This window comes from Oncorhynchus clarkii, chromosome 1, assembly GCF_045791955.1.
Source record: "Oncorhynchus clarkii lewisi isolate Uvic-CL-2024 chromosome 1, UVic_Ocla_1.0, whole genome shotgun sequence".
Lineage (NCBI taxonomy): Eukaryota > Metazoa > Chordata > Actinopteri > Salmoniformes > Salmonidae > Oncorhynchus > Oncorhynchus clarkii.
Window position 1 is genome coordinate 20,423,890 of NC_092147.1, and position 67,242 is coordinate 20,491,131.

The 67,242-nt window shown below is 42.9% G+C and overlaps 2 protein-coding genes across 2 annotated transcripts; one reads left to right on the plus strand and one right to left on the minus strand.

Annotated features, from left to right (window-relative positions):
• Positions 1-17,416: 17,416 nt before the first annotated feature.
• On the minus strand, positions 17,417-34,960 carry LOC139382787 (ATP synthase subunit delta, mitochondrial-like). Its single transcript, XM_071126984.1, has 5 exons — positions 34,723-34,960; positions 33,616-33,769; positions 23,260-23,348; positions 18,886-19,029; positions 17,417-17,556 (listed from the first exon to the last, which is right to left on the minus strand). The coding sequence occupies exons 1-4, from the start codon at positions 34,837-34,839 to the stop codon at positions 18,907-18,909; spliced, it is 483 nt and encodes a 160-aa protein (XP_070983085.1). The 5' UTR covers positions 34,840-34,960; the 3' UTR covers positions 17,417-17,556; positions 18,886-18,906.
• Positions 34,961-35,750: 790 nt separating this feature from the next.
• Positions 35,751-55,995, plus strand: LOC139415612 (voltage-dependent calcium channel beta subunit-associated regulatory protein-like). The gene is made up of 11 exons (XM_071163729.1): positions 35,751-35,805; positions 36,798-36,974; positions 37,667-37,739; positions 39,514-39,662; positions 42,560-42,621; positions 45,176-45,347; positions 50,115-50,286; positions 50,679-50,849; positions 51,674-51,908; positions 52,620-52,821; positions 53,812-55,995. Exons 3-11 carry the CDS (start codon positions 37,692-37,694, stop codon positions 55,328-55,330), a joined length of 2,730 nt encoding a protein of 909 aa, XP_071019830.1. The 5' UTR covers positions 35,751-35,805; positions 36,798-36,974; positions 37,667-37,691; the 3' UTR covers positions 55,331-55,995.
• The last annotated feature ends 11,247 nt before the right edge of the window (positions 55,996-67,242 follow it).

The following is a 67,242-nucleotide window of genomic DNA, read 5'->3' on the forward strand; positions in this document are numbered from 1 at the left end:
ATGTAGATAGTAATGTTACATTATAAGTAGTTATATTCATTTGTGTCGTGTGTCATCATGGTAGCACACTTTACAAAGATGCCAATATGGTTTGAAACAGAATGATTTGATAAGCCCCATGCCCCTTATTTCCTTGTTGAGGCAAGTGAGGCTGAAGTGCTTCAATGATGAACCCATACCCACAGGCAGAGACGCTGCAGTGATGCCTCTAAACGAGTCACAGTCCCAAACATCACAGCATGATGAGTCAGCCTCTCCCAGGACCAGACAGAGGGGAGTGGGGGGTGAGAGAGAAAGAGAGAAGGGATGAGAGACAAGCACCACACTGCTGGAGGAGTCTGAGAGATGCACAACATGACCAAAAGTATGTGGACACCAGCTCATTGAACATCTTATTCCAAAATCATGGGCATTAATATGTAGTTGTTCTGCCCTTTGCTGCTATAACCTCCTCCACTCTTCTGGGAAGGCTTTCCACTAGAAGTTGGAACATTACTGCAGGGACTTGCTTCCATTCAGCCACAATAGCATTAGTGAGGTCGGGCACTGATGTTGGGCGATTAGGCCGGGCTCGCAGTCAGTCTGTGTTCAAATACATCCCAAAGGTGTTTGATGGGGTTGAGGTCAGGGCACTGTGCAGGCCAGTCAAGTTCTCCCCCATCGATATCGCAAGACACTTCTATATGGACCTCGCTTTAAGCAAGGGGGCATTGTCATGCTGAAACAGGAAAGGGCCTTCCCCAAACTGTTGCCACAAAGTTGGAAGCACAGGATAATCTAGAATGTCATTGTATGCTGTAGCGTTAAGATTTACCTTCACTGGAATTAAGGGGCCTAGCCCGAACCATGAAAAACAGCCCCATACCATTAGTCCTCCTCCATCAAACTTTACAGTTGGCACTATGCATTTGGGCAGGTAGCGTTCACCTATCATCCGCCAAAACCAGATTAGTCCGTAGAGCTACCAGATGGTGAAGCTCGATTCATCACTGCAGAGAAAGCGTTGCCACTGCTCTAGAGTCCAATGGCGAGCTTTACACCACTCCAGCCGACACTTGGCATTGGGCATGGTGATCTTAGGCTTGTGTGCGGCTGCTTGGCCATGAAAACCCATTTCAAGTAGCTCCCGACGAACAGTTATTCTGCTGACGTTGCTTCCAGAGGCAGTTTGGAACTCTGTAGTCAATATTGCAACTGAGGACAGACAATGTTTACGCGCTACACACTTCAGCACAAGGCTGTCCCATTCGGTGAGCTTGTGTGGCCTACCACTTCGCAGATGAGCCGTTGTTGCTCCTAGATGTTTCCACTTCACAATAACAGCACTTACAGTTGACCGGGGAAGCTCTAGCAGTGCAGAAAGTTGACAAACTGACTTGTTGGAAAGGTGGCATCCTATGACGGTGCCACGTTGAAAGTCACTGAGCTCTTCAGCAAGGCCATTCTACTGCCAATGTTTGTCTATGGAGATTGTATGGCTGTGTCCTCGATTTTATACACCTGTCAGAAACAGGTGTGGCTGAAATAGCCAAATCCACTAATTTGAAGGGGTGTCCACAAACTTTTATATATGTAGTGTAAGAGAAGACATTTATGGCACTGAGCACCACACACACACAATATGGTTAAACACTGCTCCTATTGAAGCTCTGAGGCTATAGGCTACCTCATGATTGCACACACCCACCCGCACACACACGACAGCTTCCTGGCACTGATACATATGCTGGTTGTCCAGTGTTTACAGGACAAAAAAAAGGGTTTCATAATCAGACAAACAGCCTGTTCTCCTCAGGGGGCAAAAAAATGTTCTTGGCTGAAAAGCGGGCATTTCTTTTAGAGGGAGTGACACATTCTACCATCGCCCATCGCCCTTTTGCTTTGCCTTTGCGACATAGGCGGATGAGGTGGATTGAGACACCGCCCATGTAAAAAACATATCTAGCTTAAATTGATGGATATTGATGGGGATTTTTTTTATTATGTTACTTAGATTTACAGGTCAATAGACTCTATGGGCTTATAGGGCAAATATTATCATAGGGATCAGAAGATCATAAGAAAACAGCCATACATATGGATTACTGTATGTGGTTGGGTAACCATGTGTAGACATACTAACAGAGTTACCATATACAGTATACAAAGCAACTTTTCACATACTTCTGGACAGGAAAGAGTTTATTGACAAGGGAGCATGGGAGTGGTGTGGGTGGGTTGTAAACATTTCACATTTGATATCAGATGTGTGTGACAGTGAGTGTGAGTATGTTTGTGGGAGTGTGACACTGTGAACGTGTTTCTGTCTGTGTGTGTGTGTGCGTGTGTGTGTGGGACCTGTGTGGGCATATGTGTGTGGGTGAACGGCATTCCAGTCCATCAAAGTCACCAGTGGGCCACCCTTGGCTTCGGAGAAAGAGACAAGCCGGATTTAAGCGGTTCACGGCTTGTTAATCTCAAGCGATGATATCTTCCTGAATCACACGGCAAGGCAGTGGGACACACCTGCCACAGCCTAACGACACTGTATATAAAGAGAGTAAGTGGATACACAGACACAGATGAGTGAACCTTAAAGATTTACAGTGTGGGAAGTTAACCAACCTGAGAGTTTAGAGATGAGTCAGAACTTGAGTTATTCAAGTAAGTCATAGGTGCACCTGTATACTGGAGGGCAGAATATTGTTATTCAGATCATATAGCCCATGGCGGATCATCAAACCTCTTAGAATACATGGAATTTACTTATAGGAAAGCTCCCACTCACCACTACAACCAGTTATCTGACCCCCAGGCCTGTTTGAAGAGAGAGCCTGGGAAGTACAGTAGTAGGGCTGGAGGGCTGGGCTGGGGTACAGTCAGGGCTATGATCCCACACCTGCACCAGGAGGAACTCCTTTCAACTGAAGTGGTTCACAGCTCAGTCACAGACAGTTGATGACACATCAGTGGTTTTCCAGACGACAGCGCAGAACATGCGATTGAAAAATTGTCAAACGTGCCAACTAGGTTATTCAATGTTCACATTATAAATGGTTAGACTAGTAAGTGAAACATGGTTTCCAGAATAAGTAATCAACACCATTTGTCATGTTTTAAAAATGTATGTGTACTGTACACTACAAATCCATACAACAACAAACATCCTTTCATATATACTCTCTCACTAGTGAGTTTAACTTTGAACCAGAAACCTGGTAGCCTCTTGATGGATACAGTCCAAGCATTTCACCAACAGGCTGACATTTACTCCATACAACATATGGCAGTTACGGTGTATCTTGGCACACTGTTCTTCTATCTTTCAACTGCCATTGAACAACATTTGAGGTGTCATCACACGATCACAGTCTTGGTCAACACATTCCTAAGTGTCAGTTATAATAGGATAAACGTACCTTGTCTACTGTGTAATCAAAGAAACCACTTGTCAATGATAGGTCATTGAACTGTTGAGTAACATGACTACACCTCTTACACCTGGACCAGTGTCTATAGGCAGGGCTGTGTCAATCAGGAAGAGAAGTGTGGAGCTATGAGCTTGGCCCTCCAGGCAGCACTGTCAATGATGGTTATCTAAACATCAATTACCTCACCATCCATGACTAAGAATTCTGACTTGAATTCTAACTATTTGGTTCAGTATGTAGTGTACTGCTGCTACATCATTGACAAACACCAGGAAATGACTCAAAGCTGGTGGTGTTGTTTTCAGATCATGTCCTGAGCCATAATTATTTATCTCAGCAGGAGCGGTAGATATACTTTCAATGATTGGCTATGAAAAGCCAACTGACATTTACTCCTGAGGTGCTGACTTGTTGCACCCTCGACAACTACTGTGATTATTATTATTTGACCATGCTGGTCATTTATGAACATTTGAACATCTTGGCCATGTTCTGTTATAATTTCCACCCGGCACAGCCAGAAGAGGACTGGCCACCCCTCATAGCCTTCCTAGGTCTTGGCCTTTCTAGGGAGTTTTTCCTAGCCACTGTGCTTCTACACCTGCATTGCTTGCTGTTTGTGGTTTTAGGCTGGGTTTCTGTACAGCACTTTGATATATCAGCTGATGTCAGAAGGGCTATATAAATAAATGTGATTCTTATTTCACAGCACATCCCTTTTCGGGAGGCGGACAGTCGCTCCTCAGCCAGACATCACCCCTCCATCCCAGCAGCCACTCTTACAGAGCACAGCCAGATCCAAATGGCAACTTAACACCCCCACAAAGTGGACCTGATAATTGCTGCCTTTTATGGCAGTGGTGTTGTCACATTGAAAGGCACCACAAAAACACTCCCTGCCCACCCGAGCACGATAAGAACCTTTATAGCGGTGAAATTGGTCACGCCGGGAGGGTGTTAACTCAATTTGTTTATTTGCTTGTTTGGCAGCCAGATGCAGTGTATCATAGGGACATAGTGTGGACTGGAAAAATGTTAGACGTCAGTTCATGGAATGAGAAGAAGTGCCCGGCAGAGTAGAACATGGGACGCCTTGGTACTGAGGAATGAACTTCTGGTACATCACTCATTTATTCTGTTAAGTCTTAGTGACTTCTTTGAGACTGGCCTTATGAATATGAATACCATTAGTTATACAACACCTTTCCAGCCAGCGGTCATTGACATAATAGACACTGCCATGTTGCTGTTCCTGTGTTTTCTAGTACATATAATGCGTCAAATCAAAGCATACAGGTACACAAATTTGCAGGTGCAGCAAAATGCTTTTCTAGCTTGAACAATGCAGTAATGCCAAGCAATACAAAACAATACACACATAATCCAAAAAGTTAAAAGAAAGAAATTAAGAAATATCAGAACAAGCAATGTCAGATTCCTGAATATAGACCGTATGGAAGGTATATGAATAGAAAAGGTGTGTACAGCAGTAGTTATACAGGATGACCCTTGACTAAAATACATTATATACGTGTAAAGGGGGTAAAACATTATGTAAACATTATTAAAGTGACCAGTGTTCAATGACTATGTACAAAAGGCAGCAGTCTCTAAGGTGCAGGGTAGAGTACTGGGTGGTAGCCGGCTAGTAACAGTGACTAAGGTTCAGGGCTGAATTAGGCAGTAGCAAGGCAGATGCAGGTACTGTGCACAGATATACTGTGTACAGTACACAATGATCAGTACAAGATACACCCATTTCCTATCTTGGTCCAAACAAGTTGAGAAACCACCCACTCACCCTCCTCCCACACACATGCATGAACACATCCACACCTACATGCCTGGACTCTGCAGAATCCCCTGGCCACTAATCCTTGCTTATCCTGGGCTTATCGTTGGACGAGCTTGGCTAATTTAATCAGCACTGGACGGGCACTCCTCCTCCCCCTTTTTTCTCTTGCTCTCTTCATGCAGTCTTTATTTACTACATTTCTCCTCGCAATCTCTCTTTCTCTGCATCTCCTACTCTCATGGTTCTCTCTCAGAGCAGGGGCTCTGCTCTGCAGTGACTGGCTGCAGACCTGCAGCAAACTGACATTTCCCCTGTATCCTCTCCTCTCTCCTGGCTGCAGTAATCTAATCATTGATACAGAAGGTCATTATCAGTCACAGGGCCCCGCCTGCCCAGCCAGTCAAGGCTAGCAGAGCAGCCTGATTTCATCTATGACGTCAGGGGAGTAGAGCGCGCTGGCTGCAGCCTTCTCCCTATCACACGCTTCAAATAGCACTCAATCGTCACTGGAGAGAGACGTCATTCACTCCTGTCTCCTTCTGGTTCGGTCCCGGGCGCCCCCTCTTCTCCCTGACTTTCCTCTCTCCCTCTGCCAGCTCCTTTCTCTCTCCCCCTTCTCTGATAAACAGTGGAAAGCTTCAAGTTCCTCGGCGTACACATCACTGACGATCTGAAATGCTCCACCCACACAGACAGTGTGGTGAAGAAGGTGCAACAGCTCCTCTTCAACCTCAGGAGGCTGAAGAAATTTGGCTTGGCCCCTAAGACCCTCACAAACTTTTACAGATGCTCAATTGAGAGCATCCTGTCAGGCTGTATCACTGCCTGGTACGGCAACTGCACCGCCCACAACCGCAGGGCTCTCCAGAGGGTGGTGCAGTCTGCCCAACGCATCACCGGGGGCACACTGCCTGCCCTCCAGGACACCTACAGCACCCGATGTCACAATAAGGCCAAAATCATCATCAAGGATAACATCCACCCGAGCCATTGCCTATCATCCAGAAGGCGAGATCAGTAGAGGTGCATCAAAGCTGGGACTGAGAGACAAAAACAGCTTCTATCTCAAGGCCATCAGACTGTTAAATAGCCATCACTAGCCGGCTACCACCCAGTTACTCAACCCTGCACATTAGAGGCTGCTGCCCCATATACATAGACTTGGAATCACTTTAATAATGGAACACTAGTCACTTTAATAATGTTTACATACTGCTTTACTCATTTCATATGTATATACAGTGGGGCAAAAAAGTATTTAGTCAGCCACAATGGGGCCATGTATCGTGAGATTTTGAGTGAAAACCTCCTTCCATCAGCAAGGGCATTGAAGATGAAACGTAGCTGGGTTTTTCAGCATGACAATGATCCCAAACACACTGCTCGGGCAACGAAGGAGGGGCTTCGTAAGAAGCATTTCAAGGTCCTGGAGTGGCCTAGCCAGTCTCCAGATCTCAACCCCATAGAAAATCTTTGGAGGGAGTTGAAAGTCTGTGTTGTCCAGCAACAGCCCCAAAACATCACTGCTCTAGAGGAGATCTGCATGGAGGAATGGGCCAAAATATCAGCAACAGTGTGTGAAAACCTTATGAAGACTTACATAAAACGTTTGACCTCTGTCATTGCCAACAAAGGGTATATAACAAAGTATTGAGATAAACTTTTGTTATTGACCAAATACTTTTTTTCCACCATAATTTGCAAATAAATTCATTAAAAATCCTACAATGTGACTTTCTGGATTTGTTTCTCATTTTGTCTGTCATAGTTGAAGTGTACCTATGATGAAAATTACAGGCCTCTCTCATCTTTTTAAGTGGGAGAACTTGCACAATTGGTGGCTGACTAAATACTTGTTTGCCCCACTGTACCTTATTCTACTGTATTTTAGTCAATGCCACAATTCCGACATTGCTCGTCCTAATATTTATATATTTCTTAATTTCATTATTTTACTTTTAGATGTGGGTGTTGTTGTGAATTGTTAGATATTACTGCACTGTTGGAGCTAGGAACACAAGCAATTTGCTACACTCGCAATAACATCTGCTAAATGTGTGTATGTGACAAATACAATTTGACTTGATTTGATAACAGCCTAGTGTGGGCTGTAAATCTACAGCTGAGGGTTCATTGCACTCTAGACTGCAGACTGGGAAGTCAGGTGTTTCGAGAATAGTCTAACATTAGCAGAATATGCCAGTAACTTCCACAAAGGGACTGTACTACTGTACAAATAGATGCAAATCAAATGTAGCCATCTTTCCTCACTCTTAACTTCCCCAGTTACATATACATTGAACAAACTGATGACTTAATAACCTGTTTGGGATAGGGGGCAGTATTTTCAGGTCCGGATGAAAAACGTCCCCAAAGTAACCTGCCTGCTCCTCAGGCCCAGAAGCTAGGATATGCATATAATTGGTAGATTTGGATAGAAAACACTCACTCTAGTTTCTAAAACTGTTAAAATAATGTCTGTGAGTATAACATAACTTATTTGCCAGGCGAAACCCAGAGGACAAACCATCCAGGATTTTTTTGTTGTTGAGTTCACTGTGTTTTCAATTGCCACAGAAACCTAGATTTCTGTGGCACTTGGTTGCAGTTCCTAGGGCTTCCACTAGATGTCAACAGTCTTAAGAAATTGGTTGATGTTTTTCTTTAGAGAAATGAAGAAGTACAGCTATTCAGAATGAGGGTCCAGCCTAGTGTACTCTTTTGTTTGGGGCGCGTGACCTAAAGCTTGCTCCTCTTTCATTTTAGCCGCAATTGAACACAGTGTATTCCGTCTTAAATTTGATCGATTATTTACGTTTTAAAATACCTAAAGATGGATTAGGAAAGTTGTTTGAAAAATTTGGACCAAGATTACAGGTAACTTATTAGATATATGGTAGTCATGTTGGACGAGTTGGAACCAGTGTTTTTCTGAATCAAACGCGCCAAATAAATTGACGTTTTGGGGATATAACGACGGAATTAATCGAACAAAAGGACCATTTGTGATGTTTATTGGACATATTGGAGTGCCAACAGAAGAAGATCTTCAAAGGTAAGTTATGAATTATATCGTTATTTCTGAGTTTTGTGTCGTGCCTAGAGGATTGAATTATGATTGTCATGTGTGTGTTTGATGGTGTGCTGTCCTCAGATAATAGCATGGTTTGCTTTCGCCGTAAAGCCTTTTTGAAATCTGACATGGTGGCTGGATTAACAAGAAGTTAAGCCAGTGGTTCTTAACCTGGGTTCGATCGAACCCTAGGGGTTCGGTGAGTCAGTCTCAGGGGTTCGGCGGAGGTCAAGAAACACATCCGACTCATGTGATTTGTGATGACACGCCCCGCTTGGCCATCATTGGCTGCAGGTGATCACGCTACATCGCTTGGCCTATCTGTGCTGCAGGGAATTTGGTGCGCTCAGTAGTCGACTTGTGACTGTTGTGATGGTACGTCTTGTGATTTCTTTCTTAATATTTTAATCCCTTCATACTTACTATGTCGAGCAAAAAAAGAAAGTGGTCGGACGAATACGTACAATATGGATTCACATGTATAACGGAACGTGATGGGAGTCAGCGTCCTAACTGCATGATTTGCAATGCTAAATTGAGCAATTCTAGTCTAGCACCGGCAAAACTAAGAGAACACTTCCTTAAGCTGCATGGAGATGGAAAATACAAGAACACAACGCTCGCTGAATTCAAGGTAAAGAGAGCCAGATTCGATGAAAAGGCTACTCTGCCTGTTCTCGGCTTTGTACCCATCAACAAACCGATCCTCACAGCATCGCACAAAGTTGCTTACCTGATCGCAAAGCAGGGCAAACCACACCATTGGTGAAACACTCGTAAAACCAGCTGTGTTGAAGATGGTGAATATTATGCTGGGAAAAGAGGCTGAAGTTAAGTTATCCCAAATTCCTCTTTCAAATGACACCATCAGGGACAGAATAGAGGACATGAGCAAAGACATCTTGGCTCAAGTAGTTGCAGATCTGATTTCAAGCCCGGCAAAATTCAGCCTTCAACTCGATGAGACCACAGACATTTCCAATCTAAGCCAGCTTGCTGTATTCGTGCGCTATGTGAAAGACGACGTGATAAAGGAAGATTTTTTATTTTGTAAGCCTCTTACAACAACAACTAAGGCAGCCGATGTGAAGAAACTTGTGGATGACTTCTTCAAAGACAACAATCTTTCGTGGGATAATGTTTCTGCAGTTTGTTCGGACGGAGCTCCAGTCATGCTGGGAAGAAAGTCTGGTTTTGGTGCGCTAGTGAAAGCCGATGCACCACACATCATTGTTACGCATTGTATTCTGCACAGACATGCGTTGGCAACAAAAACCTTGCCTCCAAAACTGGCAGAAGTATTAAAAATTGTAGTGGAATGCGTGAACTATGTGCGAACTAGTGCTCTGAGGCACCGCATCTTCAGTGCGCTGTGTAAAGAAATGGGCTCTGAATTCGAGGTACTTCTGTACCATTCTAACGTTTGGTGGTTATCCCGGGGACAGGTGCTGAATCGTGATTTTGCCTTGAGTGTGGAATTAGCCCTGTTTTTGCAAGAGCACCAACATTGTCATGCAGATTGCTTCAAAATTTCTGAGTTCATTCTCATTTTAGCATACATGGCTGATATCTTCGCAGCTCTCAATCATCTCAATCAAAATATGCAGGGCGGTGGAGTCAACATCATCGAAGCGGAGGAAAACCTGAAGGCTTTAAAAAAAAAAGCTACCGTTATGGAAACGACGAACAGAGAACGATAACTTCGCAAACTTTCCCCTGCTGGACGACTGTGTAAGTAAGATCGAAGATGTATCTGGAATCGGAGACATTTCTGTACCTTCGGAACTGAAGCAAGCAATTGCCACGCACTTAGATGAGCTTGCAAAGTCTCTCGACGGATACTTCCCTATAAGAGAGTCATATCCAGCATGGGTGAGACAGCCGTTCACATTTAGTGTTGAGGCAACAGATGTCAATGATGAATACCTCGATGAAATCATTGAAATTCAGCAGAGCCAGGTTCAATAGCAACTCTTCAGAACAACAACGCTTTCAACGTTTTGGTGTCAACAAATGGTAACGTACCCTGTTATTGCTAAGAAAGCTCTGGAGATTTTCATACCGTTTGTTACAACATATCTTTGCGAGCAATCCTTTTCGAGGATGCTGGACATAAAAGCGAAGAAAAGGAACAGACTTTGTTGCGAAAATGACATGAGATTGGCACTTGCCAAGGTGAAGACGCGCATTTCTGAACTGGTCTCTGAAAGGCAACAGCAGAAGTTACATTGATTTGCAGCAAATATTCATTATTATGTTTTTGTTTTTGTGTGAAAATCATGTTTTGATGATTTTGTTCTTTGAACACAGTGACGTTGATGCACGGTTCATTTTGTGCACCAGTAAACTGTTTTGAATTTGAAAAAATCACATTTTATTTTTCCAATTAAGAAGGGTTCGGTGAATGCGCATATGAAACTGGTGGGGTTCAGTACCTCCAACAAGGTTAAGAACCACTGAGTTAAGCTGTATTTTGGTGTATTGCACTTGTGATTGTATGAAAGTTAAATATTTCTAATAATTTATTTTGAATTTCACGCTCTGCAATTTCACCGGATGTTGTCGAAACGTTCCACTAGCGGAACCCCTAGCCATAAAAGTTTTTTTTTGTGCTCTCAATAGATAATTTCTGACTTCAAACTCACCGTCTATATCTACACTATTATATCATATGACTAATGTAGGGGAGACTTGAGAGATCAAAAGGACATACTTGAGTTCATAAGCAGCCTAAAAGGAATTTGTGGCTTGACTTCTTAACTACCCACTGCCAGAGAAAAGCATCCCGTAGCTATAAAACTTGTGAGGGGAGAATTCTCCGCACCAGAGACACTTCTAAATGTTTTATTTCAAGGATTGCATTATTCTCTGAATAATTTATATTAACAGATCTTTTGTTGCACAAAATCCTCACACTGTCTAGAATAATCTGGGGGAAAAAGACCCTAGTCAAGGTTAATACTGCAGACTAAGTCCAGCAAGATAGCTATCTGGCTATGTTTAGTCAGATTGGTGTACTATTTCTGTTGACGTTACTTGATACAGCGAGTCAGCCAACAAAAACTTCAGAGTTAATTAGTCAGATGTGTCTATTTTTACCATCCAGTTGACATCTGACATTAACTGCTTGTTAAGGATGTGTTTATCATGCAGACCTAATATTAGCCAAATTAATTATTTAAGAAAATACTTGGCAAGGGAGTCAGACACCTAATAATGGATAATGTAATACTCCTGGCCTAACAGTATGTTCTCATAGATGCAACACTACATTATTTACTTTGACTGTCAATGAATGATAAGTACCAAGTACCACTTCAAACACACACATTTCCATCTTTCAGAACATTTCGGAAAAATCCCCTGAGAATCTATTTGTAGGGAGTTCTGGAATGACCTCCGTCCTTTCCTAACACACGTGGGGCATTGACAAATGACGGCATATTGTGGATGCCTGACCGCCCTGGCCGGGGCTGAACGCACTCATAACCACTGAAATACAATATGTCCTCTGACAAACATAGCTGCAATGGAAAGGGGCAAATTGAACCATATCTGTCCCTGTAGCCCTGTTTGGTCTGACATATTAGGTCGCTAGGGCACAGGCCATAATATGCAGAGACACGCAGTGAATGTGGTTTTCAAGACCATGAGGGTGGAAAATCCTAAATGGGCTGACGTTGGGGGGTGAGCCGAGCCAGGGTATAGGAGGTTGACGCAGGACGGATATCATTGGGAACCCTCTATGGAACATTCCCCCTTTTGAAAGGGATACATTCTAAAGGACAAGCTGGTGGTGGTCTCTAAGCCTATACCAATCTACACGTGTCTATCTTTGTGGAGTCCTGCAGTCCAAACAGGTTCACTGCTATCAATTGAGATATTGCCAAACCCCTGCATGGGCGTCCCTGTCATCGTTGTTTTTGTCATTTCCCACAAAGTGTCACTGGCCAATCAGCACGTGATAACCGTATTCCTCTGTGCCCTTAGTGCCGGGCCACAGCCACACGACAGGCCTTCGGAGCTGACATTGGTGCCAGCGCCACTGTGCCCTGGACTGGAAGTTGTCGGACGGAGGTTGCATGCAGGCGTGAGGAGGACAGCGCTGGAATCTGGGCCCTGCCAGAGCTGGTCTAAGCGTGTTAAAGGAGTTATGCCTGCTTGCCTGCCTTGGTTGTCCTCGGTGGAAACTAGCTCGATGACATATTTTCCAAGTGCTTCAGCAGAGAGGCATGTGATTAGGGAACCACTGAGCACTCAGTCACACAGGGAGAGGAGGGTCACCTAGCTAGCCAAAGGGAGGGGAGGAGGTGACGTGAGTGACAGACCACGCATTGTGGGTAAATTCTGTTTTAAAGTCCACTGAACTTCACTGCTTGTCAAAAGTTTCCAAATAACTCATGAGCCAGAAAAGAGAAACAAGATACCCAAAAAGGTGTTCCCCTTGGTATCCGTTCCCTCTGGCACTACCCCCCAATAAAAGTTCCTTCCAATCATATAACCACATTATACTTGTCTGGACCTACCAGTACGCTGACATGCCTGAGCCATCACTTGACTGTCTTGAGTCCTAGATGTCTGTCTGTGCGTGCCTGTGTATCTGTGTGACGCACGCTTGGGTGTGTGTAACAAATGCATTCCTTTGTGGTGCTCTGTTTTACGAACAGAGAGAGAGCAACCAGCTTAGTACTATAACCTTGATACAGAGGAAAATGGACAGCTCATATAGGAGTGACTGATGGAGAGTTGGAGGAGGAAGAGCCAAGGAGGAGAGGGATGTAACTGGACAGGAAAGCTCCACACAGCCAAAATATATTACTAAGACAAAGGCTAGTGAACTCTGCAGTGATACGCCATCCCATCTGGTTTGCGCTTAGTGGGACTAACATTTGTTTTTCAACAGGACAATGACCCAACACACCTCCAGGCTGTGTAAGGGCTATTGAACCAAGAAGCAGAGTGATGGAGTTCTGCATCAGATGACCTAGCCTCCACAATCACCCAACCTCAACCCAATTGAGATGGTTAGGGATGAGTTGGACTGAAGGAAAAGCAGCCAACAAGTGCACAGCATATGTGGGAACTCCTTCAAGACTGTTGGAAAAGCATTCCAGGTGAATCTGGTTGAGAGAATGACAAGAGTGTGCAAAGCTGTCATCAAGGCAAAAGGTGGCTACTTTGAAGAATCTAAAATATATTTTGTTTTGTTTAACACTTTTTGGGTTACTACATGATTCCATGTGTTATTTCATAGTGATAATAGTGAAGACATCAAATCTATTATTCTACAATGTAGAAAACAGTACAGTGGCTTGCGAAAGAATTCACCCCTCTTGACATTTTTCCTATTTTGTTGCCTTACAACTTGGAATAAAAATAGATTTTTTGGGGGGTGGTTGCACGCATCACTATTCTGTTTTTATTTTTTAGAATTTCTTGGAACAAGTTATTTTTTTCATTTCACTTCACCAATTTGGAATATTTTGTGTATGTCCATTACATGAAATCCAAATAATCTATTTAAATTACAGGCTGTAATGCAACTAAATAGGAAAAATGCCAAGGGAGATGAATACTTTTGCAAGGCACAGTGAAAAAGAAAAACCCTGGAATGAGTAGGTGTGTCCAAAACTTTGACTGGCACTCTTTCTCTCTCTCTCTCTCTCTCTCTCTCTCTGTGTTTTATTGTAACATACACTGGATTGGTGCAGTGAAATGTGTTGTTTTACAGGGTCAGCCATAGTAGTACGACACCCCTGTAGCAAATTAGGCTTAGTGACTTGCTCAAGGGCACATTGGCATATTTTTTACCTTGTCGGCTCAGGTATTCAAACCAGCAACCTTTCGGTTACTGGCCCAATGCTCTAACTGCTAGGCTACCTGTCGCCCTAGAAGAGGCTCTCCCAATGGGCCAGGCCGCCATGCAGTATAATGGTAGTAATACGCTGTGAATAACATGTAGAATTGACTGTGCGTGATCAGTAATGACAATACATCACAGGATGAAAAGGTTACTAGGACATACAAAAACATAAAAGTGTTCGTCCTTCGCAAAGTCCCCTCTCCCTCCCAACATGATTACATCACTGGCCAATTGGACATGAATGGCTTGGCAAATTAACAGCGTTGGTGCAACGTTATATTTTTACCGCTGCTGCAAAGTCATTTTCTACCAACCTATTTATTGACTAAATCTAAATGTACATAGGCCTACAATTTTAGTGGGAGCATGAAAGCACATGCTGCTTGCTCGATGAGTGCTTGCCCCCACTTACACAGTGAATCACACAAGTGTTAGTAAGTGGAGGGGGTTAACACACTTCTAGACCCATGTGCCCACAGCCTCACCCTGGCACTCCCCAAATCCCTCTAGAATGTGACACCCCTCCTATTGGAATGAAACACTGAAACAAAAACATTATCAGCAGTCCCAGGAAGAGCCGGGGATATTTTACACATCGACCCCAGCCAAGTCACAACCACGCCTAGACCCAGACAGAGACACACCCTTTCAGCCATTTTGTACTGCACAACGTCAGAGAGGATTCATTAGGCCCAAATCTATGGATTTCACGTGACTGAGAATACAGATACACATCTGTTGGTTTAAGATACCTTAAAAAATGGGCCTCAGTGCCTCGTCACGGTATCGCTGTGCATTCAAATTGCAATTGATTAAATGCAATTATGTTCATTGTCCGTAGTTTATGCATGCCCATACCATAACCCTATCGCCACCATGGTGCATTCTGTTCGCACCGTTGACATAAGCAAACCGCTTGACCACACGCGGTCCGCGGTTGTGAGGCCGGTGGACGTACTGCCAAATTCTCTAAAACGATGTTGGTGGCTTATGGTAGAGATATTAATATTCAACTCTCTGGCAACAGCCCTGGTGGACATTCCTACAGTGAGCATGCCAATTGCACGCTCCCTCATGACTTAAGACATTTGTGGCATTGTGTTATGACAAAAATGCTTATTTTAGTGGCCTTTTGTCCCCAGCAAAAGGTGCACCTGTGTAATGATAATTCCATTTAATAGGATTCTTGATATGCCAAATCTATCAGATGGATGGATTATCTTGGAGAAAATGCTCACTAAGAGGGATATAAACAGATTTGTGCACAAAATGAGAGAAATAAGCTTCGGGTGTATGGACAATTTATGGGATCTTGTATTTCAGCTCATGAAATATGGGACCAATTCTTGTTGCATTGATGTTTTTGTTAAATGTACATTGCTTTTATACCAATAGAGGTTTTACAAACAAGTATCCAGTGCGCCCTTCATACCCAAAAGACACTGGAGTGGCTGTAGGGCTGAAGTTAGTCATCTCATGAACAGACATATCTACTATATAAACATAATTTGGTCATAACTACGGTACCATTTATGCAAGATTTTAGTTTTGGGTTAAATGAGATTAGTAAATGAGTCACCATCTGTCAGCATAGACTGAAATAGAAGTTCAATAAGCCTGGTGTAGTTAAGAGGGACTGACAAAAAGTTTAACCAGCATATGGCATCATGTTATGACATATTGTTGAGCAATGCTATTGCAAAACCGCTCAGCAAGGATGAAGCCACTGCTCCAGACTACGATTTGCAACTAACTGCACATGAGGAGAAACTGGAGAAATGTCCTCTGGTCTGATGAAACAAAAAAAAAAGAGAACTGTTTGGCTATAATGACCATTATGTTTGGAGGAAAAAGGGGGAGGCTTGCAAGCCGAAGAACACCATCCCAACCGTGAAGCACGGGAGTGGCAGCATCATGTTGTGGGTTGCTTTGCTGCAGGAGGGACTGGTGCACTTCACAAAATAGATGGCATCATGAGGGAAAACTGAATATATTGAAGCAACGTCTCAAGACAGTCAGGAAGTTAAAGCTTGGTCGCAAATGGGTCTTCCAAATGGACAATGACCCCAAGCATACTTCCAAAGTTGTGGCAAAATGGCTTAAAGACAAATAAGTCAATGTATTGGGAGTGGCCATCACAAAGCCCTGACCTCAATCTTATAGAAAATTTGTGGGCAGAACTGAAAAAGTGTGTGAGAGCAAGTAGGCCTGCAAACCTGACTCAGTGTTACACCAGCTCTGTCAGGAGGAATGGGACACAATTCACCCAACTTATTGTGGGAAGCTTGTGGAAGGCAACCAGAAACATTTGACCCAAGTTAGATTTAAAGACAATGCTACCAATTACTAATTGAGTGTATGTAAACCTCTGACCCACTGGGAATGTGATGAAAGAAATCAAATCTGAATAAATCACTCTATTATTGACATTTCACATTAAAATAAAGTGGTGATCCTAACTGACCTAAGACAAGGAATTTTTACTTGGATTAAATGTCAGGAATTGTGAAAAACTGAATTTAAATGTATTTGGCTGTGGGTGTATGTAAACTTCGGACTTCAACTGTACTTGCACACAATAATTATTTTTTAGAGGCCTGGTGAGAGTAAACATTCATAAAACTGGTTGTGGTTGGAGGACTGAAAGTCTTGAGTCAGAACATGATTAGAACTCTGGAGTGCTTTTGTTAAGATGGAACCTATGGTTGAGACCAGAGTCCTTTTTTTACACTAATTGCGGTTTTAAAATGGACAGCACCACAAAAACCTGAGGTAACCATATTGACTCAAAGAACATTTCCACACCGAGAGACAAAGAGGGAGTGATGGAGATCTTTACATGGTCAACAGCCCCCCCCCCCCACATACATTGAGTAACACCAAAGCAACCACCTGCTGACGAAATGTGAAACAAAAGCAAGCATACCACCAAAATTAGTATGGACAAAAACAACATGATGCCTTCAATAAATTAATTATAACACTTGAGAAATCACAACATAGCCAAAACAAAAGGTGATTGTAATAGCTACCCTTGGTTAATGGGTTTGTCTCACCACAATGGAACAGACTTTGCTCCATTTGCTACCTGCTTTGACTGGTCTCCGAAAACTCACCAAGTGGCGGAAAAGAGAACTGCATTAAGTATAACCACAAAATACAGGAAAAACACATTGTACACAGAATAAATGTATGTTTGGTCTTCTTTCCCTTACAAAATGTATCACACAATACCAGTCATTGAATCCTACATAAAAAGGAACAAAAACACAGAATTATTGGCAGGTAAATCCAAATCAATTTATTGGTCATTTCATTCCACTGTACAAAGCAAGCATGAGATCTTGCAGTTACTGACTTGACTGGTCCGGGAAACAGTTGGAGAATTTTCATTTCCTTTATACCAACACGACACCTGGAACAAATGCGAAAATCTGATTACGGTAAGTACACAGTCATCCAGAAATAAAAACAGTCTGACATAACATTGGGGTGTGCTAAAGACCCAACAACCTGTTCAAATACTTACTGAACCATAGAGATAAAATGGAAGACTCAGCCTGAACCCCTCAGTCAAGGACACTTGGACCTTTGATATTTTCAGTGGTATTGTTAACAAAACACCCCCATAAAGAAAACACAAATTTAAAAAAAAAAAACAGGTCCAGCCCCTGGTTCGTCTGTGATCTTCTGTTGGTCTAACCCCAAGTGGTTCTGGAAAACGGTTAAAGAAAATAAACCCTCCTCACAGCTGCCCATGTCCCTTAAAGTCGAAGTGGTTTTTACTGACAAGAAGCACATGGCTGAGCTCGAATCACCACTATTAATTCAGGATTCCTATGACTCAGCCATGCCTCCTTGCCCATCCAATATTTCCTCATCTCCCACCCCTTCTAATGCAACTATCCCTGATGCGTCGCTCTTTTCCCCCTGCCCCTCTACAAAGTTTCCCTCTGCAGGCAGTCACCTAGTCCGAGGTGCTAAAGGAGCTTCTGAAACTTGACGCAAAAAAACTATTTTTATTGTCTTGGCCAAAGCTTTTGATAGGGTGATACCTACTGCAGCCCTCGTCCTTCACATACAACACCCGTTCTGCCAGTCACATTCTGTTAAAGGTCCCCAAAGCACACATATCCATGGGTCAATCCTCTTTTCAGTTCGCTGAAAATTGATTGTCCGATCCCTCCTGATGACCCGATTGGACATGACTCCAACAGGGTCACTAGGATGGATCAGCCAATGAAGTAGAAAGTCCAACCCAGTTGACTATATTAAAACGTTATAATACCTCAATGGTGCTACCCATGCCATTAAAGCCTTTTGGCTACCAGAGGCTTATCATTCTCTAGAGTCCCACCTAGTTGACTACTTCAAAACGGTGAATGTACTCAATAGCGATGCCCATGCTGAAACAATCTCTCCTTCAAACAGAGCGCATGATGGCAATTCTGTTAGCCAACGTCAAAGCTTGGTAACAAGATCTACCCTGCACCTAGTGGCTGAAATGTGCATAACTCATCATCATCCATTAAGTCACTGTGCTGTCTGCTTTCATAAAAAATAGCTGGTAGGCGATTAGCTCGGCAAGTGTAAGCCTTTAAAATACACACTGATCGCTTCAAGGAGGATATGAGCGAGGATTGGATGCATTTTAAAGCTTTTCCAACAGCATCTAGGTCAGATGTGAAGCTCATATGCTCTACACTTCTACCACCTCACAGAGGTACATGGTTGCAATACGTACCACAAAGACCAGTAGCGCGGTCTACTCCAGGGCTTTGACGATTGCCTCGTTGGCGTCTATGTTGATCTGGACCTCGGCCCTGGCAGCCTCGTCAGACGCAGACGCCATTTCAGACTGAGCCTTCTCCAAGTTGACCTTGGCAGCCTAAAGAGCAGAGAGGTCAAATACAGAACCATAACCCAGTATCCATACTACAAAGTGCTGGACATCATGCATACTAAATATGCTAGCACAGTACCAGTTTTTTTTTCTTACATTCAACTGAATAACCAATTAAGGCTAATAGTTTTTGGGATGCATTTACACAGGCAGCCGAATTCTGAAATATTTCACCATATGTCTTTATTTTAGTTTTTTTTTTTTTTACCCCTTTTTCTCCCCAATGCTAGGCCAATTGTGCGTCGCCCCACGGACCTCCCGGTCACGGTCGGTTACGACAGAGCCTGGGCGCGAACCCAGGGTCTCTGGTGGCACAGCTGGCGCTGCAGTACAGCGCCCTTAACCACTGCACCACCCGGGAGGCCTCACCATTGGTCTTTTGACCAATCAATTCAACTCTAATGCCAATAATTGGGCAAAAGAACTGGGCTGCATGAGTAACACAGCCTTAGACAAGGGTCAGAGCTAGGCAGCGGGTCCCTGTAAGCATAGTTTGGGGAAGCACTGCTTCAGCGATGCTAAAGCTGCATAATCCAATCCTGTGCGGATAAATCTTTGAGCATAGAACATAGTTCAAAAAAAGGACATCCTGTTCTTTATGCTTCTGCCAGGCAAATAAACTATTTTCAGTGGGTTTGATCCTAAATGAAATTGGTGGTATCAATAACTCATTGTTCTAGGTTAAATGTAGGGGTAATGATTATTCTAATAATTCAATTACTGGATGCAATGTAGTAGTCTAGCTTACTGTTGCCAATTTGGACTATGAAGCTGAACTAGGCCTATGGGCTTGTTCCAGATCTCCATCTCTGACCTAATCCATCAAGTTAGGTGTGATTACTACCATTCATTCAACATGCCTTGTCATTGATGAACTGACTATTATCACATCAATAGTAGCCTATTGTAGACATTTGCCAATTTTGCAAATATTCCAAAAACATGCTCCCTGTTTACAACAAGGCACTATAGTAATATTGCATCAAAACATGCTCCCTGTTTACAACAAGGCACTATAGTAATATTGCATCAAAACATTAAAGCAATTCACTTTTTTTTTCTTCTTCCATGAACACCAAGCATTACTGGATTTCCCCAAAAATACAACATTACTGAGTACCACTCCATATTTTCAGGCACAGTGTTGACTTCATCTTATGGGTATGCTTGTAATCGTTAAGGACTAGGGAATTTATCCAGGACAAAAAAAAAAAGAAATGGAGCTAAGCACATGCAAAATCCTAAAGGAAAACCTGGTTCGGTCTGATTTCCACCAGAAACTGGAACATCAAATTCACCTTTCAGCAAGACAATAACCAAAAACACAAGAACAAATCTATACTGGAGTTGCTTATCAAGAAGACAGTGAATGTTTCCAAGTGGCTGAGTTACAGTTGAGACTTAAAGCTATGGCAAGACCTGAAAATGGTTGTCTAGCAATGACCAACAACCAATTTGATAGTGTGTTGAGTACCAAGCAGTTAACAAGTTGGGTAGGCTACTAATGACCATCAGCAGCATCAGAGCTTGGAGAAGCCTAGTTACCGTGACCAAACAGTCACAGGCAATTTGACTGCTGTCACGACTTGTGACCGCCGGTAATATGGTCAGCGTAACAGCCTAACATGTTTTCTCCTTGCAAGATAGACTAATTGAATAGGAAGTTTAAACAAACCTGGTACATTTCTGCTTTACTAGATCAACTTGACAGCCTATGGATTTTCTGAAGGCACAATATATTTTTCCTACACTTTGAAGTAAACATACCTTTGACAAGATACAATTATAAATTAATATTTAGAATAGTGTCAACGTTTTTATTTAGGTCCTTGAATTGCACAACAGGCAATATGAATGAACAAAAAATACATGAATAGAATCTAAGCCATGGGGGTATCTACTAAGAAAATATGGAATTGTTTTAAGATAGTCATACCATGGATCATTTAGCTATTGGAATTGGAATTTTAGGACCCCTTAAAAATGATCAGAACTGTTTTTAATTGATGAAACATTGAATTTGGCCTTAGTGCCATTTGCCCATAGAAACCTTTAATAACAGCTTCATACATGGATAAAAACAAAAAAATGTGGAAATAGGAAGTTTGTTCAGAAAGTGTCTGTCCTATAGCTGACAGATAAGGATTACTATGCATTTATTTTGACAAGCATTTAACACCTTATTTTAGGGATTAAAATATCTCCATATATAAACTCAGCAACAAAGGAAATATCCTCACTGTCAACTGCGTTAATTTTCAGCAAACTTAACGTGTCCCCAATCTGTTAAGACACTACATAGAGGACGGCAGATCGGCTGTACCGACTACAAAACGAGTCCCATGATGCTTGTGGGTCATAGAGCACTATCGTGAGTCTCTCAGACATGTTCGTGGGAGACAAATCTTTCCATAGTGGGGTCATAGTTTGTAGGCCAAACCGTTTGGGCTCCAGGCTTTGTGAGAACAGCGCTCTAGTTCGTCACCTTTCACAGCAGACGCGGAAGGGCAACGTTGGCAGATGTGGTGGATTGAGACGCAGCCCATGCAAAACACATTTTAAACTGACAAGATTGATGGGGATTCTTTTATTATGCTAATTAGATTCCCCACAGGGAGCAGACAGCGTCTCTAGAGGGCTAATATTCTTCTTTTTTTTAAAGGTAGGCAAACTTGATTTTTTTGTGAAGGATGGTATCAGCAGAACAGCTCTCTGCCATGTCCGTCTCCATCCATGCAGAAACGCACACTGAACTATCGCAACACCACTTTTCCTTTCTCACCAATGCAAGAAAGTATTCTCTTAGTTGACTAAATGCTGTAGCTAACTACTTTCGTTGTAATGATGCCTTTTCTCCTCACCCAAGTCTTCAGATTGGATCAGTTACAACTTCAGACAGTTGGGTCAAAAACCAATGTGCCAACAAGAAGCCTATTTTAGGGCATCTTTTCATTCCAGCATACTTTAACCTAAAATTGTGTGCATGTTGGCAGGTCTGGAAGAGAGAGACTAGCATTGCAAATTCACATTGCCTCTTTCCTGTGAAAGGCCCATTTGTTACAGTAGCGATTACAGCGTAGAAATGCCAAACATAGCTGGGAGTTAAAGGTCTCCCAGTGGGAACTTGGCACATCTGCTATAACTCAACAGTGACTGACCTTTCCTGCCTTATTAACAGCAGGGTTTCTCCTGTGCATTGTTCTCAGAGGGAGAAAAACAAAAAAAGTCATCCATTTCTTGAGTCAACTTGACAGTATGTGCCCTTCTTAGGACAGTGTCAAAGAGAAAGAGGGAGCTCCTCTACGATGAACGTGTTTAGTCGGCTGATGGGGCTGTGAAAAGTAAAGAGCAACATGGCCTTAGGGACATTTCACACAAATACATATTTTGACTGACATTTGAGCCAATGCTGTGCGGAATTCTGTTGAGTAAGGGATTTGGTCATTTAATGGAAGGTTTCCTTTTGCAAAACTATGGCTAAGGTCTGACTGAGCAGAACTGCACACAGTTAACATCTTTATAAAAGGGTTTGGGTTTCAATGACTGACTGCATGGGCTGAATGATGCCAATCACAACTCTAGCCTAGCTTTTCAGAGAACAAAGCAATCCTAATGTAGAGGTTGGGAAATGTTCATGCAATTGTTATTGCTCTGATGAAGAGCATCTTGTGATTGCTCTGGTTCAATGATTTAAGGACATTCTGCTCCCATTGGCAAAGGAAACGCAAGGTATCCCTCTGCGGCCCGTCTTCCTGCCCAGCTCTAACACACTACACCAGGTGTATAACCATTAGACAAACAGTTGAAAAAGAACGACAAATTCAGGTAGGTCCATCAGTTGTTTGCTTCAATTAAATAAATGTTTTGCAACAGAATTGTATCCACCCCAGGGGTGTAATCATTCCGCCGATGCTATTGCAAAATATTTTGTCCGTTGCAAACCATTTGCTCCAAAAGGAAAATGAAAATTAATTTCTATTTGATAAAGTCAGGTAGGAACCTCCGTTTCGTTTTGGTTCTTCAACGGTGAACGGTTCCCGTAACGAATACACCCCAGTCCAACTATACCACTATGATTAGTTGATTACTAGAATCAGTTGTGATGCGGTGGCCTGGAACACAAGCCTGCCCACCCTGTGGCCTGCAGGACAAGAGTTGCCCACCCGTTGTCATAGAGATAATAAATAGGTCTATGAGTGGGTGCTGGGTACTTACAGCCACATCCAGCTGGTCCAGGGGGAAAGCCTCTTCAGCCAGTAGTTGCACCGAGGAGTCTGCGTTCACTGTGATTGACCCGCTGCTCACTGAAACAGACAGAATTTTAGTAAAGCAACCTATTCCATTCAACCACCCACCCATCATACCGGGCAGACTTCTCTGTATACATCAATGATGTCGCTTTTGCTGCTGGTGATTCTCAGATCCACCTTTAAGCAGACATGGTACTTCTGGCCCTTCTTTGGACACTTAACTAACCTTCAGATGAGCTTCAATGCCATACAACTCTCCTTCCGTTGCCTCCAACTGCTCTTAAATGCAAGTAAAATTAAATGCATGCACAACAAAGCGATCGCTGCCCGCACCTGCCCGCCTGTCCAGCATCACTACTCTGGACGGTTCTGACTTAGAATATGTGGACAACTACAAATACCTAGGTGTCTGGTTAGACTGTAAACTCTCCTTCCATACTCACATTAAGCATCTCCAATCCAAAATTAAATCTAGAATCAGCTTCCCATTTCGCAAAACAAAGCATCCTTCACTCATGCTGCCAAACATACCCTCGTAAAACTGACCATCCCACCGATCCTCAATTATGTAATTTACAAAATAGCCTCCAACACTCTACTCAACAAATTGGATGCAGTCTGTCACAGTGCCATCAGTTTTGTCAAAGCCCCATATACTACCCACCACTGCAACCTGTACACTCTCGTTGGCTGGCCCTCGCTTCATACTCGACCTGGAGCCAGTGGGTTTGGTGACATCAAGTCTCTGCTAGGTAAAGCCCTGCCTTATCTCAGCTCACTGGTCACCATAGCGGCACCAACCCATAGCACGCGCTCCAGCAGGTATATCTCACTATTCACCCCCAAAGCCAATTCCTCCTTTGGCCACCTTTGTTCCAGTCATTGGCAGCAGAGAACTGGAAGGAGAGTGCAATTTTTTTTTATTTTTTAAATGGGTGATTATTTAACTGAAACTAGAAACACGTCTCCCTCACTAGCTTTAAGCACCAGCTGTCAGAGCAGCTCTCAGATAACTGCACCTGTAAATAGTCCATCCTGTAAATAGTCCAACTACCTCATCCACATACTGTATTTAATTATTTATTTATCTAGCTCCTTTGCACCCCGGTATCTCTACTTGCACATTCATCTTCTGCACATCAATCACTTCAGTGTTTAATTGCTATATTGTAATTACTTTGCCACCATGGCCTATTTATAGCCTTAACTCCCTTATCTTACCTCATTTACACACACTGTATATTTTTCTACTGTGTTAGTTTATTCCATGTGTAACTCTGTGGTATGTGTCGAACTGCTTTACTTTATTCTTGGCCAGGTAGCAGTTGTAAATGAGAATGTTCTCAATTAGCCTACCTGGTTAAATAAATAAAATTTACCGCCCAGCCCCATGTAGACAACTTAATCTATTGAAATTAAATAAATGCATTGCCTTCATGCACAGACTGCAACAGTCTCTTAAAGTTATGTGCAGTCACTAACATAGAATTTTATTTTAGCTGATTTCAATCCAGGGAAGTAGACTACAATTTGAAAGTGTTACGCGAAGTCTGATTTCTCCAGGTCAAGGATGCAGTCATCCCCACAATTCAAGACAGGACTGACCCCTGCTGGAAGTTCCATGTTAAAAGAGGTCCAATGAGGCAATTCTCAATATCAAATCATTTCTGGGTAACAATTAAGGCTCTTTGTGATTAATTGAAAACAAAATTGTAAAAAATAGCAAAGAACAATCAAGCAATAATGTTGCTAGGACTGGGTTTGAGTGGAGAAAAGTGAAAAGGAGCTGTTATTAGTAGATGGGTTTGAACTGGTATGTCTGTTAAATAATTTACCACCTGGTGACATGCCAAAACTCCATCCCACCAAAACAGGCTGAAATTTCAGCTCTTACACTAAAAAGGGGCATTATACATTTTTCAGAAATCCACAGTATTATTCCAACATCACCGTGGATGGAGAGGTGTATTTCTATATAACTAAAACTGGAAAAATACAAGTTAGACTGCACTGGGACTTTAAAGTAAGGGTGGGCAATGTGTAGTGTTAAGGTATGGATCCACATAACGATATACAATATTCATACTACCATCTATTTCTACTCCCCAACCTCGTTTCACATACACCCTTTAAAAATGTTCAGTGCAGCCACTTCTGCAAATGTGCCATTTTGTTCTAGTGGATTATAAAGCAGGGGGAAGTAGGGTAACACTTTCAAATGTAGGCTAAGTTATATTTCTCCAGGTCTAGGATGCAGTCATTGTCTTCCCCACAATTCGAGATAGGACTGACCCCTGCTGTATGGTCCACATTAGTGGCCAGTTGTTGATATGGAACCTACCATTGCGATCATCTAGAAACACAGAAGGCATGACCAAGCACTATCCCCATTTTGTATCTAAGTAGCTTAAATATCTGATTAATAAAAGCAATGATTTCTAAGTTGATATCACAAGGTAATTAAAAATGTAATCAAAGCGTCCAAAATGATGAATCGGCCTACCACATACACTGGTATTTGTACACATATGGGTGTCAGAGGAAAAATCTAGCCATAGTGAATCAAATACATTTTAGGTGATACCACTCATGCCATAAACATCAGAGGTCAGAGACTCACCCACCATTTCATAAAGGGTTAAGAACAGAGGAAGTCCCACCATGTTGCTACACCTATTGAACTAACCCTTTTAGTTAGAGCTCATGCAAGGGACTAGAGGTTAGGGACAGAGCCTATGGGTCGTATTGTGGATTGGGCGATCCTGAAAAGCATCCTGTCTCACAGCATAGACTTGTGTGTGATAAGAGATTTTACACACTATGAAACAGACAAGACAGACGCACACAAACAACGACATCACCCCTGCCCAGACCCACATGCTCCCAGCACCTGCAAGACTATTCCATATGACCTCAAACTGCTCCACTGCCTTGGTTACCCACACCCTTCTCAATACTCAAACAATAATGTATTTGATTCTTCCACCGTCGCAACAATGGAGGATCACTTGATTTCCAGTTAAGCAAAAGTTTTGAAATGATTGAGGAGAAAAGTACAGTCCAGCCCATTTCCTATCTCAAACCAACCTCATATGCAATCTCTTGAAACAGAGCGCTTACATTTTTGTTAACTGTAATTTTGTTAATTATATTCAAACACTCCATCTTCAGTTGGATAGGCTTTCTGCAAGGTTTTGTACATATCTGACCCATCATTTTAGTATTGTTTTCTGACTCAGAATTCCCTCTACATTGCTCTGACGTCCAAAAGATATCAGCTCGAACTTGTGATAAAAGTTGCATGTACAGTTGAAGTCAGAAGTTTACATACACTTTTCAACCACTCCAAAAAATGTCTTGTTAACAAACTATAGTTTTGGCAAGTCGGTTAGGACATCTTTGTGCATGACAAGTAATTTTTCCAACAATTGTTTACAGAGATTATTTCACTATATCACAATTCCAGTGGGTCAGAAGTTTACATACACTGAGTTAACTGTGCCTTTAACCAGCCTAGAAAATTATATCATGGCTTTAGAAGCGTCTGAAAAATTATGTCAATTAGCCTGAATCAATTGGAGGTGTACCTGTGGATGTATTTCAAGGCCTACCTTCAAACTCAGTGCCTCTTTGCTTGACATCATGGGAAAATCAAAAGAAATCAGCCAAGACCTCAGAAAAAAAAATTGTAGAACTCCACAAGTCTGGTTCATCCTTGGGAGCATTTTCCAAACGCCTGAAGGTACCACGTTCACCTGTACAAATAATAGTACACAAGTATAAACACCATGGGACCACGCAGCCGTCATACCGCTCAGGAAGGAGACACGTTGTCTACTAGAGATGAACGTATTTTGGTGCCAGAACAGAGGACCTTGTTAAGACGGAGGAAACATGTGCAAAAGTATCTATATCCACAGTAAAACAAGTCCTATGTCGACAACCTGAAATGCTGCTCAGCAAGGAATCCACTGCTCCAAAACTTCCATAAAAAAGCCAGACAATGGTTTGCAACTGCACATGGGGACACAGATTGTACTTTTTGGAGAATTGTCCTCTGGTCTGATGAAACAAAAATAGAACTGTTTGGCCAAAATAACCATTATGTTCGGATGAAAAAATGGGAGGCCTGCAAAGAAGCACGGGGGGGTGGCAGTATCATGTTGTGGGGGTGCTTTGCTGCAGGAGGGACTGGTGCACTTCACAAAATAGATGGCATCATGAGCATGGAAAATGATGTCTTGATGTTGCTTCAATATATCCACATCAGTGACCAAGTTAAAGCTTGGTCACAAATGGGTCTTCCAAATGGACAATGACCCCAAGCATACGTCCAAAGTTGTGGCAAAATGGCTTAAGGACAAATAAGTCAAGGTATTGGAGTGGCCATCACAAAGCCCTGGCCTCAATCCATAGAAAATCTGTGGGCAGAACTGAAAAAGCGTGTGCAAGCAAGGAGGCCTACAAACCTGACTCAGTTACACCAGCTCTGTCAGGAGGAATGGGCCAAAATTCCCCCAACTTATTGTGGGAAGCTTGTGGAAGGCTACCCAAAACATTTGACTCAAGTTCAATTTAAAAGGCAATGCTACCAAATATTAATTGATGGGTGTAAACTTCTGACCCACTGGGAATGTGACAAAAGAAATACAAGCTGAAATAAATCATTACTATAATTCTGACATGTCACAATCTTAAAATAAAAGCGGTGATCCTAACTGACCTAAGACAATAAATGTTTACTAAGATTAAATGTCAGGCATTCTGAAAAACTGAGTTTAAATGTATTTGGCTAAGGTGTGTGTAAACTTACAACTTCAGCTGTATTTGTAAATGTCTACTACATTGGTCAGTCCAAATTTCCTTTTTAATTCTGTCATTGAAATGTTATTTCAATGTTAGGTTTTCCATGTGGGCGAATTTTAGAAATACTATGGATCATTATGCCATTTGATTCTGAATTTTAGGACGCCTTTAGATATCATGTGCTGTAGATTGTTGGTCGCACTCCTCGCTGAATGACAAATGGATGAACAGGTGATAATTGTGCACCTTACTTCACAATTCAATTTAAAATTAGGCCTAACTGAATGGAGGGTGAAGAGGTTGATTTAAACTTAGAAAGAAAAATTGTGTAAGGAGTGTGTTATGCCTATTAAAATCAGCAACAAATCATTTGACAGTGCGCCTTGCGGGTTGACACTGTTCTCTTTTACGTTTAACTTTGTAAAAATAAGCAGTTACAGGATAGTTTTATTTACTGTAACCATTACTAATCAAATGTATTCTAATAGAAATGAAAACATACTGTGTTGCAAAATAATGCAAGACATATCCTTGACTATCCAACTAGAGCTTGAATCAAAATATGACAGTCAGCATGCACATCAAAACTAATTTCACACAATAAGAGAACCTATAGACAAGATTAAATTGACAATCTGATGAGTGACAATTAGGCTTAACAGCTGTCAGATTGTACATAAAGAGATGGGCGCACCGTTAAATTTAAAGATGCAGGAAAGGATCATCCCGATCAAATCCTCCTTCAGAGTCACATGCAGGTAAAACATTGATTTCTATATAGTATTAGAAAGCATAATCTGGTGTATCGATGACACTCACCTTTGTCATAATTCAATAGGTGCAGCTCTATTTTCAGATGTCACTTTTTGCAAGAATATGCGCGCTGTCCATGCCTTCAGCACGACCGCTCACACAGCAGCGTTGCTCTGGCCACTAACCAAAAATATGCCATTTATGTAATTCATCCCTTACAATTGTTCATGCACTGGTGATTTTGTTTAACTTTGGCACCTGTCTGGTTATATTAATACATTATTTGTTTCTACCATGTCAAAAGAAGCTGTAACTTGACTTAACTAATCAAATCAACAAATAAAGTTGATCAAATGGATTGCACTAATGTTATTGTAAGGGAAACTAAAATAAGTTATAGGCATTGTTTTCCTAGGACTGTAGAATTATACTAAACATATCCTTGCCTAACAAATAACTTCTTTCAAACATATATTCCCACTAATAAACTCAGCAAACAAAGACATCCTCTCACTGTCAACTGTGTTTATTTTCCAACTTAATGTGTAAATATTTGTAAGAACATAAGATTCAACAACTGAGACAAACTGAACAAGAAGTGGAATAATGTGTCCCAGAACAAAGGGGAAGGCAAAATCAAAAGTCAGTCAGTATCTGGTGTTGCCACCAGCTGCATTAAGTACTGCAGTGCATCTCCTCATGGACTGCACCAGATTTACCAGTTCTTGCTGTGAGATGTTACCCCACTCTTCTACCAAGGCACCTGCAAGTTCCTGGACATTTCTGTGGGGGGGGGGGGGGGGGGGGGGGGGAATGGCCCTAGCCCTCAATCCAATCCAACAGGTCCAAGACGTTCTCAATGTGATTGAGATCCAGGCTCTTTGCTGACCATGGCAGAACACTGACATTCCCGTCTTGCAGGAAATCATCCATACGGCTCATTCTGTGCGGTGGCATTGTCATGCTGGAGGGTCATGTCAGGATAAGCCTACACCTCGATCCCGCTCCCGAGTACAGGCGTCGGTGTAACACTCATTCCTTTGACGATAAACGTGAATCCGACCATCACCCCCGGTGAGACAAAAACCGCCTGTCGTCAGTGCCACACTTTTTGCCATTCCTGTCTGGTCCAGCACGGTGGGTTTGTGCCCATAGGCGACGTTGTTGCCGGTTTGTCTGGTGAGGACCTGCCTTGCAACAGTCCAGCCCCTATCAGCCTATTGCAGACAGTCTGAGCACTGATGGAGGGATTGTGCGTTTCTGGTGTAACTCGGGCAGTTGTTGCCATTCTGTACCTGTGCCGCAGGTGTGATGTTCGGATGTACCGATCCTGTGCAGGTGTTACACGTGGTCTGCCACTGCGAGGATGATCAGCTGTTTGTCCCGTCTCCCTGTAGCGCTGTCTTAGGCGTCTCACAGTACGGACATTGCAATTTATTGCCCTGGCCACATCTGCAGTCCTCATGCCTCCTTGCAGCATGCCTAAGGCACGTTCAAGCAGATGAGCAGGGACCCTGGGCATCTTTGTGTTTTTCAGAGTAGAAAAGCTCTTTAGTGTTCTAAGTTTTCATAACTGTGACCTTAACAGCTTACAGACAGTAGGCAATTAAGACACTAACAACCGTTCCACAGGTGCATGTTCATTAATTGTTTATGGTTCATTGAACAAGCATGGGAAACAGTGTTAAAACCCTTTACAATAAAGATCTGTGAAGTTTGACTTTTACGAATTATATTTGGAAGACATGGTCCTGAAAAAGGGACTTTTCTTTTTTTGCCAAGTTTATTTATTCATGCAATTAATCCTTTATTTATTAAGCATTGGCGCTTATGATTCCTGCACCTTTCAGGATAATATGCATCTGATGCATATGCTTAAGTAGACGGCCGGCAATGTTCTCTAGCACGTACTTATAGCCTGAAAGGCCAGGCAGTTCTAGTGTTGAAGGATTTCTGTAGACCCTGAGGTTGTCTTTTTCCCTATAGTTTTTTTTTTTTTTTTTTCCCCCCCCATCTCAGGATATTAAATTTTACATTTTAAAGGGGGCATTTAGTTTAAGAACAGTCAGTTATATCGTTGGCAAATAAGCTTAGTTTATATTCATCTTTACCAATACCCGTTACGTTTGGGTCCTGTCTAATTCTTTCTGCAAGCGGTTCAATTGCTAGTGCAAACAGGATGAGGGAGAGAGGGCATTCCTGTCTCGTGCCCATTTCTAAAGCAGTTTAAAATCAGATAGTGTATTAAGAAATGTATAATTTGAGCTGAAAAGTTGAAGATTTGAATAGAAAAGGCTATTCAAGACTTTCGACAACAGCCATAGTTTGATAAATCTACATTAATTTGGTTAGTGTATTATATTGAAACATGGTCTTGTATGGTAATACTTGCCATTCTGTTTATGAGTTACATTCCTTTTGTTGCCACTTATGGGTCTGAAAGCTGCAGAGGACTCCAGATTTTCCTGAATTTAATATAATGGAACTCTGAAGCACCGACTTTATTTTTTATTTTTTTATTTTACCTTTATTTAACCAGGTAGGCAAGTTGAGAACAAGTTCTCATTTACAATTGCGACCTGGCCAAGATAAAGCAAAGCAGTTCGACAGATACAACAACAGAGTTACACATGGAGTAAAACAAACATACAGTCAATAATAAAGTATAAACAAGTCTATATACGATGTGAGCAAATGAGGTGAGAAGGGAGGTAAAGGCAAAAAAGGCCTTGGTGGCAAGGTAAATACAATATAGCAAGTAAAACACTGGAATGGTAGTTTTGCAATGGAAGAATGTGCAAAGTAGAAATAAAAATAATGGGGTGCAAAGGAGCAAAATAAATAAATAAATTAAATACAGTTGGGAAAGAGGTAGTTGATAGGGCTAAATTATAGGTGGGCTATGTACAGGTGCAGTAATATGTGAGCTGCTCTGACTGTTGGTGCTTAAAGCTAGTGAGGGAGATAAGTGTTTCCAGTTTCAGAGATTTTTGTAGTTCGTTCCAGTCATTGGCAGCAGAGAACTGGAAAGAGAGGCGGCCAAAGAAAGAATTGGTTTTGGGGGTGACTAGAGAGATATACCTGCTGGAGCGTGTGCTACAGGTGGGAGATGCTATGGTGACCAGCGAGCTGAGATAAGGGGGGACTTTACCTAGCAGGGTCTTGTAGATGACTTGAGTGATGTGTGACATCATTTGAGTAAATAGGGGCGCTTCTTCTGTCCCAGAATGTCAACTCAAATTCTACGGGAAAGCCGTCCATACTTTTTGCCTTGAGAACTTTGTAACAGCGCCTATTTATTTATTTATTTTGGGGTGTTATTTATTTTTAGTGATTCTTGGTCTGCTGATAAATCTTAACTATAGAAGCTTTTAAAATTGTTATGTTCAGAGAATATATTTTCATTACCTTATTAAAACTTACCAAGACGTATTTAAAACACATTTACAGTCTTCAAAGAGCCATGATATAGGATCATTCTCCTGTATCATGCAGAATTATACCAACAGAAAATTCTGTTGAAATTGCACTTAGCGAAGGAATATGGAGAACGAACAGAGCTAAATTTCTTAAATGCGTAAATGTAAAAATAACGACCTTTTTGCATTACAAATGTAGACAGAGGAAAGCAGACAGATGACAAAATTTGGGATCCTTTATATGCATACTTTAGGGGAATGATAATCTCATACTCAGTTCAAGTTAAATCTGAGTAAAGTAAAAAAAACACTAAATGTTAGAAAAAGCCCATAAAGTATTTACAAGATAAAAAAATAATATTTCTGAACATAAGCCAGAATATGATATTTTAATTTTGAAGAGAGCCAAACTACAGGTTAAACAAAAATAAAACACTGCAAATAAACCTGGTAAACACCTCAGACAACCCAGATTTCATTGTCATTCAGATGTCAACTCTGGAGTTCAGATAGCAATAGAAATCATGTTATATTAGACAGCAGACAGGTCCTGGACAAATCAAATAGTCTGGCCTTGGATTTTGACCAACTTCCCCCTTGACTTTGGTCTGAAAGTTCCATAGTTTGATGATACCCATGAGTGGGTATTTAGCATTCTTCTGTTTCACTCCGATCTAGTGGTATCGTTCCAGATCCTCTGGTGATATACCCATGATATGTGATGATAGTTCCTCTGATAACAGTTTGACCACATTGCTGGAATTTCTCATTTTTCGTAATCTTCTGGTCAGGACAATACTCTCATGTTACATCGGATTGTGTTTTCTTGCTGGTCCAATTCTCCTCAAGTCCACAACCTTGTTCCCAAAAGGCAAATTTTGTTAATTCATGCGCACGCCTTGTTTGTGCGTATCTGACACAATATCCTATGTCTGAGCGAATCTGCTATTTTTTTTCTTCCAAAAATTGTAGCAGTTTTGGTGTGCATTGAGAGTATTAAAGTTATGTTTTCCTGGACAGCATTTAACTTTTCATAACTTTTGTTTGCGTCTCCAGGTTGCCATTTCCTTCGAAGGCGGCAATGGTCTGTTGGATTCATGTCGCGGCACTGTTTAACAAACGGATTGCTCACTCTCCCAGTTTCTTGGAGACTTGGTTAATCAAGGGGCTTGCTTTAACTTTGTTATCTGGTTTCTACATATAACCACAGTTGACCGTACAAAACAGAGCTACTCACACATCATGCGTCCAACCGGTACACTCATGAGCCTCCTCTTTGCCCTTTATGTTTGAAGCATAAAATCACAAGGTTCAGACCACTGAGCCGTCAAGCAAAATCTTACCAAAGAACTTTGCTGCGGAGCCATCATCGCTTAACACGGTGACCACTCCGGGCCGGAGAACCTGCAGCGTGGGGACATGGGCAGGGAGGATACCGAAAGCACCAGTCAGCGTGGGCACGTCAACCTGTTTCACACTGGCCTCCTTGAAGTACACCTGGGAGAAGGAGAAACACATACATTACATTGACTATTATTGATTTTTTTAGCATTGAAGTTGAATATTATCTGTGGAAATATACAATATCTGCATGCAGTACTAGATAATTGTTCTAATGGATAAAGTCCATGCATATTTACTGAGATGTTACTATATTTTAGTTGTCAATGAGGTTCTGCTAAGGTACATTGCAGTTATGTTATCATACGTTATATAATATGCCATTAGTGTCTGACAGGTTGAAAAGCAAACATAATTATCTTATTTAATGTTGACTTATGTAACTAGGTAAGACTGTTTCCAACTAGCTAGTAAATTACTGTCAGATGCACTTCAGTGACATCTAGCTAGCTATAACGCTAACTTGTACCTAGCTAACTAACAGAATAGCTAGCTAGTTATGTGGGTGACAAAGAAGGTGGAGTCGGCACACTCCTGAAGATTTAGCCAATCTAATTATTAAATCAGAAATGGTTGCTAACAATTGAAGAGTACTGTAATCCATTTATAGTCCCAAGGTGAAATCATAAGAAAGTGCAAGGGCCTGTGATCCATTGTGGTAACTAGCTTTGACAAACAGATTATTTATTGCAATCTAACGTTAGCTAGCAAGTGGCAACACAGGGACACATTGTTGCACAGAACAATTTAGGCATGCCAAACTGATTTGGCGAGGCTTGGTTGGAAGAATATACACGCGCGAGCGTCAATTTACAACTAACTAACTGTTACATGCACAGGTAAAAAGTAGGTACGCTAACGTTACCAAGTTAAACTAGGTAGCCACAGGCATTTGTCGCTAGCTAACTACATGCGTATGGTTGGATAATGTGTCTTTATTATTAAGAGAGTGACGTTATATCTGTCTTTGGTTATATCAATGGAGATAGCTAGCTAGGACTCTACCGTAGGCCAATTGCATAAGCCTTGTCAACCCCGGACTATATTACCTGCGTTGGCGAGGCAAATGTGAATGACATCTGTGCAGAACCTGAAGGTGCGTCGGCATAGCATCTTGCTTGCCTCAATACAGGGAGAGAGCAACGGAGAAACCTTGCTGCCATCATTTTGTTTGAATGAATATAATTCAAGTACAAACGAATCCCCAAGCCCTTGCGCGAAGTCAGTCAGACAGTGTGCGTCTGATAGGACAAGGACATTGAACCGAACAACAATGCCTTATGAGCGTTCAAAGGATGACGGGAAATGTAGTTATTTTCTAGAGGCAACACATTCAACCCAAAGATTCGTATCCCTCAGTGTTCAATCTGAAAATGTGTCTCGTTCGGTGTGATCTTTAACACGGAATATTTCATATTTTGGTTTATCTGGCGTTGTAAATAGACAGATTTATTGAAAAAGTGAAGGTATATGTGGCAGTGTGCAACATTTCACAGCCAGGGGGTGGCGCCGTTAGAATGTCAAACAGGATCCACTGATGAGATGATTGATAAGATCATCACTGACCCATCAAGGTGAACAGAATCAAAGTTAAAGTGTTATTCTGTTTTACCAAAAGCTGCAAAATAATACAGAGCCTGATACTACAGTATCCACTATGGTTGCTCAGATAATAATGTTCAATATAAAGTATAGTCTATATAATAAAATATTAGAGCTCTATATATAATATTATAAATAATAAGGAATATTAGGTATAGCCTACAAATTCAGAACGGAAACGTAACAACCATTATTCTAGCCCTATTAGAATTCTTCATTCGGAAAATAATGTGAATTTACATATTTTCATTCTGTTCCACCAGAAGCGTGTTCATAAGGTCTCCTACCCTCCCCCAAACAGCCTACCTTTGAAGGGATGGATGCTGATGATCTTCAGCGCACGCCTCCTCCAGCTCTTCAATCACTTACGTCATGTGGTGCGTCCCGGGTGGTGGGTGTGGCTTCAGCCATAGGGTTTCATTCATAAATAGTTTTTGCTTTTAAATCAGACTTTAAGTGTTCGGCGAAGGTTTTGGCGCTATTGGCTTCTGCCTAAGTTCCCTCACATGGACCACCTCAATTTTAATTAGGTGAGTGGCATTTCTTTATTTTTTTTTTACAAATTCACGTTTGTGATGGACATCAAACCTTAGCCTATCGGTTAAAATCAGGAGATTTTAGTATTCTATTTAATCGATTACTGCCCGCATGAAGATTTCAAAATCCATCTCACTATTTTCATTGAATACCAGTTTAAATCGGTGATATACAGTCCATGTAGAAAGAATGGAAACAGCTGGCAGCGCAAGGGACGTTTTTCTAAAATTATTTGACATAAATATAATCAAATATAGAATAGAATAGCCTGTAGATTATCAGGCACGCACAGAGACGCGTTCTTGCTATAGGAATATACAGTCGATACGCTATTAGCGATCGCTATACTTTTCTGTTGATCAAAACCAATTCATCCCAACGTCATGGACTGTACAAAGGAAATATCAGAAAGAGACGATCAATTCAGATGTTATGTGCTCTTTATAACAACAAATGCAAACAACATAAGGTAACATTTGGGATTCAAAGTATTTTGAAATGTCTATTGCGTAGCAGTTTGAGGAATGCAGCAGACCCAGGGAGAGAAGAGAAGGCTGATATGAGGTGTAAAAGACTAGTGGAGAATTATCAATAATCATTTTCAGTTTACTACCACCAAAGCAGTCAATTGAGCAGTCACACTGTAAATCATAGACATCATGGATGATTATGCATGTAACAGCATTCAGACAGGTGGTGAACTATAAATAATGAGTGACTTATTTGCATGCATGGTTTTACAGTAGGCTACTTAACATATAGGCAGAATATAAAAGTAACATGCAACAATTTCAACGATTTTACTGAGTTACAGTTCATGTAAGGAAATCAGTCAATTTTAATACATTCTTTAGGCCCTAATCTATGAAACATGACTGGGCAGAGGCACAGCCATGGGTGGGCCTGGGAGGGCATAGGCCCACCTACTTGGGAACCAGGCCCATGTCTGATTGCCGATGCCTTGTTGTTGTTGCTTCCTAAGCAGCTGAGCTTCTGGTCAGAGTCTAGGCAAGCCTATGTTGAGAGGACAAAATAGCCCTGAGGAGGCTGGCCAGCCAGGTGGGTGGGCAGAGGCAGGCTGAGAATGCAGCAAGGGAGCTGAGGAAGATCTGAGCAGGGAGACACCAACATCCAGAGCTGCTGCACACAGCCCTCCATCAGGGTAAGACACTCCGACAGGCAGCTCCAGCACATGTCAGGTGCGTGTGTGTGTGTGCGTGTGTGTGCGTGTGTGTACACTGTATGCAGTGTGGTCGGAAGCAGTAATGGCTATGATCTGCTGTGTGTGAGGGAACGCATCAGACCTCAGCTGTTGGACCACCACAGCTATCTCACAGTAATGTGATGAGAGAGAAGAGAGAGAGAGAGAGAGAGAGAGAGACATTTACATGGATGCTAGGCTGCCTGGCTAATGATTCTTTTACCATTCAGCAGGCACAAGCTAGTTTTGGTTCTGCTCTCATGCCTGGAAATGTTGACATTTATAGTCATTCATGTATGGACAAATATGTGAAGTTACAGTATATGTACATATATATTGGTATATGTTCTTTACTGTGTTTGTTCAGTTTAAAAGGCACTTTTCTAACAGGTTGATAAAGTTGGCCTATGACTGGCTTGAATTATTATGTTTTGCTTTTCTGCATATTCATAAATTATTTTAAAGAGGAACAAGTATCTGCAGATATATTTACAGAAGATATCTGCGATATCAAACAAAAATTTCTACCCAGCCGCCTGTGTTCTGACTGCATGTCTGTCAGTGAGGAGAGCAGAACCGGTATCCAAATCTCTGTGGAGTGTTTTGTGGTGTGTTCTGGGAGCTTCCTAACTTCCTGTTGTCTGTCGTCTCAGGGGGACGCTCACGCTCGCCTGGACCATGAGCAATGAGTCTACCGTCTGGATCAACCTCACCGAGAACTCCACCGTAAGTCATTGCCAAGACCCCCTCCTCATCCTCCTTCCGTTGTGTGTGAGCCGTGTGTGCGTGCCTGTGTGTTTGTGTGTGCTCTGCTAAATGCTCGAGGTGACTGTGTTCTCCTTCTATACAGCCTAACTGGCTAATAGAGAGAACATCATGGTCTGTGCCTGAAATAATTGAATCCCTGATCTAATCTCGAGTTTAATATCCCCTTTTAGAGAATTTACAATCTGACATCAGTGTCAGCGGTCATTAATGCTGGGGTAACATGCATATTACTGAGTGTATGGTACAGTTGTTAATCTTGGTTACTATGTGTCTGTGGTATTAAACAGATGTACATGAGCAGCATACCACTGTAAAACAGCTGTGTACTGCTGCTTCTCTTGAGCGGTTTGCATCTAACAATGCAATGGATCAAAGAAGCTGCAGAAATTAGTTTCTGATTGAACTAGCTAGTTTCCAAGCCTTTGTTTTGATAGTAGGGCATCAACAGAGCAGATGCCAATGCTCAGCTATGTTAACTTTTCAATTACCCACACACAGCACACACCCTAGGGCCAGAGTGACTTGATGTGCTGTTGGCAAGGTAACATTTTACTATCTGGCCAGTGGAAAAGTTGTTCTGCCTTGGCTGATCCAAAAGCTTTTAGATAGACTACACATAATTATATCGAGTCCAACCTCATTCAGAGTCTGACAGTTTTGAGAAACCCTAAACTGTGTCTTTGTCAGACAGCTAGACACCCTAAAATATCCTCCCTTTTGTATTCAGTCAGTTCCAGCCCACCCATCAGAGCATTTATTTCCTGGCTTAGGTGCAGACAGGTTAATAGCACATGCCCCAATGGATAAATACCTCTGTGGCGTTTATAGATTCATGGTGCACAAACCAGTGGGGGTAAATCAATGGCTTTAAGCTGCATGCTGTAATTGGTAAAGTAATGCCTCTGCCCAGTGGGCTGTTTAGGGAGGCCTTTCTCATAGCATTGTGTGTTTTTCACATCCGAACACTTCCTGACTGAGATGTGGCTTTTTTTGTGATCAGTCTAATCATTCCTGGTCTTACGCAATAGGTAGAAAGAAGTATGTATGGAGTGTAATAATTGCTCTCTAACAAGATAAAGCAATTAAAATAAAAGCTGTTACAGAGGGAAGTGTAGAGAAGTGCAGTGTTGCTTTTTTCTTCCATTTAGCGCTCCTGCTGCCTTGTCTCACCTGAATAGCCTGCTCACAAAGGGACCAGGGGAACAGTTAGCCAAGAGGCCCTTCTACAAGTGGCTTCTCTCTGGGCTTTGATGTTCATGGGGAAGATGCATGGCTCTGTGTTTTTTCTCTTCTCTTCCCTCCACACACACACACAGTCTTAGTGACTCAGGTTTCCGGCCCCGTCTCCCTCTCAGTAAACCCCCATACCTCTCAGGATCTTATAGCCGTGCACTTATCATCTCAACCCCAGAACAATGAGCACACCTGTGCATACTCTCCCTCCACCCACTCACCGCTAACCACAGTAGCATGCTACACAGGCAGGGTATGATCTACCAAACCTCAATCTGAAACAATAGATTGAATAATATATGGAGATTAAATGTAATTGTCTGAAGGGGGGCATGTTTTAAAGTTCCAAGGGTTATTTTCTTTTTTATCCCTGGTATAACCACCTTGATTAGTTCTATTATATTCCATTCTTCCATCAGTCCTTCACATCCCTACAGCTTTGTCTCTAGTCTCTACAGTTCCTGCTTTCCCTCATCCTCTCTCCCATGTTTTTTTCCAGGGGGTCCCATTTGAGCCTGGTAAACAACAGGATGGTTACATCCTACTGCTGGTGCTCCTGTCCATCTTCCTGGGGGGAACACTGGTCCTGCTGTCTGTCCTGCTGATCATCTGCAGACGTTGCTGTGATGGAGACTGCCGCCATGCCAGGTCAGACCACTAGTCCAGTGGTTCCCAACCAGGGGTACTAGGACCCTGGGGGTACTTGGCCTATCCACACGGGGTACTTGAGAAGACTCATGAGACCATAGGCTTAGTGGTAAAATGCACATGAGAGGGTACTCCGGGCAGAGTAAAATTCTGTTGGTGGTACAGTAACCACAGCACTAGTATGCATGGTTTAGTGACTATGCATGTCTATGAGTGAGATGGAGCCCATTCAAATCCTGTATGCACGTGTCCATCCCTCTGACATAAAGAGTGCATGCAGAGATATAACAATGCATGTTGTAAGAATGGTAAAAAAAGACTACAGTGCATTCCTTTATTATTGAGTTCTATTGTCTGTCTACAGACCATTGTTGATCTAACATGGAAACATCGTTATATTCATTTGTAAGTTATTTTTAATCGTCTTCATTTAGAAATAGCACCTTTGTTGTTATGTCTGAGAGATACAGACTTCTATTTGTATATGATATGTTTACTCCATTTCCATGCGCCCCTCTTTTCAGTACCCAGCAACAGAGTCAGGCAGTGGCAGGCTGCAGGCTGGCCGGGGTAGAGTAGTGCAGACTGGTACAAATGATGAGTGTAATGAGATTTCATAGCAGCCATCAACGCTGATTCATTTTGCGTCTCACACTGTCATAAGCTCTAGCTGCAGCACACACACACACACACACACACACACACACACACACAGAGAGAGAGAGGAAATGAAAGCACAGCAGCCAGAGAAATCCCTCAAGTCATTCTCACACAGATATTATGAACTGGGTGGTTTGAGCCCTGAATGCTGATTGTATATCAGATCTTAAACCACAGGTATGACAAAACATGTATTTGTACTACTCTAATTACGTTGGTAACCAGTTTATAATAGCAATAAGTCATCTGTGTTGCGTCGTACCTAAGAACAGCCCTTAGCCGTAGTATATTGGCCATATACCACATGCCCTCGTGCCTTTTTACTGAAAAATCTAATTTTATTTGTCATATACACATGGTTAGCAGATGTTAATGTGAGTGTAATGAAATGCTTGTGCTTCTAGTTCCGACCATGCAGTAATATCTAACAAGTAATCTAACCTAACAATTTCACTACCTCACTACACACAAGTGTAAAAGAATGAATAAGAATATGTACATAAAAATATATGAATGAGCGTTGGCCAAACGGCACAGGCAAGATGCAGTAGATGCTATAAAGTACAGTATATACATATGGGATGAGTAATGTAGGGTATGTAAACATTATATAAAGTGGCATTGTTTAAAGTGGCTAGTGATACATTTATTACATCATTTTTTTTATTATTAAAGTGGCTAGAGATGAGTCAGTATGTTGGCAGCAGCCACTCAATGTTAGTGATGGCTGTTTAACAGTCTGATGGCCTTGAGATAGAACCTGTTTTTCAGTCTCTCGGTCCCCGCTTTGATGCACCTGTACTGACCTCGCCTTCTGGATGATAGCGGGGTGAACAGGCAGTGGCTAGGGTGGTTGTTGTCCTGGAGGGCAGGTAGTTTTCCCCCGGTGATACGTTGTGCAGACCTCACTACCCTCTGGAGAGCCTTACAGTTGTGGGCGGAGCAGTTGCCGTACCAGGCAATGATACAGCCCGACAGGATGCTCTCGATTGTGCATCTGTAAAAGTTTGTGAGTGTTTTTGGTGACAAGCCCAAAAAAATTCAGCCTCCTGAGGTTCACCATGCTGTCTGTGTGGGTGGACCATTCCAGTTTGTCCGTGATGCGTACGCCGAGGAACTTAAAACTTTCCACCTTCTCCACTACTGTCCCGTCGATGTGGATAGGGGGCTGCTCCCTCTGCTGTTTCCTGAAGTCATCGCCTTTGTTTTGTTGACATTGAGTGTGAGGTTATTTTCCTGACACCACACTCCGAGGGCCCTCACCTCCTCTCTGTAGGCTGTCTCATCGTTGTTGGTAATCAAGCCTACCACTGTAGTGTCGTCTGCAAACTCAATGATTGAGTTGGAGGCGTGCATGGCCACGCAGTCGTGGGTGAACAGGGAGTACAGGAGGGGGCTGAGAACACACCCTTGTGGGGCCCCAATGTTGAGGATCATCGGGGTGGAGATGTTGTTACCTACCCTCATCACCTGGGGCAGGAAGTCCAGGACCCAGTTGCACAGAGCGGGGTCGAGACCCAGGGTCTCAAGCTTGATGACGAGTTTGGAGGGTACTATGGTGTTAAATGCTGAGCTGTAGTCGATGATCAGCATTCTAATATAGCCTAAAGGAACCACAGACACTCTGACAGAGAAGAGATCTCAGCTGCTCTACTGCTCCAGAATAAGGCTGTGGTGGGAGTCAAAAACACAGTGCATCAGTGAGATTAGGGCAATTACAGATAATATAATAGGGAGAATTCCTCCACTTAGAGAAGTTATAACGAAGAGAACTGCATATATTTCATTTGTATCATAGTAGGCATTAATAGAAATCTAATTTGTAATATGTATTAGTCAAAATAATACTCTATATTAGTATTAGAAAGAACCCATAGTATAGAACTGACATCCCATTCTCTACTGAAGAGGTCAAGAGGCCCATTTTCCCTGAAGGTTTCCATGTCACCTGACATGATTTACATGTGCATTAATTATGCTGCTACTAGTCAGATTGACCTTGCTGTGAGAGTATGTTTGTCCTCTCTATGTGCTCCTGTCAGCTCACCTACAGCCTAGGGCTAAGCATATGGCCATATTTCAAATGACACCTTATTCTAGATGTAGGGCACAACTTTTGATGCGACTCTGGTCAGAAGTTGTGTACTACTTACAAAATAGGGTGTGATTTGAGACGTAGCTATAGACTTCAGGGGTAAAGATGTATGTGCATTGATCGGTGCTCCTCTGTGCTGCAGGGCCAGCGATGACCCTGAGAAAACCAACACCAGCTACATGGAGGAGTCTCAGCCAGTACATGGTAAATCAAAAACCCCTGTTCCTCATTTGTCAGCACTTGTAAAAAATAATGTATAGAAGCTGAATAAAATACTCTTGCTTCAATGCAAATTATTGATTTAAAGTCACAAATGTTTCGGCTTGCCTCCATCAGGGTTTCTTTGTCGTCTCCAGTAAACACCCATGGGCATTGGCCATATTGCCATGTACTGTACTAACCCAAGAACAAAAGGTTCTGTCAAAGCGAAGCCATGCTCCTCTGCTACAGTACGCAGTCATGCCATGTACAGTGTATTCGGAAAGTATTCAGAGCCCTTGACTTTCTCCACATTTTGTTACGTTACAGCCTTATTCTAAAATTCATTCAATTTTCCCCCCTCATCAATCTACACACAATATCCCATAATGATAAAGCAAAAACAGTAAAAAAATAAATAAATAATTAAATATCTTATTTACGTAAGTATTCAGACCCTTTGCTATGAGACTCGAAATTGAGCTCAGGTGCATCCTGTTTCCATTGATCATCCTTGAGATGTTTCCACAACTTAATTGGAGTCCACATGTGGTATATTCAATTGATTGGACATGATTTGGAAAGGCACATACCTGTCTATATAAGGTCCCACATTTGACAGTGCATGTCAGAGAAAAAAAAAGCCATGAGGTCAAAGGAATTGTCTGTAGAGCGCCAAGACAGGATTGAGTCGAGGCACAGATCTGGGGAAGGGTACCAAAAACATTATGCATCATTGAAGGTCCCCAAGAACACAGTAGCCTCCATCATTCTTAAATGGATGAAGCTTGGAACCACCAAGACTCTTCCTAGAGCTGGCCGCCCCCGGCCTAACTGAGAAATCGGGGGAGAAGGACCTTGGTCAGGGAGGTGACCAAGAACCCGATGGTAACTCTGACAGAGCTCCAGAGTTCCTCTGTGGAGATGGGAGAACCTTCCAGAAGGACAACCATCTCTGCAGCATTCCACCAATCAAGCCTTTATGGTTGAGTGGCCAGACGGAATCCACTCCTCAGGAAAAGGCACATGACAGGCCGCTTGGAGTTTGCCAAAAGGCACCTAAAAGGTCTGATGAAACCAAGATTGAGCTCTTTGGCCTGAATGCCAAGCGTCACGTCTGGAGAAAACCTGGCATCATCCCTACGGTGAAGCATGGTGGCGGCGACATCATGCTGTGGGGATGTCTTCAGTGGCAGGGACTGGGAACGGAGCAAAGTACAGAGATCCTTGATGAAAACCTTCTTCAGAGCGCTCAGGACCTAAGACAGGGGCGAAGGTTCACCTTCCAACAGGACAATGACCCTAAGCACACAGCCAAGACCGTAGCGTACGTGTAGGTATGTACGGCAGGACCAAATCAGAGAGATAGGTAGGAGCAAGCCCATGTAATGCTTTGTAGGTTAGCAGTAAAACCTTGAAATCAGCCCTTACCTTGACAGGAAGCCAGTGTAGGGAGGCTAGCACTGGAGTAATATGATCAAATTTTGGGGTTCTAGTCAGGATTCTAGCAGCCGTATTTAGCACTAACTGAAGTTTATTTAGGGCTTTATCCGGGTAGCCGGAAAGTAGAGCATTGCAGTAGTATAACCTAGAAGTGACAAAAGCATGGATACATTTTTCTGCATCATTTTTGGACAGAAAGTTTCAGATTTTTGCAATGTTACGTAGATGGAAAAAAGCTGTCCTTGAAACAGTCTTGATATGTTCTTCAAAAGAGAGATCAGGGTCCAGAGTAATGCCGAGGGTCCTTCAGTTTTATTTGAGACGACTGTACAACCATTAAGATTAATTGTCAGATTCAACAGAAGATCTCTTTGTTTCTTGGGACCTAGAACAAGCATCTCTGTTTTGTCCGAGTTTAAAAGTAGAAAGTTTGCAGCCATCCACTTCCTCATTCCTGAAACACATGAAACACATGCTTCTACCCAAGATGACTTGCGGCTGTAATCATTGCCAAAGGTGCTTCAACATAGAACTGAGTAAAGGGTCTGAATACTTATGTAAATGTGATATTTATTTGTTTTTTATTTTATTTTTGGCTTCATTTGCAGACAACAAAATCAACTGTTTTTGCTTTCTCAGTATGAGATATTGTGTGTAGATTGATGATGAGAAAAAAACAATTTAGTTGATTTTAGAATAAGGCTGTAAAGTAACAATGTGGGAAAAGTCAAGGGCTCTGAATACTTTCCGAATGCACTGTATATACAGACATTTCAATGTGGTTTATCTGAGGATCTCAGCTCTCTCCTGGGTATGATAATTCGGGAGTACATTTACATTCATTAAGTGAGACAAAGTAATTACCTAAGGCAAGGGACATTTAGTACACAATATCAGATCTGCTTTGTCCTGAATATATTAGAACAAACTAAGTTCTATTTTGAAAAGTGCATGTCATACATATACACATGCACACACTTAGCATGGTGCTTGCCTGGATCATAGGTTCGATTCTTCCTGGGACCAACCTTCCGCCAGACCCTGACCTCCCTCCCTTTCACCCCCCCCCCCCCCCCCCCCCCCCCCCCCCCCCCCCCCCCCCCCCCCCCCTCCCCAGGACAGATCACCATCCGTGTAGACGAGTCAGACTGCCTATCGGCCGCCAGCTCCCACGTGGACATGGAGACAGAGCGCTTCCTGTCCACAGGCACCCACGGTGGCCGCCGCGTCTCTTTCAATGAGGTGGCACTCTTCGACCACGGCAAGAAGGCCCAGGAGAAAGGTCGTAGGTCAGACAGATTCCTCCGCCAGACACCCACTCACTCCCCGCAGTTGACTACTCTGAATACACTCATATTCTACAATATAATACAACGACGGCCTTAGCAACAAGCTGTTTGTGTGTTTAAAACCCGTGAAAAGATTGGCTTTTACATTAGAAGACATTATGGAGACACTTTCTAAGAGCCATCTGTGTAATACATTATAAAGGCAGTTGGAAGAGCTGTTATGATGCTTTATAATAATAGGGACTGATGTAATGAAAATGCATCATACACACATTATTCATAGAAAGGATTTCCAAAATGCAGACATACTCGCAAAACATAATTGTGCAGTGTAGCCTACTTTCACAATGTTTTATGTATGATCCAATGACTGAATATATGAATGGACAAAGCCATCGATCACATGACACCATTCATTCCTATGTGAAGCCTCAATAGCGCATTGAAACCAAATGTCGTTTATGATGGCTTCTCAGGGAGACATAAAATCAGAGAGGAAGAAGTGAAGTGAGAGGTTTAAGCCCAAAATCTGTCCACGAAAATAAGCCCACGAAGTTTGGATTTTTTTTAGTGTCGAATTTGGTCAACAAAAAATGCAATTGCTAATTTGCATGTAGAATTATTATTATTTTTTTAATTTTACCCCTTTTTCTCCCCAATTTCGTGGTATCCAATTGTTGTAGTAGCTACTATCTTGTCTCATCGCTACAACTCCCGTACGGGCTCGGGAGAGACGAAGGTTGAAAGTCATGCGTCCTCCGATACACAACCCAACCAGCCGCACTGCTTCTTAACACAGCGCGCATCCAACCCGGAAGCCAGCCGCAACAATGTGTCGGAGGATACACCGTGCACCTGGCAACCTTGGTTAGCACGCACTGTGCCCGGCCGTCCACAGGAGTCGCTGGTGCGCGATGAGACAAGGACATCCCTACCGACCAAGCCCTCCCTAACCCGGACGACGCTAGGCCAATTGTGCGTCGCCCGACGGACCTCCCAGGCGCGGCCGGTTACGACAGAGCCTGGGCGCGAACCCAGGGACTCTGATGGCACAGCTGGCGCTGCAGTACAGCGCCCTTAACCACTGCGCCACCCGGGAGGCCTATGTAGAAGTTTCTTGTAGAAGTTTCGGAATGGTTAGGTTGTTAAGAACTTTGAAAAAAAACTTTTAATATTGGAGTTGTGCCTGTAGCATGTAGCATGGACATTGCCATTGAGGGCTTAAACCATTTTAAAGTAGGCAACTACGTGGGGATTCCTATGACTTGGGAGCAATCAGCCAATGAAAAATAAGAAGGCCTAAATGGCACTGTCACAGATGCTATAATAGTAAAGTTACAAAGATGACTCCTATATCTATCTCTATGGCCTGCTGTTCATACGCATATTTACCCTGTCAATGGTTAGAACGTTCTTACCTGATCTTGCCCACTCCTGCTTGCCTTCCATCTTTGAAGACATGTATTTCCATTCTTAGAGCGGTCACTTGACTATCTTGTCAATATAATTGACAATCTTTGATAACGTGCAGTTTGAGCTACTCTAGGAAGTGCCGTTGCAGGCTAGCACAGTGCTACCCCCTCTCAATGAGTAAATAAAGTTGAAGGGCGACTGGAGTACTACAGGATGCCATTAACAAATAAATTATCCTTATTACTTCTTCTTTGTGCGATTTTTAATTAATTGGTTTAAGGACATACACTACATGACCAGAAGTATGTGGACACCTGCTCGTTAAACATCTCATTCCACAATTATGGGCATTAATATGGAGTTGGTCCCCCCTTTGCCTCCACTCTTCTGGGAAGGCTTCCCACTAAATGTTGTAACATTGCTGTGCGCGGACTTGCTTCCAGTCAGCCACGAGCATTAGTGAGTTTGGGCTCTGATGTTGGGCAATTAAGCCTGGCTCGCAGTCGGCATTCCAATTCATCCCAAAGGTGTTCGATGGAGTTGAGGTCAGGGCTCTGTGCAGGCCAGTCAAATTCTTCCACACCGATCTCAACAAACCATTTTTTTTATGGATCTCGCTTTGTGCACAGGGGGCATAGTCATGCTTAAACTGGAAAGGGCCTTCCTCAAACTGTTGCGACAAAGCAACAGAATTGTCTAGAATGTCATTGTATGCTGTAGCGTTAAGATTTCCCTTCACTGGAACTATGGGGCCTAGCCCGAACCATGAAACCATGAAAAACAGCCCCAGACCATTATTCCTCCTCCACCAAATGTTACAGTTGGCACTATGCATTCGGGCAGGTAGCGTTCTCCTGGCATCCGCCAATCCCAGATTTGTCCATCGAACTGCCAGATGGTGAAGCGTGATTCATCACTCTAGTGAACGTGTTTCCACTGCTCCAGAGTCCAATGGCAGCAAGCTTGACACCACTCCAACCGATGCTTGGCATTGTATATGGTGATCTTAGGATTGTGTGCGGCTGCTCAGCCATGGAAACCCGAGTTTTCATAAATCAGAAATCGGTATTTTTGGACGCGGATTTGGCAGATGTATTTTTTTTACACCTTTATTTAACTAGGCAAGTCAGTTAAGAACACATTCTTATTTTCAATGACGGCCTAGGTACAGTGGGTTAACTGCCTTGTTCAGGGGCAGAACGACAGATTTTTACCTTGTCAGCTCAGGGATTCAATCTTGCAAGTTAACTAGTTCAACGCTCTAACCACCTGCCTCACGAGGAGCCTGCCTGTTACGCAAATGCAGTAAGAAGCCAAGGGAAGTTGCTAGCTAGCATTAAACTTATCTTATAAAAAACAATCAATCATGATCACCAGTTAACTACACATGGTTGATGATATTATTAGTTTATCTAGCGTGTCCTGCGTTGCATATAATCGATGCGGTGCACATTCGCGAAAAGGGACTGGCGTTGCTCCAACGTGTACCTAACCATAAACATCAATGCCTTTCTTAAAATCAATACACAGAAGTATATATTTTTAAACCCTCATATTTAGCTAAAAGAAATCCAGGTTAGCAGGGAAAAATTAACCAGGTGAAATTGTGTCACTTCTCTTGCGTTCATTGCACGCAGAGTCAGGCAGGGGTATATGCAACAGTTTGGGCCGCCTGGCTCCTTGCGAACTAATTTGCCAGAATTGTACGTAATTATGACATAACATTGAAGGTTGTGCAATGTAACAGGAATATGTAGACTTAGGGATGCCACTCGTTAGATAAAATAAGGAACGGTTCTGTATTTCACTGAAAGAATAAACATTTTGTTTTCGAGATGATAGTTTCCGGATTCGACCATATTAATGACTTAAGGCTCGTATTTCTGTGTGTTATAATTAAGTCTATGATTTGATATTTGATAGAGCAGTCTGACTGAGCGGTGGTAAGCACCAGCAGGCTCGTAAGCATTCATTCATACAGCACTTTCATGCGTTTTGCCAGCAGCTCTTCCCTGTGCTTCAAGCATGACTTCAAGCCTATCAACTCCCGAGATTAGGCTGGTGTAACCGATGTGAAATGGCAAGCTAGTTAGCGGGGTGCGCGCTAATAGCGTTTCAGATGTCGCTCGCTCTGAGACATGAAGTGGTTGTTCCCCTTGCTCTGCATGGGTAACGCTGCTTCGAGGGTGGCTGTTGTCGATGTGTTCCTGGTTCGAGCCCAGGTAGGAGCGAGGAGAGGGACGGAAGCTATACTGTTACACTGGCAATACTGAAGTGCCTATAAGAACATCCAATAGTCAAAGGTATACGAAATACAGATCATATAGAGAGAAATAGTCCTATAATTCCTATAATAATTACAACCTAAAACTTCTTACCTGGGAATATTGAAGACTCATGTTAAAAGGAACCACCAGCTTTCATATGTTCTCATGTTCTGAGCAAGAAACTTAAACGTTAGCTTTCTTACATGGCACATATTGCACTTTTACTTTCTTCTTTTGCATTATTTAAACCCAACTGAACATGTTTCATTATTTATTTGAGGCTAAATTGATTTTATTGATGTATTATATTAAGTTAAAATAAGTGTTCATTCAGTATTGTTGTAATTGTCATTATTACAAATAAATAAATAAAATCGTCCGATTAATCGGTATCGGCTTTTTTTGGTCCTCCAATAATCGGTATAGGCGTTGAAAAATCATAATCGGTCGACCTCTAGTCCACATACTCGTTCGTGTATGTAGTTTATATCATTTTTTTTTTTTTTTTTTAATCAATTATTGGTACCATGATTGTCTTTAAATGTTTTTTTATTTACACAAACATTGACCATGAAGATTGCCATTTTTTTATTCACTATAATGGGGGATCCTGTTTTCTGCTAACCATGCCTGCGGTACCTAGGTCGGCCTTGAACTTCCGTGGCTTCATTGAGAAGAGGCAGTCCTTCTCCACTCGTGCTGTCTCTCTCTCCCTCTCGCTAACTCTTTCTCTCTCTCTCTCTCTCTGACTGTCCTAATTCTTTGTTTGAGCCCCACCTCATTCTGATATGCAAATGTGGTTGAGACAAACTCTGTAGGGCAAAATACACAATACAGCTGAGCCTTGAGTTTGAAGTGAGAATTCCTCAGTGTGTTCCTGCCCAGTACTAAAAGGCTTGATCCAACAAATGAAACACTTGATGATTAGTGAAATCAGGTGTAGTGATAGTTGAGAAGAAAAGCCTTCACTCCCTGCAGGTCCCAAGGAGTAAGATAGAATAGTATTCCTTGAAATCAGCACTTCTATTGTGTCAGCCTCTAACTCTCTGAACTGTTTGTTATGTTTCTCAACCCCTTTCCACCTCAGATTTACGTTGACTGAGGGTGACTTCCACCACCTGAAGAATGCGCGGCTCACACACCTCCACATCCCACCGCTGGCCCTCAAGATCGTCACCATCCACGAGTGTGAGTCATCTGAGAACAGCATCGCCATGACGACCTGCCCCGCCGCCAAGTCCAGCCTCTCCATCTTCCAGGTGACAGCCGGTCTACTGTGCTGCTATTAGCAATGATACATCATTAGTCATGACTGGGCCCATTAGGTCATTCATCAATGTTGGGCCCACAACATGTATCAAGCCTATCAAATGCAGCCCATGGATAATTCTGCTTCCTCATTCCAATGGGCCATATACATTGATTTTGCAATTGTCTGAGGTTTCTCAGTCATTTTGCGATGGACTTGCTTGAACTTGATTTGTCACTAGCTAGTAGGCCAACGACCTCTCCCAGTACCGATGTAGAATTCAGTCTGTGTATTTGTATCCTCCTGTATCCTCCTTGTATCCTGCCTTGATGGTGTGTATTCTGTGTATGTGCATGTGTTGCGCGTATGTTTGTGTTTGTGTGTGTGTGTGTGTGTGTGTAGCCGCCTTTGTGTGCCCGACGGCCACTGTGTCCCCTGCCCCAGACAGCATTGACCAGTCTCAGTGTCAGCCCCAGCTCAGCCCTCCCTGGGGACACCCTTAACTCGGTGGTGGACACCAGCTTCAGTGAGAGTCCCTTGGCACCGGGTCCCAAGGAGCCCAGCACCAGCAGCGTGAGTCACTTACCCCTATCTGTCAATCAACCCAACAATCAATCATTCACATTTAAAATTAGGTGTAATATTGAACACTACGTTAAGGGACTCGGTTAATTATTCATCATCACATACAAAGTGTCTACCTACATATGACAGGCTGAATGACAGCGTTGTTGGGTTGAATCTAAACCTTTATGTTTTAATTAACATTTTACTATGGAATACAGTTAGCCACTAATCATGTGTATGATGGGTCTGAATAGAGTATCATTTTTATTTTATTAATTTCTTGGATCAGCTTTGAAATGTGCATAGAAAATTGGAGTTAGATCATTTAAATAGAGATTTGACATGATTGCAAATATACAAATGTGTTGCACACACAGTAGCACACACTAAGCTTGAGTGAACATTGAAGCCAAGAGGTTATTATGAAGCCTCTGATGTGTGAGAGGAGAAGTAAGGAGTGTGCATCCACAGTGTCCCTAGTCTCTCTGTCTTAATGACAACAGTGGTGGAGGATGATGGATAAATAAGGGAGAGCCTCCGGAACAGCCTTGTCAGTGGAGATTACAGACACCGCTGCTCTCCACATTTGCTCATCGTTCCTGGCTGCTCACCGGCCCCGCTCTCCCTCTCCATGGTAGATGGGAGAAAGTTAACAGTTGCATGGAAAATTGTATAATTTTTGTTTTTCTCAACCTCGGGAGGAAGGAGAGAGAGATTAAAATCACATTTATATCAACTTCCATTTGTCCTTAGAGTATCTGTCATATTTTATTGTTGTCTACACAATATGGACAACTCCCTTTTATATCCCCTCCCTCTCTCTCCCCCAGATTGAGGTGATGGCGTCTGGCTCCAGGAATGGGGGAAGTCCATCTTTGAGTGAAGGGGCGTCGGTGACGTCTGTGACAGGTGCATCTCCTGGCGCAGGGGTGGGGCAGGGCCCGGTGCTGCAGTTCTTCACCAAGCTGAGGCGCCACGCCAGCCTGGAGGGAGCCAGCCCATACTTCAAGATCAAGAAGTGGAAGCTAGACAGCAGCCAGCGGGCCTCCAGTCTGGACACCAGAGGTACAGGACACTTGGCTTTTAATATCTATTATTATGTTATGATGATATGCTTATGTACAGATTGATGGAGCATCAGCTTGGATTTACATGATCGTTTGTTTTTTGGATTTAGTGTACAAATTCTATTTCTATCTGGGCCTGGTTTAACAAAAGCATCTTAAGGCTAAGTTCATCATTAGAACCACAATGAACTTAGCCTTAAGATGCTTTTGGGAAACCGGCTCCTGTTCCCTTGTGGAAAAAGACAATGCCTCTTAAGAATGAGGTCCCACTTTAAGAGGCTTCACCGGACTGGCAAGGTGCATAGTGCACAATAACACACCAACATGTACACAGGGCTCTCACACTGTGCTCACACTCTAACAGATGGCTTTATGACGTAGGGCTCTTCTCTTCCAAGGCAGTCTAACTGAAGCCACCCCACAGATCCCCTCATACACGAACACACATACCACTCCCTTTCCCGCTTCCCCTATACTCAGGGAACAACAGAGCACACAGGACTAACACCCCTAAAATATCTCAAAGCCTGCTGGGATCTCTTCATGACATCATTGTGACACATATGTCACCTCCAGATCAATTGTTTAAGCTGTCTTCAGATATGCTGAACATTCACTATGGTGAATGTTTGTGCCAACGTCATTTTCCATCCCATGTCCCCCTGTACCCTCGGACTAATGTCTAAGGTCCTCTGTCTGTGTGTGTCAGGGTCCCCTAAGAGGAGGCAGTTCCAGCGGCAGCGCGCTGCCAGCGAGAGCATGGACCAGGAGGATAGCGACGCCCACCACATTGACCTCATCCAGTACATTGCCAGGACCCAGGATGCCACCTATCACCCCTGCCGCCCCTCTGCCTCGGCCTGCCTCCTGCCCCACTCCTCCCCCTCCACGCCACCACCCTCCCTCGGCAGGTATCTTTAATTCCCTCGCCATCCTTCCACCCCACTGCTTTGCCTCTGTCATCACTACGGTAGATAGTGCCTCTCTCCTCAACGGTAGAATTCGTCACAGTTGCCTCTAGATACTGATAGAAGGTCAGTTTTGCATATTTTTTCCTGTTAAGGTCAGGATTTGGGGAGAGTAAGCTGATCCTTGATCTGTGCCTACCGGCAACTTTTACCCACAGCTGCTTAACAAGCTAGCCCATTCCATCGCTGATGCAGAGTGATGTCATGGACAGGAATAGTTGTCAGGGTCAATGACTACGTTTCAACTCATAAAAGACACACCCTCGTCCGCTTACCCTCACTTATGCCCTTCGGGGAATCCCCGCGGCCATATTTGTTGTCGGTCCAAATGATTAGCCAAACAAGGGAAGTTTGCAACGTAAGGCCCTCAGCCCTCGTTTTTAATAGAGTTTGCGAATGTACAATTACGTTCACTTTGGGGCCTGAAACGCCTCATAATTAAATTTGCGATGATTGTACATCCTCTAAGAAAAGTCAGTCAAAACTTAAAACCTTAACGTCAATATGGAGTCAACATACAAGTGTAGGTAAAAACAAATGTAAATAAGTTAAATTGTGCTACTAATGCACATGACGGCACAAACACGTCTCGTAAAAGTAATGATGTTTTGTTTGGTTAGCTTTCGGAAATTGTACGAATAAAACATTTTCCTCCTAAATAACCGTGACCAGTAAGATCACAATGTAGGGAAATTCAACACATTTGCAAAGCACATGACATTGGTGCATTGCAATTCAGTGGTTCGTGGAAAACATGCTAATACCATTTCAAGTCATGGTGACCACTTGTAATCACAGCGGCTGCAAACATCAGACATCAGATGTGTGTATGGGCATCATGAGAGTGCTCTGTGACTGACTCTTGTACTGTGTGTGTGTGTGTGTGTGTGTGTGTGCGTGCGCCTGTCTTCGTATTTGTGTGTGTCACCACAGGTTAGAGGTGGAGGTGGTGGTGGAACCCAGCTGCAGCAGGGGCCAGGGGCTGGAGGTGATCGGCTTGTCCCCGGAGCCCCAGGACGAGGCAGCGAGCCTGGGGGACTGTAGACCGGAAAACTCGGCATCAGACCACCAGGCCCTGTACAGAGACATCTGGACACTCCGGGCCTCCCTGGAGCAGTATGGCTCCTCAGACCAGATCAACAACAACGACAGGGACTCTGGCCGCAGCGATGCTGACAGTGTCTGCTCTCTGAGGGGGCAGACCAAGAGGGGGGGGCTAACCAGTTACCTCTCCAAGGATATCGGGGATGGGCCCGAGGGGGATGTGGAGCTGCCCATGGATGAAGGGATGGGAGAGAAGGAGAAAGGGGGGAAGCAGGACAGTGTGGAGTCAGAGAGGGGCAGTGACGGGGAGTCAGGGAACCGTAAGTTAATGCAGATGGACAGTGGCTATACATCTATAGAGGCTCCATCACGGGCGCCAGAGGAGCTGAGACTGTTTGGCAGTAGTGGCAGCAGTGGCAGTATAGACAGGTCGGCCCTGGAGAAGAGACACTACTTCACCAGTGCAGGGGGCACTGGCACAGTGGTTGAGAGCTTCGAGGCCCGCATCTTCGAGGAAGAGCCAGACGAGGAGACGCCGGCGGGTGCAATGGGCGGCATGACCATAGAAACGGCCAGGTCTCCCCTGGGCTGGTCTCCGTACGGTCAGATGTTCACCCCGCGAGAGGTGCAGCCGCAGCCGCACCCCCACCCCCCCTTATCAATTCACCACCGTGACTACAGCATCGACGAGAAGACGGACGCGCTCTTCCACGAGTTCCTCCGCCACGACCCCCAGTTTGACCAGCAGGAGACGCCGAAGAAACATCGGTCGCGCATCCACCTCCGCAAGCAGTGGCAGCGCCACAAGCAGTACAGTGACCCAGGCGTTCGCTACCAGTACCACTCCTTTGAGAGGCAGCGGACCCCCCTGCGACGAGGCGATAGCGTCAACTACCCGCTGGACACAGGCTACCACAGCACGCTTCCACGCATCATCAGTGCGCCTGACGAGGAGGCCAGCGAGGGGACCCCCAGCACCCCACTGACGCCCAAGGCTGAGGCGGTGGTGGCGGGAGGGGCAGAAGGTGCCGAGGTACAGGAAGGAGACAGGAGAGAGAGTCCCAGCAGTAGCTGTGGCAGTAGCACCGTGACCATCACAGACGACAAAGGGATGGCGTCCTGTTCCCCTCCCCCTCCCCCGGAGAGAGAGGGTCTGCTATGGGAGCAGCCCGACCCCCAGGAGGACACTACGCAGGCAGAACACCCCCCTGAGCCACCTGACGAGCCCCCCCAGCCCCCTGTCAAGGGCTACGGCCCACAGACCATCACAGCCGAGCTGACGGACAAGCTGAGCGCCACCCTGGACGAGCGGCTGTACACGGGCCTGCGACGGACAAAGGACCCGGCGGCGGTAACTGAGTGTGTGGTGACAGTCACTCACGCCTCCCCCGACCACAGCCCAGTGTAGCATGTCTCCAGTCCTCCTCCACTCCTCCCTGATCTTTGTGTTTGATTTGATTTCAGTCTGCGCCAGGTAACTGCGATATCTCTGTATCTGTCTGAATTAGCATGTTCCAGACCCGTAACATGAAAACAGGCTACACTATACAGTGTCATGTAGGCTAGCTGAAGAATCCACCCCTAGATAGTGTCTACAGTACCGTGGTGTCTCTGACTGCTATGATTCCTTTCTCCTCTGAGAGAAGTGACGATGTTAAAGGAAAACACCACTCAAACTATCCTTTGGTATTTTTTTTCATTAGTCCACTGTTGATACAGTACCAAAATGTTTTGCATGTCAGCCGTCCGGTTTCCAAGATATTGGACTTTCAAAAAGCAAAGTGTCACTGGCCACATCATCAAGATGACGCTTTGCTTCTTGAAAGGCCAATAACATTTTGGGACTGTATCAACAGCCGATTAATGAAAAGAAAGTAGAATAATTGTGGATTTTTCCTTTAAGAGCCAGTATGCCCTCTGAACTAGTCTATCCACTGTGAAACCAGGTGCTATTAAACATCTAAAGATCTGGATACAAAGTTTATCTGGGCCCTATAGGCCAGTCCTGGCTGAATATCAAAATAGGTTTATCTATGTTTACATCACTTTTTCATCACTTCATTTCTTACATATGGCTCTGGATATCTGTTGTCTTTGGCCATTGACATATATCAAATTCTTTCCATGTGGCATTTTGACTCTTGAAGTCGTCATAATTGTTTTACAAATAATTAGGTATCCCTGATATTTTTTTGAAGCCAAATTTGACATTGTCCACATGTTTCTCGGGACATATGAATATAGTAATCTACTACTTCAGTACCGTATTGGTCATTAATTGAAGCAATCCTGTAAATTGTAATGTATGATTGAATGTTTTTGGACAGATTTCTGTTGAATCTTGATGTAATTGAATCAGAATCTATGGTACTAGGAACAGAAAACAGTCGACCATAGATTTGATGATGAAGATGAATTGTTTCTCATACGCTGTCATTAAATGGATATGACGAGGGCCGAGGCTCTCCTAATTTGGACACTGACTATATTACAGCATTTATATAATTACAGCCTCATCATGTCCACTCTGGATCAGAGCATTATCCTTCGTCAAATGTCCTTGTCGCTGAATGTCTGGACTCTTGTTTCTATTCAAAGATGTTCTTAAAGGGGAACATTGCTTTCCAGAAAAGTTCTGGTTGTTAGGACATGTTGTTCAATACCGTTGTATTTATTGTTGACAGATTTGATTTAAATGTGTCTATGCTCGTCTTATATTTCTTCTGCTTGTGACAATAAGTGGCTTACAGGAGGCCAGGGTGAGAGTTAAATTCCAGGTTTTTGCCTAATTTCTGTGCCAGAAAAACCTTGTCTGCAAATAGAGGAATCGCAATAGTGTTACTGACAACTCTGTTAGGAGCACATATCAAAGGCAGGCTCCTTTGCCCCCCCCCCAACAGTGTTGGTTAGTGCAGATCTATAGCTGTAACAGTTGAAATTAAGGCTTTGAATGGGGCCAATGTTGCTCTCGCAGACATTTGCGTTCATTGAATTTCTTCATACTTTCTCGTGCATGGGTTCACCGAACAGGCTTTTTTTGTTTGCTTATATTCTTTTGTTTCCCCCTCCTCCTGTGAAAGTAGACAACGCAGCAGCGATCCCCCTGGGCTATAAGGACTGCACTTCCAAACCAGAACAAATTCCACATTTTCTCCTCTGACTTCCTCTGTGTAGACTTTGCCACCCAATGCTGCCATTCAAGTATAACCACATTATCAGATTATGTTTTATGGGCCAAAAGAAGGCAAGGAATGGCATGCCCATTCCAGAAGTACCTTGGAAACTATTTTGCACTTAGCTGTGTAATGGCTGGGAGTGTGCTGCATCTCCCACATGCTACAGTCAGCAGCTCCGGCTCCCAGCTCTCTGACCCAAACTGTAAAAATAATCCTGTTGTTTTTACGGTAACTTACTGGCAGCCAGTTACCTGTAAGTTACTGTAATAAAAGGTACTGTATGTTACCATAAATTCAAAATAAACTTTGGTTTAACAGTACATTACTGTAAACTTTATCCCCAGTTTCCTCAGAAGCTAGTTATTGCTTTACGTTTAGAGGAAAGTGCTGCAGGAAAAGGTGCTGAATATGGTCTCTGGCTGAGGGTATAACACAATTAAGATTAAGATCACTCTGTTGGTCAATTGGTCACAAGGTCCAACCAAAATGTGACTTCTGCTTTATCCCAACCCCCCCCCGAAAGACACACATACAGATAACTGCAAAAATGATGGATTCAATGTATATTGAAAGCAGGTGCTTCCACACAGGTGTGGTTTCTGAGTTAAACGATTAACATCCAAGCATGCGTAGGGTCATTTATCAGACTTGCCTAGTTAAATAAAGGTTAAATAACAATTTAAAATAAATAAATGTATAAAAGTGCTGGGGAGGCCATTATTTTGGCTACCATGGAAACGCTCCCATAGAATGACAATGCCCCCATCCACAGGGCACGAGTGGTGACTGAATGGTTTGATGAGCAGGAAAACGATGTGAACCATTTGCCATGGCCATCTCAGTCACTAGATCTCAACCCAATTTAACTCTTACAGTATGAGAGATTCTGGAGCGGCGCGGGAGACAGTGTTTTCCACCACCATCAACAAAACACCAAATGATGGACTTTCTCATGGAAGAATGATGTGGCATCCCTCCAAGAGTTCCAGACCCTTGTAGAATCTATGACAAGGTGCATTGAAGCTGTTCTGCCTCATGGTGGCCCAACACCTTATTAAGACACTTTATGTTGGTGTTTCCTATATTTTGGCAGTTACCTGTACACACACACATACATATATATATATATATATATATATATATATATATACACACACACACAGGTTGGAGCAGGGGGCTGCCACACTGGGCACCTGTGGAGCAGTTGTTGTGGGGGAGTTAAGTCCCTTGCTCAAGGGTACAACAACAGGCAATGGCATCTAGGATTTGATATTAGCAACCCTCCGGTTGCCAGCTCCAGTCCTGACAGATTTTTCCCAGCAGACCTGGGACTCATACTGGCAACCCTCCAGATGCTGGCTCGCCTCTCTAACTGCTAGGCTACCTGCCATTGCAATAAAGATAGACGTTTCTGTAATTGGGAAAGAGGGAGATATTTCTAGCTGTCATTTCCCTATGTTTGGGTGTGATTGTGCTACTTCACAGCCCTGGGGAATCAGATCTGTTTCCTCTAACATGGAGATCAGACAGCTCCTTGTTATAGCAGAGTGGACTCACAGGCAGAAGGCACCTTCCCTCATTAGACAAAGAATGGTCAAGATGAAAGGTGGTGAGAGGGCTTGAATTTGTCTTCTAGCGTGGAGAGGCTAGTGATATCCTTCCTTTCTGTCTCCTTCACTTAGCCCACACATCAGTGCACATTACGTCACCATGGGAAACCCAGGGGCTTCACATGTTTCAGCACCATTTTGTGTTATTACCAGGTGCCTTTATGGAGGTGTTGGAACATCATCAAGGAAGGAAAAAGACCGATCTTTCAGCCAGTCATCTTAGGAACAAACAAGATCAGATGCCTTTGAGGTTACTGGTTACTTAACATTTTATGATTATTGTCAGAAATTAGAGGAATAGTGCATCATTTCTGCCATTTAGTTGAATTGATGGAAGAAAGGGGGTGATAACACCAACTTAATGAAAAAGACTAGAGGGGCGAACAAATTAGTACATTTGTACAAAAAGTTACTTTGTTGTGAGATACAAGCACAATGTTGGAGGAGCTAATGTAGTCTATGTCTTTTATTCGGTGTAGACGTAACTGGGGACACTGGTCATATACTTTTTGTATACGAACAAGTAGCCTGTCCAATGCATTGATGCATTACGGTGCATAGGTTTGCATGACAATTAACCATTTCAATACGTATCTCCATGTTTCTCAGAACTACTGTACCAAATGATTCCATGGTTGTTGGTCGACACTTTTGAGGCAGAACATAGACATTTAAATCAGCACTGGTACTTCTAGAGGTTTTGTATTCTATGACATTCACCTTTGTTTAGGAGTCATGCAATGCTAAATGATATGCTATGATTGTGAGATTTATTTCCATGAAAGAAAAACATATATATTTCTGTATTCCTGCTTGTTAGTTATTACTGCTCAATTTCTCAAAGAACTAGTTCAAAAAAGTAGAGCTTTATAAACAACTTAGCCTTTGTTGACCCCTACCTATTTGAGCCTTGAGGGACCAAACAATTGAAAATGTTATTTTGGGGTTTTCCAATCAGTAAATAAATGAATGAAGCATTAATGATTGTGGTTTGACTCATTTCAACCTTTAATGGTACTCAGAGGAAAAAGAGGAGGAGGACGAGTAGAGGAGAAAGGCACGGTGACTACAAGTCTTTCCTCCAACCTCCCTCACTTCTCTCTCCCATATTTCCTTCCCACTCCAGTGTGTTGTTCCCTCCAGGTGTTGAGGGTCGACACATGTTGTTACGTTACAGACTTATTCTAAAATGGATTAAATTATCATGTTCTCATCAATCTACACACAATACCCCATAATAACAAAGAGAAAACAGGTTTAGAGAAATTTCAGGTAATTTAAAAAACAGAAATACCTTATTTACGTAAGTATTCAGACCCTTTGGTATGAGACTTGAGCTCAGGTGGATCCTGTTTCCATTGATCATCCATTGAGATATTTATACAACTTGGGAGTCAACCTGTGGTAAATTCAATTGATTTGACATGATTTGGAAAGGCACACACCTGTCTATATAAGGTCCCACAGTTGACAGTGTGTGTCAGAGCGAAAACCAAGCCATGAGGTCGAATTGTCCATCTGGGTCCCCAAGAACACAGGTACAGATCTGAAACGTTCAAGGTCCCCAAGAACACAGCGGCCTCCATCATTCTTAAATGGAAGGAGTTTGGAACCACCAAGACTCTTCCTAGAGCTGGCCGCCCGGCCTAACTGAGAAATCGGGGGAGAAGGACCTTGGTCAGGGAGGTGACCAAGAACCCGATGGTCACTCTGATAGAACTCCAGAGTTCCTCTGTGGAGATGGGAGAACCTTCCAGAAGGACAACCATCTCTGCAGCATTCCAACAATCAGGCCTTTATGGTAGAGTTGCCAGACAGAAGCCACTCTTCAGTAAAATGCACATAACAGCCTGCTTGGAGATTGCCAAAAGGCACCTAAAGGACTCTCAGACCATGAGAAACAAGATTCTCTGGTCTGATGAAACCATGATACAGAGTACAGAGATCCTTGATGAGAACCTAGTGCTCAGGACCTCAGACTGGGGCGAAGGTTCACTGTCCAACAGGACAATGACCCTAAGCACACAGCCAAGACAATGCAGAAGTGGATTCAGGACAAGTCTCTGAATGTCCTTGAGTGGCCCAGCCAGAGCCTGTACTTCAACCCGACCGAACATCTCTGGAGAGACCTTAAAATAGTTGTGCAGCGACGCTCCCCATCCAACCTTCCAGAGCTTGAGAGGATCTGCAGAGAACAATGGGAGAAACTCCCCAAATACAGGTCTGCCAAGCTTGTAGCGTCATACCCAAGAAGACTTGAGGCTGTAATCGCTGCCAAAGGTGCAAAGTACTGAGTAAAGGGTCTGAATACTTATGTAAATGTGTTATTTCAGTTTTTTATACATTTGCAAAAATGTCTAAACCTGTGTTTGGTTTGTCATTATGGGGTATTGTGTGTAGATTGATGATGGAAAAAAACAATTTAATACATTTTAGAATAAGGGTGTAACGTAACAAAATGTGGAAAAAGTCAAGGGGTCTGAAAACTTTCTGAATGCACTGTATACACCAGAGCCAAAGCACATCAATTAATGATGATTCCACAGTGATAAGGATTCCCAGTCTATAGCAGAGGGGAGGGAAAGTATGGTAGCAGTCTCAGCCTTCATGGCTGAGATTACACAGGCAATCAAATTCAGATATTTCTTCACTAATTGGTCTTTTAACCAATCAGATCAGCTCTGGAAAAAAGCTGTTGTGAAAACATCTGATGTGATTGGTCAAAAGACCAATTAGTGGAAAAAAATTGGGCTGCTTGTGTAAACCCAGCCCATAAGAACCGTATCACCTAGCCAACATCAGCAAATATGACAGAATGATAAATGCCAGCATTCCATCAGATTCCCTGATAGGTTATTTTAATCATTGGAGTAAATCTTAGTCACATTATCACTATAATAAATAATAAACCACTAGCACTAGGGTTGCTAAACTACTGGTAATTTACCAAATGTTACTGGAATCTTCAGTAATTAATAGAATCTATGGTAACTTTTAAAACATGTATTCATATATACTATTAATTTATTATATCTGTTTATATTGTCCATGAGTTTCTAGTAGATAAACCATACTGTATGATTTAAGAAAAATAGCCAAATTAATTTAAAAAGCATCTAATCAACAATGGCATTATTTAAAATTAACTCTGGAACTCTTTTTCACAACTGCCACAAATTTGGCGCCAAAACATTTCAAACAAAGACATATTTCTATAAATAAATAAAAGTGCACAAAAAAGGATATTTCATGCTGAGTGACCCTAATATTTAAACACCAATGGTATTCACTAAGTTGATGATTTATATTTAGGATAATATTTTACAGCTTTGTCATTCTATGTTTTATTTTAGAATCATTTTATAAGATTATTTTATATAGTCTACATCTGCTAGAGCCACAGAGGGCCAGAGATAATTACACCACACCTGTTATAATCTGAAGAACCCAAAAAGGCCACTAGACTAAAATTCCCCAAAAACTTTAAAGTTACCAAAATGATGGTCATTTATTGGTAAACTTAGAAAGATTTTAGTAATAAACGCTCCCTTTGCAACCCTAGATTGGCACTAATGTGTGGATTTACTTACCACCCTACAGCAAAGCTATAACTTCTGTTCTTTCTATTTTGCTCTTGGTTTTATGAAAAATCTACTGTTGCATAGTTTGAGAAGCATGTTGGGTCTGTGTGAATATTCCTCTGTTGTGCTCCAGTTCAGGATAAAGTAACACCCTGGATCAATACCTTGGCCAGGCCAGCTCTACTAAAACAAGCCCGTCACAGCAGGAGCCACATATTATCTTATCAAAGTATGCTGCAGCAAACCCTCCCACCAGCCAATAGACCAGTAAGAATAATACATCAAAGTCAAGGTAAAGTGATCTGCAGTACAGTGCTGTGGCTCTAGAGCAGCCTGCAGGGTTGACTGCAACAGAAACTCATGGAACCAATTACAGCTGTTCTTTAAAGAAGCTGGAAAAGTGAAAAGCAGACCAAATGAATTTATGTCAGTGAAATGTCATAAGGTTTGTAATCTCGCCCACCCGTCAGCTCTCTTTCTCTCTCTCTGAACCTAGAAATTGAGCCTGGGGACGAGGTTCTAAAGTTTCAAACTGCCTATTGTTTGATTGACCAGATACATTTATAATACAGCCACAAATAAAGAGAAATCACTGAAGAAACACAGCTGGTGAGGTTGGGGTATGTTTTATATAAATAATAATGAAAAACATATTGTGGGGAATAAAACCCTGAAACAAAACCCAGACCCAAAATTAAAAACCAAGCCAAGACATTCCTGAATAGTTATGTATGCTTGGCGTATCTATAGATCCATTTCTTTTAGCCTGTATGCTTGGCGTATCTATAGATCCATTTATTTTAGCCTGTATGCTTGGCGTATCTATAGATCCATTTATTTTAGCCTGTATGCTTGGCGTATCTATAGATCCATTTATTTTAGCCTGCATGGCATGCAGTTTATGCATTTTATATAAATGATCATTATTCTTACCAATATTTTAATTTATTGAAATGATCAATGTCATTCAATACACATCACGATGTGCGCTTTAATACAGAGTAACTGTAGGATAAACAGTGTAGTAGTCTAAAACGAGCTACATTAATACAGAGTAACTAGGATAAACAGTGTAGTAGTCTAAAACGAGCTACATTAATACAGAGTAACTAGGATAAACAGTTTAGTAGTCTAAAACGAGCTACATTAATACAGAGTAACTAGGATAAACAGTGTAGTAGTCTAAAACGAGCTACATTAATACAGAGTAACTAGGATAAACAGTTTAGTAGTCTAAAACGAGCTACATTAATACAGAGTAACTGTAGGATAAACAGTGTAGTAGTCTAAAACGAGCTACATTAATACAGAGTAACTGTAGGATAAACAGTGTAGTAGTCTAAAACGAGCTACATTAATACAGAGTAACTGTAGGATAAACAGTGTAGTAGTCTAAAACGAGCTACATTAATACAGAGTAACTGTAGGATAAACAGTGTAGTAGTCTAAAACGAGCTACATTAATACAGAGTAACTGTAGGATAAACAGTGTAGTAGTCTAAAACAAGCTACATTAATACAGAGTAACTGTAGGATAAACAGTGTAGTAGTCTAAAACGAGCTACATTAATACAGAGTAACTGTAGGATAAACAGTGTAGTAGTCTAAAACGAGCTACATTAATACAGAGTAACTGTAGGATAAACAGTGTAGTAGTCTAAAACGAGCTACATTAATACAGAGTAACTGTAGGATAAACAGTGTAGTAGTCTAAAACGAGCTACATTAATACAGAGTAACTGTAGGATAAACAGTGTAGTAGTCTAAAACGAGCTACATTAATACAGAGTAACTGTAGGATAAACAGTGTAGTAGTCTAAAACGAGCTACATTAATACAGAGTAACTGTAGGATAAACAGTGTAGTAGTCTAAAACGAGCTACATTAATACAGAGTAACTGTAGGATAAACAGTGTAGTAGTCTAAAACGAGCTACATTAATACAGAGTAACTGTAGGATAAACAGTGTAGTAGTCTAAAACGAGCTACATTAATACAGAGTAACTGTAGGATAAACAGTGTAGTAGTCTAAAACGAGCTACATTAATACAGAGTAACTGTAGGATAAACAGTGTAGTAGTCTAAAACGAGCTACATTAATACAGAGTAACTGTAGGATAAACAGTGTAGTAGTCTAAAACGAGCTACATTAATACAGAGTAACTGTAGGATAAACAGTGTAGTAGTCTAAAACGAGCTACATTAATACAGAGTAACTGTAGGATAAACAGTGTAGTAGTCTAAAACGAGCTACATTAATACAGAGTAACTGTAGGATAAACAGTGTAGTAGTCTAAAACGAGCTACATTAATACAGAGGGATCCCAGAATATGATTTTCAGAGGGGGGGGGGGGGGGGGGGGAGTCCTAGTCCTCATACCCTCTTCTTAATTTCTTTCTGGTGCTTCACTCTTGGATCATCATCATCGTTATGTTGTCAGTCTTCAGACAGGCAGATCAAGTGAAACAAACCACTGTAGTGCAGCATGTCCTGCTATTGCATCCTGTAGGCCAGGCTGTCAAAACATTCATCTCTCCAACATCAGGAGCAGGGAATTAGAGACCTACGAGGGAATCAAAACACACAATTAGCTCAAGACTTTTACAGTATTACTCAGTCAGTCATTTAACATTTACACAATACAGTTAGTGATGTCTGAATAATGGAGGATTCACATAGTATTACAGTCTATGACACCAATGGAACCAAGGTTTTATGGATAGTGTCCTGCATCTGTTTCTGTCCAGCCATTCAGTTGGCGCTGTAATTCTCCCTGTGGCCACTCTCAGTGAGTGGGATGCCGCCCACACAGAGTCAGCCAGCGTGACACGCAGAGACGGATGTGGAGGATTTCCCTCTGTGAACCAACCAGGCAGCGGGCTGTTACTGCTGGAATCTGCTGGACTTTGTCAGAAAGCAGGCAGTTATTGCTGGAATCTGCTGGACTTGTCAGGCAGCAGGCTGTTACTGCTGGAATCTGCTGGACTTTCTGTCAGAATGTAGGCTGTTACTGCTGGACATTCTGTCAGACAGCAGGCTGTTACTGCTGGACATTCTGTCAGGCAGCAGGCTGTTACTGCTGGACTTTCTGTCAGACAGCAGGCTGTTACTGCTGGACATTCTGTCAGGCAGCAGGCTGTTACTGCTGGAATCTGCTGGACATTCTGTCAGACAGCAGGCTGTTACTGCTGGAATCTGCTGGACATTTTTTCAGACAGCAGGCTGTTACAGCTGGAATCTGCTGGACATTCTGTCAGACAGCAGGCTGTTACTGCTGGACTTTCTGTCAGACAGCAGGCTGTTACAGCTGGACTTTCTGTCAGGCAGCAGGCAGTTACTGCTGGAATCTGCTGGACTTTCTGTCAGACAGCAGGCAGGTACTACTGGAATCTGCTGGACTTTCTGTCAGGCAGCAGGCTGTTACAGCTGGACTTTCTGTCAGGCAGCAGGCAGTTACTGCTGGAATCTGCTGGACTTTCTGTCAGACAGCAGGCTGTTACTGCTGGACTCTGCTTGACATTCTGTCAGACAGCAGGCTGTTACAGCTGGAATCTGCTGGACATTCTGTCAGACAGCAGGCTGTTACAGCTGGAATCTGCTGGACATTCTGTCAGACAGCAGGCAGTTACTGCTGGAATCTGCTGGACTTTCTATCAGGCAGCAGGATGTTACAGCTGGACTTTCTGTCAGGCAGCAGGCTGTAACTACTGGACTTTCTGTCAGGCAGCAGGCAGTTACTGCTGGAATCTCCTTGACTTTCTGTCAGACAGCAGGCTGTTACAGCTGGACATTCTGTCAGACAGCAGGCTGTTACTGCTGGACTTTGTCAGGCAGCAGGCTGTTACTGCTGGAATCTGCTGGACTTTCTGTCAGGCAGCAGGCTGTTACAGCTGGAATCTGCTGGACATTCTGTCAGACAGCAGGCTGTTACAGCTGGACTTTCTGTCAGACAGCAGGCTGTTACAGCTGGGATCTGCTGGACATGCTTTCAGACAGCAGGCTGTTACAGCTGGAATCTGCTGGGCATTCTGTCAGACAGCAGGCAGGTACTGCTGGAATCTGCTGGACTTTCTGTCAGGCAGCAGGCTGTTACAGCTGGACTTTCTGTCAGGCAGCAGGCTGTTACTGCTGGAATCTGCTGGACTTTCTGTCAGACAGCAGGCTGTTACTGCTGGACATTCTGTCAGGCAGCAGGCTGTTACTGCTGGAATCTGCTGGACTTTCTGTCAGGCAGCAGGCAGGTACTGCTGGACTCTGCTTGACATTCTGTCAGACAGCAGGCTGTTACAGCTGGAATCTGCAGGACATTCTGTCAGACAGCAGGCTGTTACAGCTGGAATCTGCTGGACATTCTGTCAGACAGCAGGCTGTTACAGCTGGACATTCTGTCAGGCAGCAGGCTGTTACAGCTGGACTCTGCTTGACATTCTGTCAGACAGCAGGCTGTTACAGCTGGAATCTGCTGGACATTCTGTCAGACAGCAGGCTGTTACAGCTGGACTTTCTGTCAGGCAGCAGGCAGTTACTGCTGGAATCTTCTGGACTTTCTGTCAGACAGCAGGCAGGTACTGCTGGAATCTGCTGGACTTTCTGTCAGACAGCAGGCTGTTACAGCTGGACTTTCTGTCAGGCAGCAGGCTGTTAGTGCTGGACTCTGCTTGACTTTCTGTCAGACATCAGGCTGTTACAGCTGGAATCTGCTGGACATTCTGTCAGACAGCAGACTGTTACAGCTGGAATCTGCTGGACATTCTGTCAGACAGCAGGCTGTTACAGCTGGAATCTGCTGGACATTCTGTCAGGCAGCAGGCTCTAGACTGCAGCCAGGACCTCGATCAGTCCGACTTTTACCAAACACAATATCCTGTCCAGTCCATTACGCCCAGTCTCAGCCGGGCTGTGAGTCATTCATTGCACAAACTAATATAGATTGGATGGTGTCCCCCTCCTCC

Excerpts from the sequence above, each read along its gene's own strand:
- LOC139382787 (XM_071126984.1), bottom strand. The coding sequence starts at position 34,839 with ATGATGGCAGCAAGGTTTCTCCGTTGCTCTCTCCCTGTATTGAGGCAA. Across the intron at positions 33,770-34,722 it reads CATTTGCCTCGCCAACGCAG|GTGTACTTCAAGGAGGCCAG; the intron begins GTAATATAGTCC and ends TCCTTCTCCCAG. Across the intron at positions 19,030-23,259 it reads TGGACCAGCTGGATGTGGCT|GCTGCCAAGGTCAACTTGGA; the intron begins GTAAGTACCCAG and ends TCTGCTCTTTAG.
- LOC139415612 (XM_071163729.1), top strand. The coding sequence starts at position 37,692 with ATGAGCAATGAGTCTACCGTCTGGATCAACCTCACCGAGAACTCCACC. Across the intron at positions 42,622-45,175 it reads GGAGTCTCAGCCAGTACATG|GACAGATCACCATCCGTGTA; the intron begins GTAAATCAAAAA and ends CCCCCTCCCCAG. Across the intron at positions 51,909-52,619 it reads CTCCAGTCTGGACACCAGAG|GGTCCCCTAAGAGGAGGCAG; the intron begins GTACAGGACACT and ends TGTGTGTGTCAG.